This window comes from Lathyrus oleraceus, chromosome 1 (assembly GCF_024323335.1).
Source record: "Lathyrus oleraceus cultivar Zhongwan6 chromosome 1, CAAS_Psat_ZW6_1.0, whole genome shotgun sequence".
Classification (NCBI taxonomy): Eukaryota; Viridiplantae; Streptophyta; class Magnoliopsida; order Fabales; family Fabaceae; genus Lathyrus; species Lathyrus oleraceus.
In genome coordinates this window covers 39624449-39696537 of record NC_066579.1, presented here as the reverse complement: position 1 = coordinate 39696537, position 72089 = coordinate 39624449, and the positions used below count along the sequence as shown (strand labels likewise).

The 72089-nt window shown below is 35.7% G+C and overlaps 2 protein-coding genes and 1 non-coding gene across 3 annotated transcripts; 1 reads left to right on the top strand and 2 right to left on the bottom strand.

Annotated features, from left to right (window-relative positions):
• Positions 1–10167: 10167 nt before the first annotated feature.
• On the bottom strand, positions 10168–14353 carry LOC127091766 (heptahelical transmembrane protein 2). Its single transcript, XM_051030497.1, has 4 exons — positions 13764–14353; positions 13589–13690; positions 13435–13492; positions 10168–10977 (listed from the first exon to the last, which is right to left on the bottom strand). The coding sequence occupies exons 1-4, from the start codon at positions 13949–13951 to the stop codon at positions 10312–10314; spliced, it is 1014 nt and encodes a 337-aa protein (XP_050886454.1). The 5' UTR covers positions 13952–14353; the 3' UTR covers positions 10168–10311.
• A 28600-nt stretch (positions 14354–42953) lies between these two features.
• On the bottom strand, positions 42954–46785 carry LOC127091677 (very-long-chain aldehyde decarbonylase CER3). The gene is made up of 7 exons (XM_051030397.1): positions 46616–46785; positions 46291–46517; positions 45751–46203; positions 45280–45658; positions 45077–45184; positions 43667–43873; positions 42954–43586 (listed from the first exon to the last, which is right to left on the bottom strand). Exons 1-7 carry the CDS (start codon positions 46664–46666, stop codon positions 43113–43115), a joined length of 1899 nt encoding a protein of 632 aa, XP_050886354.1. The 5' UTR covers positions 46667–46785; the 3' UTR covers positions 42954–43112.
• Positions 46786–70387: 23602 nt separating this feature from the next.
• Positions 70388–70494, top strand: LOC127117124 (small nucleolar RNA R71). Its single transcript, XR_007801884.1, has one exon. It is a non-coding gene; the product is annotated as a small nucleolar RNA R71 (small nucleolar RNA).
• The last annotated feature ends 1595 nt before the right edge of the window (positions 70495–72089 follow it).

Sequence of the window (72089 nt, the reverse complement as noted above, 5' to 3'; positions counted from 1 at the left end):
TATATGAGAATGTTTTGTCCTTTCCAATCATATGACCACAATTTCTTATCATTTTCGTTCCAACGATTTTCCGATTTTTGTACGACGACGCCTTTACCATTGGTCATTGTAATTTCATTAGGACCATTGATGATGACATCCCATACATACTTACCACCCGAGTTGATATGGATACAAATACAAGTTTTTCAATAGCCATAATTTTGCCGGTGAAAATTGGTACTATATTGTACGCCCCTTTAGGTTCTGTAGCCATTTTCTAATAAGAAAATATTTAAGCACGGAATCAACCGGAGCTCGTGATACCACTTGTTAGACCATAGGCTTAGATCTAAAGGGGTTGAATAGATCACTATTTAAAAATTTTAACTAAAAATAGTTTTGAAAATTTTATGGCACACGGAAGCAAGCAGAAGTATCCCGGATAAAACTCGTCTAACCGAAACCGCTATCAAAAATCTCGGCTCATGGTAATATGGTTGAGGTTAATGGGAAGTCACTTAGATTCAAGGTAAAGGGTTCCAAAAACCAAAAGAAAGGAAAATCCCCATCCAAACTGAATCTATTTGTTCCTGCAAGAATTATAGGAGATTGTTCAAAGAGGAATCCCAATAATGTTGGAAGTCAAGATGTGGAGTATGAAAGTGATGAATTGGAAAGCTCAGACCATGATGATAGTGGAAACGAAAAATATCCTAAGTATGAGAAGTTTATAGGAGAGCTATTGAACAAGGAGACCTTGATGATAGTGGCAATGAAAAATATCCTAAGAAATGAAAAACATCCATAATCTCAAGTGTATAATCCTACACCTATTGATGAACAAGTTATTCCCAACCCTAGCACTAAAAAAAGGTGAAGAATAAATCAGCTGAGAAGAAGAACAGGCTCATAAGAAGAGAGAACCTTTTGAGCAGAAGAAATAGGTTGAGTAGAAGAAACAGGCTGAGTAGAACAAACCAGTTCAGAAGAAGCAACATCAAGCACCTAATAGGAGTAGTGATAGGTTGAAAACTGTTTGGAGGTCTAAAAACAATGTTGGGTCTGGATCAACTTCAGGTGCACCGTTGAAAATTGATGAAGAAAATGAAGACCCCAAAATTGGTACTTGTGTGAAGAAAATGAAGACATGGGATGAAATTTCAAGGCAACTGACTCAGTAGTGACTATTATGATACATTTTGTAATGCTTAATATGTGACACACCTTATTAGTTATTAAGAACATCTCTTTTATGCACATTACATGCTCATTTTGTAACCTTTTGATATGCACAATATATGCTCATTTTGTAATCTTTTCTAATGCACAATATGTGATCAATTTAAATCAACGTGTAATGGAATTTATGTTATGTTATGTTTTCATGGAAGTGTGTTTCATGTCATTAATCTAGTATGTTTACCATCATCAATTTGGTATGTTTACTACCATCAAAAGTTATGTCTAAACTATGTCACAAACTTACTGCAACAAAATAAACCAGGTCACTGCAACAAAAATTATGTCCAAACTATGTCACAAACTTACTGCAACAAAATAAACCAGGTCACTGCAACAAAAGTTATGTCCAAACTCGGTCACAAACTTACTGCAACAAAAGTTATGTCTAAACTGAAGGAGAATAGCGATCCAAAATGCAATGGAATTTAAAATTTCTCCTTTAGTGATCCTTAAGAATGGGAATGATCAGTGATAGAATTGTTACCTCTTGTGGCGATTGAAACCTTTGATGCAGATCTAAGGAGTGATCACGAACGTTGAATGGTGACAACGCCTCTACTCAGTCCACACGAATGGATTCCTTCAATCTCAGTGATAACTGCTACAAATGAAGGCTTTAAGTGTGTGTGTGTGTGTGTGTGTGTGTGTGAGAGAGAGAGAAATGAAATTTTATATGAACAAATGCTTCTGCACAAGAGTTCTATTTATATAACCACTTGTGTGGGTTGTAAGCTAAAAAGCTCACTTAAGTGTATGTGGCTCATATCTTATGATATACTAAAATCACTTAAGCACATGGTACCTTGCCATATTTTGTATTCTACTTAAGTGCACCATACCTTACGATGTTCTACAATTCACTTAAGTGCACCATACCTTACGGTGTTCCTTATTTACTCTATCTCTCAGCAATCCGTCCTTTTGTGTGTGACCCTGTAGGCTCTCGCGACATTGGTAATTATATTAAATCACGTATTTAACATAATAAGCAGTGAGCGGTATCTAGAAACACATCACTGCTAGCCAAGACACGAAAATGTCATGTGATCTGATAAATCTTTTTATGATAATACTTATGTGTACAATTACCCTTTTTGCCCTTATGTCTATATTGAACACAAGGCATAAACTGTGTCATCCTTGTCCAGTTCAATATTGGACCCTTAGACATTTGTCCTGTTACGCAGGATGAGCAAATTCCATCTACGTCACTCATGTCCCTCAGCATGCTTCGTGGAGTACCCATCAGCTGTCTTTATGGTCATCCAGTTACGGACAATGTTTGATCAGCAATAAGGCACTCAACTATACATCTAGGGTCCATAGTGGTTTCAGGTCGAAGGGTGGTATACACCACTATCACCATGAGAATAACTTATGATACTTTGCATAACATTCTATATAGTATTCTCATAGCGGGTCAATCCAGTATAAATATTACTCTTAATATTCATACCTATGTTTAAGACTTGATAACTCTTTATCCATGATCCATGAGATGTGATCATCAGTCTATATACATAATAGTCTTAATGCTTTAATGTTATCCCACTTTACAACAAAGCTCGACTATGGATACTTTAAGAATAGTGTCCTTATGTTTAATGGAATCTCATGATTAAGTCACACTTGATACATTAAACAGACTAGATATTCTAGGGACTTTATTAAACAAACATAATAAAGAGACAGCCTTTTATTATTAATAAATAATTCAATACAAGTACCAAAAGTATTGGCCTTTAGGGATTACACCAACATACACTATGTCACAAACTTACTGCAACAAAGTAAAGCAGATAAACCATATAAACCATTGATGTTAACTTTTTAAACTAGAAACACTTCATCTTCATTCATTCAAAATACATTACATTAAACTTCAACACTACTACACATCAAACTAGTTACATCATATTCTATTACATGTAACAGAAAATAATAATAAATAAAACCTAAAAACAAATTACTACTACTATTACAATGTTGATCTTCTTCCTTAAGCTCTCCAGGTTTTTCTTCAACTCTTCCAATTCTTTTGAACACAATTGAAACCCAATCTCTTTCCCAAATTTGTTCTCGAGATTCCTTAACAGGTGTATCATTTCCCCTTCATTTTGATCAAAAATTTCATCATCCCAATGGAATACATCACAATCTTCTTCTTTCCCCCAATACTTGCACTTCCAGTATTTTCTCATTGGGTTTGCACGAAGGAGTTATTCCATTTGAACACATGTTTGACTTTGAATTTTTTGACTTTTTCATTCTCGACGGATGAATAGAGATGATGGTTTGACTTTGAAAACGAAGAAGAATGATGGAGAAGACGAGAGGAATGAATGAGAAGATGAGGAGAGTGAAAGAGAATATATTTAGGGATTCTAATTTCCCTTTCTCAAATTCACGTGTTAGGTTAGAGATGAATTGGGGGTAGTTTGGTAACTATGCATATTGATTTACACACGTGGAAATTATCTAAAATAAAAAATCCATACATGTTAATGACACATCAGCTTTTAAGTTGATTGGGTTTAATGAGGGTGAAAAAAAGAGGAATCTTAAAAGGTTAAGGGGGAATTCAAACTTTTTTTACAGGGGGATTTTTCAAAAATAACCTAAATGACAGGGAGAAAATAAATATTAACACTTTAGTTTATTGTAATGTATTTTACATAAAATAAAAGAGCATACAAAATTATATATTTAAGTTTTAAATACACTTTCAATATACTATTTTTATTGATTTACGATTTTGAACCTCATATTTTTAATATGCGTTTTAAGTCTAATTTCTAAAATTTATATCTTTTTCTCTTGTACTTAATTAAAAATTGAAGGGTATTACTTTACTCATCCCATGGGATGCTACTTCACCACGGTGAAAAGTCACAGTTACTCTAGATTCTGGAGATGCATCTTCGAACGCGTCCAAATTGTATGCACCTAGCGCTTTCGTTGGTGAGTCACCCCATGTTGTCCAAAAATATTTCTGGGGATGTATCTCCGTAACTATATTAGGGTTTATCCATAAGTGTATATCCGTAACAACCTTTATTTCAAAAATCAAAGAAGTTTACAGATATGCATATGCGGAATAAACTTTATCATCTCAAACCACAAACTAGTAACAGATGAATGCAGAAAGGTGAATAAATGCATAAATTAATATCAAAATACATCACATTACATAGATAGTCTTAACATAAATATGTAACATAGATTTAACAGTATATTTCAGCAGGACGTTGCAACACATTCAAAATATCTTTGGTCGATCTTGCAATCTTTGCATTCAGCTCGATCGGAATCAGACCTTTTGGTTCATAACAGTGAAATGTACTCGAAATAAACCTTAAATCTTCATTCGTCTTCAGGTCAAAATTGTTGAACTAAATCTTCCCTTCATTGTCAATCGAGGGTGAACGACACTCGAACTTCACAACTCTTCGATTGTTTGAGTATTGTGGGAGATTCTCCCGTATGGATTTGAGATCTGCAAGAGAGATGTACTATGTGACCTTAAATTCAAGTGAGGGCTTTGCGTCGTTGAAGTATACAAATGCAACATGTCAATATATGTTCATTATGGTGTGGTGTGTTTTTTGTGAATAACATGAGATGAGAGACTCTATATTTATATAGGTTTTAGATCATTATGGATCTTAGAAACCCTATCTTGTCTTAAAGGATATTTCAGATATGCATATCCGGAATCACCTTTTTTTAAACGTAAGCATTTTTACATAGATATATCTCCGAAATACCCCTTGTTTGATATTTTTTAGTTTAAATGGGGATATTTCGGAAGTGCATCTCCGAAAATTTCCCAAGTGTTATACAAAACTTGTTTTATGCATGGAGAAAATTGGTAATAGGTTGAAACAAAAAGTTTTCTTAAAATTGACCCCAATTGTTATACAATTAATGTTGAATATACATTACATATGTATCGAGGTTGTGTCAATAATAGATACAAAAAACTACCCATCGTCTAAATGCATAGTTAGATAAAAACTAAAAAGCATCAAACGATACATAGTTAGATAAAAACTAAAAAGTATTAAAACATGTGTCATCACCTAAATATATTTCAATGAGTGGTGCCGCCTTTGACTTTTCCTTATTTTATTCTATTTCAATCTCGCTCAACTTCGTGAACTCTTTCATCCTTTCCAGAAAGTGATTGAGTCAAGTTTCAACCTCTTTTATGAGATGTGACATACACGCCGGTGATTCCTTTGGTTTGGGACACCCAGGTTTCAAATAAACTTGAACATAATGTTGTATTTTTGAAATCCACTCAATACACATGATGCGCTCGAATGGATTTTGAGATGGCTTACTCCAAAGTGGATTTTTTTTTAGAAACCATATCTTATCAGATTAATACATATCATATCATAAGCACATTTTATAAGATGTCCCTTTTCAGGGAAGTGCGTCCATTTTTCAAACAGAGCCGAACCTCTAACACAAGGAATAAGAGCATTGAGAATTGCATCATACTTTTCTTTTTTTTCCCGTATAGCAATGTGTAGGATTCTCTATGTGTTGTCAACTCTAGTATAAGATTTTGACATACAAATTGGTGGTTCTCTTCTCCTTTACCGATCAAACCTGAAATAGCTCAAAAACCATAGTTGATGTCACCTTTAACATCTACAATTCGCTCAATGTATTTGTGCATAAAAAGTCGCATCTCTTCAATATGGATGATATTTGGTAACAGTGTTAGGGGAGATGGTTTGCTAATGCGAGCACCACTAAAAACAATTTTTTTAGATTTAGGAGTTGGAGAATCTGGAAAATGTGAGTCAACATGTTCAAAGTAATAAGGATATCGCTTTGTAGAATTGTCATTCTCGATCAGTTTGACCTTTTTAGGGACACCCTTCATTTTAACCGGTTTCGAAGGTGGTTTCAAACTCACGGTTTCAGAACAAGAGACCTTCCTCAACTTCTTTTTTATGCTTAATTTCATGTTGTCATCAGCTTTCATGAATCTCTCTTGGATCACTTTCCACTTTATCATTATAGATATGTTTGATTTATCATCCTTCACCATACCATCATCATCAAACCGGAGCCTTTTCTAGTGAATGTAAATCACATCCATATGTATCGACATGTTGACCTTCATTTTCTTTTCAATTAAACAAGAACATGAAAGACCCATGTCTTCCGAATTATAGAACCACACTTTGAACCATTTGATCCTATTCTCTCTGCTTGCTTGGCTTCGTGATAAATAAAATGCAATCTCGGCCGATATATGTTGCCAACCAACTATGAATAAAGCATGTTGTATTTGAATTAGTGTTCTAATACAATAATGCTCCGACTAAAAGATGTTTGTATCTCATTATGTTGATTTTTAATCATTTGGTTCACGGAGCTCCACCCTCTTGAATTGTATGACAGATTATGCATATAACTCTTTCGTGGAAGAATTTATAACGCCATTCCAGACATCCATTATTCTTTCCACTACCACACCAACTTTGATCATTTTCCCGTCTTCACCTTTGATTTGTTTAGTCTTTAATACAGGTTTAAGTGTATTTCTCACAGTGATACCTACAAAGTAATGTATAGGATGTAACAAACACCTTTGCAACTAAATTCATTAGTGAGGTATCGCGATCGGTTACAATGACCTTTAGCATATTTTCTTGGTCCTTCAACGTAGTCTTGCACACTTCCAAAGCCCATGTAACGTTATCCTCTTTTTCTCTTTTAAAAAATGAAAAACCCACTAAAAAATTCATGTACGTCGATGTAACACCGACAGTTTCTATAAGTGGAAGCCTATGCTTGTTTATTTTGTATGTTGAATTAATTATAAGCACAATCAGAAATATGTTGAACAACTTGATGGAATCAAGATGAGTCCAAAATATATATCGAATTATGACTCCATCCTCACACACTATATACCTAAAAATATAATGTGTGAGTGCAACTTCCGTTAGATGTGTTTTGTATGATGTCAAAACTATGATACTTTAGTGTTAATGTATATTGGACGGTATCCTCTGATTCTTTATGCGCATCTTAGCATTATGAGGCATGAAAGTATTTGGAAACAATGTGGAAAAGGTCTCATGCATCAAACATACATGAAAAATCATTTTTTGTGAAAAATAGCATTACGGGTCGACACATGCAACTACAGGTCGACCTATGGAAAAATTTCCTGGCTATAGGTCGACACATGCAGTCTATAGGTCGGCATGTATGTTGCTGTATTAAAGCATGTAGCCTCTGTCTCATGTGCCTAGTCTTCAGGTCGAAACATAGGGATCGCATAACAATCATAGGTCGACACATGATTTTAGACAGGTCGACATATGCATCGAACAGGTCGACACATAAATTTTATAGGTCGACCTATCCGATGTAATTTTTCAAAAACTCATATTTTTATAAAGTCCTTTGCGTTCCTTTTTGCCCTAAGTCACCCATGCATATAAATACTTCATACATGCATCATTCTATTTCTAGAGTAAGTAAAACCTATATAAATCCAAGATTTCAAAGCATCTCATCATCCTCAATTCAATCTATGCATACATACAATCAAACTACACATTATCATTTTTTGATTAGGTGTCATCTAGATTAGGATTGATAACGTCCAATTAGGTTTGTTGTACCGAGAATATTGGGTTGAGATCTTTGAGGGGTTCAAATAAGAAAACTGAGGTGGGGTTTTCCTTCAAGATCTTTAGGGTTTGAATATTTTGGACAAGATTGTGAAATTCGGATCCGGTCGAGTGAAAGTCTTAGGACTAGGTGTGTCGTGCAAGGGAGTAGTGTGAAACGGTGGATCGTGTTGACAAATCTTGGGTTCAACAAATGTGTGTTTGGAATTAATTCAGTCGGGTGAAAGCCTTGAGACAATGAGGTCGTGCAAGGAAGTAGCAACAACAGGTGAATTGAAGTGGCATTGTTGGTGTCTTGATAAATCTTTGATCAAGGTTTTTGGAGGTGCTAGAGTCAAGAACAAACTTAGGGTTTGTGGGATTTGATTTCTCATCTCTTGTATACATACATTTGCAAAATAAGATTTATTATATTAATATCTCAATTCGAATTCGAATTGAGGACAAATGTACCCATAGCGAGGTCGATTGGGGAACTGCCTAAACAAATCCTTGTGTACTCTCTATCTCTATCTCTTTTATTTTTCTGTTCTCAAATTGTCGATTACTTTGATCTCTTGATCAACATTGTTTGGATAACAATTTTTGAATCATTTGTGAAATTTGTGTTGTTGTAGTAATCACATACCATTTGGTAGTGATTGGATTTCTAAGAACTACAAATACTATACAAACATCCAAACTTTGTTAATCACACGCAAAGTGTTCGATAAATTGTTTCAACTAATTTTTTTTGTGTTGTTATCATTGGAGATAGATATTTACTATAGTATAGTATTAAATTTGTTGTTTAAAGTGTTATTAATCAACTTGTGAATTATTATCATACCATTGACACTTTTACGCATATTCGGCCTTTTCAATAGTAAGTTCGGTTAAACGATTTTTGATCTGGGAAACATTTGAAACTTGCTTTCGCGCCATAAATTTTTCTAAGTCAAGTTTTCAGATAAATTTTTAACTTGGGATCTATTCACCTCCCTCCCCCCCCCCCCCCCCCCCCCCCCCCCTCTAGATCTAGACATATTGTCTAACATCATGATCATCATCTAAAAGCTTCAACATATGTTGTATTTCAATTGTTGGTCCTCTTATTGCCTTATTATTTCCAGCACGAACATTGTATATTTACTTGATATTTGAGACATTTTGAGATCTTTTCTGTTTCAACGTTTCAAGTAAATTTTTGGGCGGCACCATATTCAATGTCATGCCCGAAACAAGTAACTTCTCCTCATGGTTAAGGCGACATACAATGGGATGACTGACTAACTTATGACATATGTAATGCTTATGTATACCAAAAACCACATTAAATTTCCATGTATAATTCCTTACGCTATCCATGAAGCTTAAAAGGACAATCACACTTTCTCAATCTAGTGGCATCCCGTTTCAACTTTCGAATAGGTTATTAATATGTGACACTTCTTTCATATCTCATTGTTACAAATGTCTATCTTCTATCATAATCATTATCAAACCTCCCAATTACAACATTGAACCCAAGTTTGGCAACTCGTGTGTGGATCTATTTGAGCATATGTTCACGCTAAACAAACTCCTATTTACTTTTAAATTGTTCACGAACATCTACCTGAGCAACAACTTGTTTAGCATCCACCTCAACATCAACCGGTTTAATATCATCTTCGACTTCACCTAGTTTAACATCAACTTTGACATCATCCAATTTAACATCATCATACACAGTAGTTTTAAAGAAAGTATCAGGATACACCATATGTATCGTCAATAATAATAGAATAACAAATTAACAATTCAAACTCAACCTTGACAATTTTCAAAAATGCATATCTGAATCATATTCAACCTACCCCTGAGATACATACATCTTTGGACTCAACGTTCATTTCAACTAGTAAAAATCAGATTAATGCAAGCAATGTAGAAGAAAAAACATAATCTTTACCTGAAATTGCAGCTTCTTTTCCCCCTTTTGATGTTGTAAAACACAAAATGATGTTTTGTAGTGCAAAAATTGATTAAGAATGGATTGAGGTTTTTAAGGGTTTTGATAGAATACTTGTCTTTGATCATGAAGAAGAATATAAAAATGTGTTGTTTTATTCATTTTCCTGAACATATATCTCGGAATTGCCACTGATTTAATAAAGGATGGATCACTTGCCACACCCTTTATGTATGTATTTAAAACATCATTCAGTGAAGATTTTTGAGATGCATTTTGAATATTTTTAAGCATAAAATACCCTTTATGTGAGATGAATCTTTGAATATTATAAAAAAACGATGAATAAAATAATCAAATTTATTTAATTCCCGTCACTACACTACTTGAATATGAAAAAACAAGTCATATTTGTTACTAGTTCTATCTGCGCAGTTTAAAAGCTGCATCTAGCATCCATAGAAAGAAGAATACAAAGTTGACGAACTAAAATGCACAAGTGGGTGATCCCCTTCGAAAATCCATTATGACAAGTGTGGCAGTGCTATGTGCAAGTGCCCCAAGAACAACAAAAACATGAAATATCTGATGACTATGTCCTGCAATATCAAATGCTCCAGGCTTCCATCTCTCTGGTATTCTAGTCACATAAAACACAACACCTATGGCATATAGAATCCCCGTTATCAGCTCATATCCAATTGCAACTACAATATGCGACTGACCCCAGTTGCTTACAAGAGCATGAACTGCTGGAATAACACCTGAAAATCCCATTGAAAGGAACAATGATGCTCTGAAGGTTCGAAACCGAGGCGCTGAAAGTGTTGGGGAAAGAAGGGTTATTATTGCCACTACTCCAAGGACTGATATTGATGTCAAATAGAGTAACCTTGCATATGGATTGCAGAAAAAGACGTAGTAAATTGGAGCATAGAAAGAGGATACTATCATGATTGATATTCCGGCGTAATCTAGACGCCAGAAAAAGAGGTTGAAGCGTTTGGAGTGGCAAGCTAGAAGATGGGAAATAGAGCTGCAAGCTAAGCAACACATTCCTCCAACTAAGAAAATGAACCATGGCCATCTTGGAATTGTTTCTGTCACTCCATCAAAGATGGTTACTTCCAATATCTGTCTCAAATGCCAATCCTGTAACCAAACAAATCATTCATTCACTCAATCTCATGATTAGTCAAGAGATAAGCTAAAATTAGACTAAGCATGCTTTATTTTTCTTGTTACTTTGCTTATATAACAAAAATGTGGCATTTTATGATTAATTATTTACTGTTTTAAGATATAAATTGAGGATTCTCTGCGCGCAACTGTACAGACTATCTGTACCACCAACTGATTAAGATAGAAGAGACCCTTACCTTACCGTCTCATCCAAGTGCCCTTTGATTTATTTTGGTGATTTCGATAACCTACTTAAACTGATTGTTTAACTTATAGATGGAATTTTATTACAGCTCTAAAAAATTGTTTGTTCTTCTGAACAGAACCAAATCTCTACCTTTTCTCCATGTCTTATTTTGATGGGAATAGATACTTTGATGTGACATGATGGTCTATTAAAATCTTCATCATCCATTGAAAAAGAAAGAGAATAAAAGAAAAGTGAATTTTAAAGGCAGAGATGAAAAAACATGAGAGGATTCATGTATCTAAGTTTTGTGTTGGATGATAACGACAGTTCAAGAGAGAAAATTGTTTAACAAATTTCAGAAAAAGCACAATTGTTATACAATGTTGTGTTAATGAATTAGGAAGATATATATTTATATTTGGCTTAAAAAAAGAAATGTATTCTTGTATTTTAGATAAATAATTAAGTTACTTTAAATTCTTAAACAATGCCTTTAGAGTTTGGAAAATGGATGGACCTACCGTAATAGCCCAAAAAAAGAATAATTTTTGGAGATTCTTAATCCCTTACCTACCAATAATCTTAATTCTTAAGAAAAGTTGGTGTTAGAAAATTGTACACAATTTATTGCGACAAAAAAGAAATTGTACACAGTTCTTTAAAGAGCAATATTAGAGAATCTTACACATGATAAGGACTAATAGGCAAATGCTCTCTCTATCTGTTTTACAATGAATAAGACATCTATAAAAAGTATTTCACATATTTATTTTGTGATGAATTTTCCAATTATACCATCTAATAAATATTATATAAATTATTTTCAATTATATAATTCAATTAATAAATACTATATAGATTATTCTAAATTCAATATTTGTCATTTTATATCAATGATGATTATATTTTTTAATCATAATGATAATAACAAATATAGTAGTACTTTATATATAGTAGTACTTTATACAAAATTTATCATTATTGTTTGATTTATTTTTCCTTTTTCAAAAATGTATGAAATGAAGAATTCAATGTGGAAAGAGGAATAACTATTTAACAATTACTAGTACTACTGTATCATATTTTGTCTACTATTCCAATATTTCAAGTAAGAAAGCAGGACATAGAGTAGACTCAAATTATTGAATAATAATGGTTGGGTCACAGAGATCACATGGAGATAGGCTAAAGTGACCCACTTATCCTGCCATTTCGTTCACAGTATTTTCTAACCTTACCAACCATGCCTAATACACTTACCAAAAGTAATGGTTGAAGTCTATTTGGCATCCATTGATCTCGGTCCTATAGGGTTAAAACACACAAGTTCCCTATAGTACGCAAATCGGTATAGAGGACGGTGATCTTAGTTTATGCAACACCGATACTTTTGAAAAACATCGTGTTTGTGTCTGTTAGACATTGACACATATTGATATATTATTTTTTATTTTATTTATTTTTAAATTATTAATTAATACATAAAGTTGGTGTAATATTTGAAATCTCTGTGCTTCATAAATCTAACTCATATTGATCAACTTCACTGTTAAGGGGTAGAATTGATGGAAATAAAGTCAAAATCACTAAAGCAGAAGTGAATAGACTAGGATATAAGTTTATCTAAAAAACGGTATATCTTGAATACGATCTCGACATTAATACGACGATATCAATAATAATTTAAAATATATATATATATATATATATAATCATAAATATTGGTGTAAGTGTGCGAGACAACTATTAGATTAGTAGACAACAAATTTATACAAATGATTTCATTGATAGTAATAGTAAGGGGACCATAACATATGTCAAAATTTGCGATAGTTTAAGATTTTAATTATTTTAATTTTTCAAAAGTAGAAATATCAAATGCATTCTATTACTAATGATAAAAAAAGATAATACAGTATGGAAGATGATAAATTTTTTAACAATTAGCTAAAGAAGGAACTACCTCACCAAACAAAATTACACTAAACTAGGAAATACGACAACAATCATTAATTTTTTTAATTAAAGTTGTTATTATATATTAATAGTGTTTTATTTAGATGCTAGTACTCCTTCCTACCTTTTAAAACATAATAAAAGTGTCTACAATAATAATGATTTTATATTGATAAATAAAAATAATATTTATTAAAATGAATATTATTTAATATTAACGGCATAAAAATAAAAATAGCAAATCTTGTTTAAGTAAATAAATAATAAAATTTAAAGCGAACCTGAAAGCCTTTGTTTTGAGATTCAGAACCGTTGATCTGCTTTCCCATGGCTCCTACTCTGCTCCACCCCACACAATAACAAAACCCAAAAATGAAACCCAAATCCTTCAAGTTCAACAACAAAAGAATAATCTCAACCAAACAAGAACAATACCTGTAAATTTTAGAGAGAAAACCTCCTCCTCCTACGAGTTCGGTCGCCGCCGGAAAACTCACCACCGCCATCGCGGCAAATATGAAAAACCCTCCTAAATGACTGCATCAACCAACAAAAAGAATAATGAAATCAAACATAAAAAACAAAAGTTGCGCAAAATTTTAAAACTCACGTCCAAACATTCAGCGTCTCGTTATGCCACGCGAAAACGCTCAACAAAGAATCCTTCACCGGCCATTCCGACCGGTAATGATCCAAAATGAACTCATTATCTTTCAAATATTCCGGTAATTCTTCAAACTTCACCAATCTCGACTTCGTTCTCTTCCGCTTATCGCTTTTCTGCCGATGAACCTTCATCTCAGCGAGCTCGCCGGAAAATCTTATCTTCGTTTGTTTTCCGGCGAGAATGTTACCAAATATAAATATTTATCTATCTATTCCTCGGGTTAGTTACTGGCCTGTCCCTATTTATACCCAAACAAACAGTGAGGTTCTTTTATTGGTAATGAAAAATATAAAAAAAAATTATTGGTTTCGTGGCAAGAGTTGATTGGATTTTTCAAGTTGATGACAAGGGAAAAGTAAAATATATCTATTACCATTAACGTTTGTTCAAACTTGAAAGCAAATTTTTTTTTACCGGAAGGTGAAGAATGAGGGTTTTGTGTCAACAAAGAAAATATGAAGAACCAATGATAAAACTTAAGCCAACTAAGGCTTGGATGCGTCTTTATTCTCTGCTCATGCATATTGTCATGTTATCCTTTTAACTTGAAAACAAACACTATTGTTTGCATAAAAACAAAACAAAACAAATATATAGCACATCATCTTCTTCTAGTTACTTAACCAAAAACATATGCTCAAGACTATCAATGTGCCTCAACACATCATCTTATTTGCTTAACTACATCAATATTGAATATTATATATTGTTCTAGTATGGACACAAGGTATGGAAATAGTCATGATTCTATTTAAATGTAAAATTCTAAAAAAATAATATATATGTTCTGATCCACCATGAATCGTTCAATTATGAGTAAAGAGGATTGTGATATTTGATTAATGTGATGTCAGATCGATGACGTTAAATTAAGGTTGTCATTTCTCTAACTATGGACTCGGATAATTCTAAGACCTCGAGAACAAGCATTATTCTACCATTAAAAATACTTGATCGAAACAAATTATTGAAGAATGATTGTTAAATCACATAGCGAATAATGTTTTAGGTCTTAAAAATCCTAGGACTTTATATAAAAAAGAATGGGAAGACGTCAAAATGAGGGACCCACGTTTTCTAACCATAAAATGTCTCTTACCTTTGATTGACATTAACATGAGTGAGTGTTAGAGTGATTACAGGAACCACTCTAGACCAAACTTGGAGTATCAACATATTTCCAAAAATCACCCCAAATCTAACTCACATCTCTCCTATGCGAGAAAATTTTGATTCACACAAGATCATTGATACCGTTTGTGGAAAAGTTCGTCAACGTTTCAACACATTATTCAAATTCATAATGGTGAGCTACGTAAGAAGAACCAATAAAAACTCCATCTGTCTTCGTTAATTTGTCGCTAACAAGGTTGTTCGGGTCAAACATGGCCTTGATGAATAACTCACAATGTCTTATTTTCAACGAGAAACTCCAATCCCACCACCATTTGTGATTGAAACGCTCTATATCTTTCCTTCGCATCTTGAACATGTAACACATCTGATGATCTCCATATCAATCAAAGAAACTATGGTACCACCTTAGTGTCGCATCTCAAAATAATATGACCTACGAGCGTTCATGTGCTCGCGTAATGATTGAACAGAGTTTCCACAAAAATTTATTTATTCCAAAAAAAAGGGAAAATATCGATAAAATCCTTAAAAAAAGAGAAAATGGGCGTCATAACCAAATTTGGGTTCGGGAGTCGATTATGTGAGGGGGAGGTATTAGCACCCCTCACATTCGTTATACTCAATGGAAACCATTTAGTTATATTTGCAATTAGAATGCTAGCTTATATTACTTGTTTTCTTCGAGTGATAAAAGATTAAAAATAAAAATAGAAGGGATCACAAAAAGGTTTTTATTAGGGTGCTTGACAAGATTGCGAGTCTTTCTCCTACGTATCCTCAGATGCGACGAGAAATTCAAAGCGACGTAGTTCTAGGCAGGACAAAAGATATTTTTGGATTTTTTGGTTTTAGTGCTTGACGAGACGTTGAGTCTCGCTCCTATGTATCCCCAGGTGCGATGGAGAACTCAAAGTTATGTAGTTCTTGGTAGCATATGAGTGTTTGTTGATTGATTTTAGTGAACGAGTGTTTAGGTTTCATTCTAGCGGTTAAATGTTGCTTGTATGCTTGCGCATGAGAGGCTTAAATATTTGTTTATATCATGGTAGAAGGATCCTATTTGATCATGTTCTAGCGATTAAACGTTACTTGTATGTTCGTGCATGTGAGGCTTAAGCGTTTGTTTATATCGTGATGGAACAGACTAAATAGTGTTCATTCGTGAAAAGGTTTTCGATCGCGCGGGGGTGAGAAAAGATAAGTTTGATTGGTTGAATCCCTTTTTAGGAGGATGACGAACGCTTGGTAAGACCAATGAGTGTAGCTTAGGGCCGATTTTTCAAGGTTTTCATGGAGTGTATACTCCCATGTTTCTTTTTCTTCCAAAAGGTTTATGAAATTGGTTTGCGAAAGACGAACGTTCGGTAAGAGCAAAACGTATACCTCGGAGCTGATTGTTCGGGGGTTTCAAAGAGTGTAGACTCTCATGTCCCTTTTTCATCCAAGTTTGGATTAGATATTTTAGAATGAAAGGCGAATAATTTATAAAACTGATATGTGTGTCTCGGTGTCGATCATTTAGGGTTTTCATGGAATCTAAAACTCCAATGTTCATTTTCTTTCTAGCTTGATTGAGAACATATTTTATAACGGAAGGAGAATGCTCGGTAAGACCGAGACGTGTGCCTCGGGGCCAATTATTCAAGGTTTTCATGGAGTGTAAAACTCAAATGTTCCTTTTCTTCCGAGTTTGGTTGAGAAAATATTTTATAATGGAAGAAGAATGCTCGGTAAGCCCTATATGTGTGCCTCGGGACCGATTATTCAAGGTTTTCATGGAAACTCCAATGTTCCTTTCTTATGATTTTATTAACAAAAAGATTTAATCGAATTATGAAAATAGATTTGAAGAAAAGTCGTGCAAAATAATCGAAAAGTGTTAACACACAAGAGTCAAAACATGAAGATGCAAATGGAGTTAATATTCATGAATTGTAATGCGGGGTTGCGTAATGGCCATGGTCACGGACCTTTATGTATTGATAATTAAAGGTCACAAATTCTTTCGTAAGGCCGCAAAATATTTCGTAGGGTTGCAAGTTCTTTCGTAAGGCCGATTTAAACGTAATGACGATGAAATGCTGCGTTCCAACCCGAATCGAAAACAAGTTGCTAAAGTGAAGTGCGATCATCGCAAACAAATCGATATGTGAATGAAACATAACACAAAGAAACGAGATCTTAACAAAATGAAACTTAATGTAACAAAATGAAACACAACATAATGAAATGGAACGCGTGAGTTGTAACGTGACATAACTAATCGTCTGAAACGTAATGCCGAACGCAAACAAGACAACATGCATACGCATCAACATATTATATCATTATGTCGAACGAAAATCTAGCGGCATAACAACATACAAATGATGTCGAATTCGCGAATTATATCCCATTTTAAATGCATCAAAATAAAAACCAAACAGTAGACATTCGATATTTACATTGGTGCAGAGTTTTACAGTACTCAAATACAAAACAAAATCCAACACGTATGCAGCGTAATTGAGCCAAAATCATGCATCCAAACAAAAAAAACATAATATGAAGGGAGAATTATTTAAATCATTATTGAAGCACCTGGCTCGGGAAGAAAGGTGTGACGCCCTTCTAAATACCATAAACCAACAATTGACTGATAATATGAGTTTTATGGTAGCCTCCCAGTAGCGCACTGAGCAAGCACATCAGATTATCACGGAGTCCTTGCTTGCGATCACTAATGAGCATCATCGCCAGTAACAGGCTAATGAGAGACACTTCACACTTATCAAGGCCAACCAGGGGTCTCTCTTAGGTCGCTCTAGGCAGCTCCAGGAAGGTCTTAGTCGTCGTAGCAGGAGTCGTCGACCCAGGCTTCCTGACCAGGCGGTGACGGTGTCGGTGATCAACCATAGTTCTCTCTCTTTCAGGTTACTCCTACCCTATCTCATATCGAAACATTGAGGACAATGTTCGGTTTAAGTGTTGGAGGAGATTTTTACCTCTTTCCTTTATTTTTAGTATGTTTTGTGTGTTTTCGTTGTTTGCTTTTCTTTCAATAAAATAACATGTGTTTGACGAGTCATCTGTGTGGTGTATCCGTACTTCTCCCATTTCTTTAGCCTTACCAAAAATTTTGTGAGCAAAGAAAACAGTGTATTTTGAATATTCAGGCTATAAGACAGATTTATGACAGGATGTAAAAGACTTGGGAAAACTTTTTTCTAAAAATCGATATCGTCTTGACACCGTAGGCTTCATGATTATAAGAGTCGATCCCGATACCCCATATGTTGTGGCCCTAATTTTTGTTCCAAATAAGTCCTTAAGTAGTTTATCCTTGCAGCCAGCTCCGGCTTAAGCATGCTCTACGTAGGGGACCGATGAAAATAAGTGAATGATCATAAAATTTCCGTTTTGTTCTCTAGTTGTATGAAATTCTGGGCTAGGTGACTCTCACACAGTCATTTAACCCAGCAAAATAAAGAGGTTTGCAAAACATGCAGAAGAAAAATAAAAATAAAAATATATAATATGCCTATTGTTGGTTGGTTCAGAGGTATCTGGTGCTGAACTTGGTAGGGTGGATTACGATCCAATCCCCCACAACTACAATTGGGTTAAATAAAGGGGCTACACCAACTTATGTACCAGAGCCCCATGCTTAAGATCATAATCACTAACCGGTCACCTTACTATGAGTATGTACGGATAACAGGCTTAATGTGATTGCACCTGAATGAAAAGGACTTGAAGAAGATGAAAATAAGGCCTAGGTATGGTGGGGTGATATGGATTGATTTGCATAGGAACGAAGTGTGTCACTACAATATCCTTAGTTCGATTCGTTAGTACCTATCGATACATTCCTTGAATGAACTTATAAGCCTTTTCAACCTTGAATTAACTCTGGTTAATATTGTTTCTCTTGCATGAGTTATAAAGAGTTTTGCTTGAGGACAAGCAAAGGTTTAAGTGTGGGAGAATTTGATCACACTGAATCACATCGCGTATTTGACTCGGATTGCAAGTGTTTTTTAGGTCTTTATTATCATTTTGCTTGTGTTATGCTTTCTTTTGTGTTGTTTTCAGGTATTTAACTCTTTCAGGACCTTTTTAGAAGAAACGAAGCAAAAAGGCCAAAAAATTAAGGTTTTTGACAAATATTGTACTCGTGGCGTTCTACACAGCGGCCGCCATAGGAGAAGCCATGGCACATCATCCCTCAACCAGGAGGAAACTGCCACAATCCCATGAACTTCCCAATTTACTCACATGGCGGGCGCCATGGAGGGGTGGCGGGTGCCACCTTTGAATTTCACGTTCCCACTAAAGAGAAGTTGAAGGGTGTAACAGCCCTTTTTCTACCCCAAATTACTTAGCATATAATCAGAGTAAATAAGCACGCATATAAACAAAAGGGCGTCACATCGACCTTTTCAAAAACCAAGAGCTTTCAAAAACCAACATCATTCATCATCAATATACAATACATCCGGTCATTTAAAATAACACATTTCAATTATCATGAATATTCAAGCATATGCGTTCGCAGCGGAAAATAACGAATATCCATGCATTTCATTAAATGATCCATGTCCCATACCATGATCATCTCTCAATAATCTCTCCAATTAAACATGTTCGCAAGTAATAACATAATACGTATCCAAATACGATATGAGTTCAATACTACTAATCTACCCAGTGTTACATGACCAGAGCATTGACTCACTACTTAGTCTCTAAACGAAGTACCGCAGCTCTCCAGCTAACCTCGAGTGAGCTACCGCCCACTTACTTCAGCGATACTACTCCTGAGTATCTGCGCGATACCCATGTAAAGGAAACATTCAAACAGAAAGGGTGAGAATTCAAATCATTATGAAGAAGTACAATCAAGCACAATGATTAAATCAACAATTAAAGGAATTCATCACACTTCATATAACCATGTAAATAGTATTCATCAACATCTATTTCACATGTTTCAAACATCCATCAAAACTCAAGAAGCATAATATTCAAATCCAATATTATATTCTCAAATATACACATAACTACAATTATCACATAATCACATATTCAGTCAAGTTATGTACCCAAACATCACCAAATTGAATTACCATATCTCATACACACATCACAATCACACCAATGCAAACATTCAATTATCACCTAACTCTAATGTGACTTAATGCATGACATGTGACTCTATGCATGTGGTACCATCTACTACCACGCCTATTTCCAATTAAGGATCAACGTTTACTACCTCGCCTATTTCCAATTAAGGATCAACGAGTGCTCATCTACCTCGCCTATTTCCAATTAAGGATCAACGAGTGCTCCATATGAACCCACAGTTTCACCGCTTCCACCATGAAGCCGACCATGCCATGAATGAATGTACAAATACCAACACATATGCAATTAAGATCATCTCTACCATCTTAACATTCCACATATCACCATAATTCAACTCTATGAATTATCCACCAATGGTACATATACGCATTCTTAACAAATACACCATTCACAATCCACCAATGGCACATAAACACATTCATAACAATATATCATTCACAATCCACCAATGGCACATAGACACATTCATAACAATATATCATTCACAATCCACCAATGGTACATATACACATTCATAATAAATACAACATTCACATAATATGCAATTAAGATCATCTCTACCATCTTAACATTCATAACAAATACACCACTCACATAATATACAATTAACCAATTCATGTTACCACATGAATAATATCAACAAATAACAACAACTCATCAACATCTTAACATCATCGACATAACAACATAATTATCACACAATCATATTACAACAATGCAACGATTCATCAAGCAAACGTATAAACCAATATATTTATCAATACAGTAGGCATAGTAATAATACTCAATCAATTCACTTATCACCATCACACTATATCTCTTAGAGTCACCTTTCTAATTCTTTAAACCCCAACCCAAAATGATTCACGAGTTAAAAGTTATGATCAAAACCGTGCATGAAGGCATTACTAAAAAGTTGTTGTTTATTAAACTTTCCAACATAATTTTCATCTTCTTCAACCCCAAAACATCCATGAAATAATCTCCAAAATTATTTTATTCCTGAAACAAAGTTATAGCCCTCTGTTTCAGCTATCCAACGCTTCAAACGGCACTCAATTTGGACTTACGGATCAAAAGTTATGACCAAAACGATTTCGACAATAAAACATAAAAAAAGGCCGTGAGTGTGACGGACAGCATGCAGAATTTTCTGCGGTTTTCATCGTTGGAGGATTTCCGGACCTCCGATTTCGATTCCGTAAAAAGCCACACGTTCAGAAAATTATCACTCATACAATACTCTAAGTATATAACATTAATTTACAGTTTAACACAATCAATCACCACAATCAAGCATACTCATCAAAACCTAACAATTCCAAACAACCATACAAAAATTAGGGATTTTAACCTAAACATACATCTACCCATTGACCCAATCATACTAACCCATAATAATAAGGATTCCCCCCTTACCTCTTCAATTTTCTAGAAACCCTAGCTCTCCTCTTTACTTTTCCTCTCCTCTTTCTCTATTGCCTTCAAATGATCAATGAATCCTAATTCTCACTCTCCTCCCCTTTATATACTAGTATTCTATTTGGGCTTAAGTAATGATACTCTAATTTAATTAATAGGCCCAATAAGACCTAATATTTAAATATCTCTAATTAGTTCAATTTAAATTAAACTAACACCACCTACCCACTAAGTTAATTAATTCAATTATTTAATTACGTCTCATATCAACTAAATAATTAATTAACACACTAAATTAATTAATGTAATAGATTATTATACTATCTAACAACCAATTAATTAATTAACACTCCAAATATATAAATACTAAAATTGGGTTGTTACAAAGGGCATCCCGGTCTTTGCATGCTCTTGAGTTCCTCTATAAATAGGTCATTCTAGTTCACTTCCAAATCATCCAACTTAGTTTACAACACTAAGACTATAATATCATCTGTAAAAGCGGTAATCCGTCACATCGAGGGGTTATCGCACCTTACTGTAATTGAGTTGGAGCACTTTGATTTTGCCGTCATCTTTATTTTCAAAGCCAAAGGTTTATTTACTTCCTTGTACCAGATTTAAAGCCTCCGTTTGGAGCAGGTTCTAATTTAATCGCCTTTTTATTTTACTTGCCACGCCTTACTTTATTTAATTTCTTGTCATGCTTTACTTTATTTAATTTCCTGCCATTGTCTTTACTTTATTTAATTTCCTGCCATTGTCTTTACTTTATTTAATTTTCTCGCCATTATCTTTATTGCTCGTTTTAATTGTTTTACACGCTTTACTTGTTCTCCACGCCTTACATTCTAAACTTCTTTTCATCATGTTCAATATCGTTGAATTTGTTTGTATTACCATGTCTGGCTAAATCTTTCAAAGGTTAAAATGTAAGGATCGCGGTTAAAGAGATGTTTCACATATTGCATCTGTAGAAATGCTTTAGGGGCTGTTTTGATTTTTAATTCGAGTTTTCTGAAACAAACTTGGTCAATTTTAACTACTCGAGGAGTGCGAAAGCACCCTGACTTAGTTAACTAGGAATTTTTATCACTTTAAGGAAAAACGATTTTTGAAACTGTTTTTGGACGCGTTGATAGACTTAAAATCAGGAAACTCCTTGGGTAAACTTTTCGAATCAAAATCACTTTTCAACTAAGCTTACGAGTCTTATTTCTTAAAAATAGGTTTACTACTTTAGCGTTTTGTGCACCTTTTATAAGTGACAATAAAAGGCCTTAATTTAAGGGTAAATTCGGTTCTGGATACGCGAAAGCGACAGTTCCTGTTAAATGGATTCTTTTCAAGAGTAGAAAATATTGCCCCATAAGTAGTTCTATTTAGACAATCGAAGCATCGTTTAACTAACGTGAAATACATTCAAGCCTATCTTTATCTGCACTGTATTTATCATTTTCTTTATTTACTGTTATTTTGCGACATAAATATCTCATTTGTACCGCCTTAGATAAACACCATAACAATAATAATCGATAGATTGATGATTTGGTCTCTGTGGGATTGGTAATTTTTTATATTACTCTGACGCGATTGGAATTCTAGTTAACAGACTTTCGATGTCACACGGGATGTTATGACATCCCATTCTGCGCAGACAAGAATTATGCAGAACTTAAAAAGTAAGTGCAGTAAATAACACAAGGAATTGTTTACCCAGTTCGGTGTCACACACACCTACGTCTGGGGGCTACCAAGCCAAGGAGGAAATGCACTATTAGTAGTATTAATTCAGACCTTAAACCAATTGTTTAATCCTATCACTTAATACCTACCCAATGCAATTTCAATCTTACACTAAGATCAGAGTTCCTACTCACTCCCCCTCAACCACCTCAGTGATTACAACCTTTAATTAGATTAAAGTTAATGGTGAAGTCACACTTCAAACAACTCTTGATTGTGCTTAACAGCTTTAATCAAGATACACAACACTCACGCTTAAAAGCTTAGAGTGACACAACACTTACAACTCAATGAACACCCTAGTCTAATGCAATCATCTAGGTGAAGTATGATGGAACAATAAAATCTTCACGCCTAAAACCCACGAGTTCTGAAAGAAGGATTGCCATCCTTTTATATTGCAGCACTTGGGCCTTGTACTTGTATTTCCTAAAATTAAGGTTAAGCAAGTTAACCTAATTTCCACATATTAGGGTACTAACAAATAGGCTATTTGTTAGGTTCATTAATTGTAGCTCAGTTATTAGTTTCCTGGATTTTAGCTCAGCTGTTGGACTCCTGAAGAATAGCCTGAGAAAAATACTGAAACATAAAAACTAACCATCCTACACTTTAGCATATGCTGTCAGGGATGAATGTCACAACATTCAGTTTGACGACCAGAACATATACCATATGCTAAGTCTGTTATTTTCCTGAAAACAGATTGTGCTAAATGTGGTACTGTAGCAGACCAACTAGTCTATACTTCAATATCAACTTATAGTAATAAATGTCAATACATCCAGTTTGACATTTACACAATGGCCTTATGCCAGGTCTGTTATTCCCTTGATAAACAGACTGAGATACATACTGAACTGAAGCAGAAAAACCATCCTGCCTATTATTCAGTATATGTTGTCACTGATGAATGTCATAACATCCAGTTTGACATTCAGACAGTAGGCCTTATGCCAGGTCTGTTATTCTTCAGAATAAATAAACTGAGATAAATACTGAGTTATAACAGACAACCAACTATTCTAAACCTCAGTATCTGCTGTCAGGGATGAATGTCATAACATCTAGTTTGACATTCAGTAAATCCTGTATTAGCTAAACCTGCAGCATACTACTCAAGTATGTCATGACATCAGTTAAGACATCATAGTACCGTTAGATGTTTTAACACAAAATGCAGCCAATCAAACATCTACAAACTCCCCCTTTGGAAATTTTTTGGCTAAAACAACTTGACATCCCAACAGAGTTCACAGCAGCGAAAAACACACATCTAGCAGGGGAATTTACCTAGCTAATACACTCAGAGCAGCAACACACTCAACACACATAGAAGTTAAATAAAAACTTCAAACAGCAGCACACATACAGATAACACACTCATACTCATCACACATAGAAGTGGAACATCATGCTGCAGCACAACCTCTGGATTAGAGGATCTTCAATATCTGTTTAATCACATAGCAAAAACTGTTGTCCTGGGGCATCACATGTGTTACTCCCCCTTTTTGCCAAAAATGTTGCCAAAGCAACACCATAAATTACAGTTCAAAATAAAACAGAATTACACATACTTGTCAGAAACATAATCTTGATTTTACTTCACAGTTTCAATCAAGAATACCCCCTATTGATCTTGCTTTACAACTTTGATTAAGACACCACCCACTTGATCTTGCTTCACAGCTTTGATCAAGTAGTCACACACTCTTGCTTTACAGCAGGTACACCCATATCAGATGCCATGACTTTGAGTCTGACATCTTGAACCACTCCTGCATGAACACTTTCTTGAAGTCCAGCAGGCACATAGGCTGTCTCATGTTAAGATATCCCCTTAACATCTTGTTACCACACTTGCAGCAAGTAACATAACTGCGATCTGTTGTCCAGTCATAACACACTTTCAATTGTTTAATAGGTTGAGATATTAAACAATACATCCCAAACATCATTGGTTGCTATAAATCCTCAGAAAGGCATATTCCCAATTTGCCCCTTAAATTTTCAAACTGAGTAGCATCCAGAGCCTTTGTGAATATGTCAGCAAGTTGTAGTTCAGTGGCTACATGTTCCAAGGTAATCACTTTGTCTTCCACCAGATCTCTGATGAAGTGATGTCTAATGTCAATATGTTTGGTCCTGCTGTGTTGGATGGGATTCTTGGAAATATTGATGGCACTGAGATTGTCACAGAACAATGTCATGACATTTTGAGAGACATTGTACTCAGTAAGCATCTGTTTCATCCACACCAGTTGGGAACAACTGCTTCCAGCTGCTATGTACTCAGCCTCTGCAGTGGACAGTGATACACAGTTCTATTTCTTGCTGAACCATGATATGAGATTGTTTCCCAAGAAGAAACATCCTCCTGATGTGCTTTTCCTGTCATCAGCACTCCCATCCCAATCAGCATCACAATACCCAGATAAGACAGGCTCCGAGCCATGAGAGTATAGCATACCATAGTCACAAGTCCCATTGACATACTTAAGAATCCTCTTGATTTGATTTAAGTGGATCACTTTGGGTTCTGCTTGGTATCTATCACACACTCCAACTGCATAGGAAATATCAGGTCTACTTGCAGTTAGATATAGTAGACTCCATATCATGCTTCTATACAAGCATTGATCAACACTGGGACCTCCTTCATCTTTGGTTAATTTTAAATGAGTAGGTGCAGGAGTTCTTTTGTGTCTAGCATTATCCATACCAAACTTCTTAACTATGTTTTTGGCATATTTGCTTTGGGAGAGAAACATAGAATCCTCCATTTGGTTAACTTGCATTCCAAGAAAATAAGTCAATTCCCCAACCAGACTCATTTCAAACTCAGGTTGCATCTAGTGAACAAAATGTTTCACCATTTGCTCTGACATTCCACCAAAGACAATATCATCCACATAAATTTGGGCAATCATGATTTTGCCATCTTCATCCTTCACAAACAGGGTCTTATCTATCCCTCCTTTCCTGTACCCATGAGAGGTCAGAAATTCAGTTAACCTTTCATACCAAGCTCTAGGAGCTTGCTTCAACCCATACAAAGCTTTCCTCAACTTGTACATATGGTTAGGCAGGTTAGGATCACAGAACCCTTTAGGTTGTTCCACATAGACTTCTTCATTCAAGTAGCCATTTAAAAAGGCACTCTTCACATCCATTTGGAACAATTTGAACTTCAGAATGCAGGCCACACCTAACAGCAATCTTATTGACTCAAATCTTGCAACGGGTGCAAACGTCTCATCAAAATCAACCCCTTCAACTTGAGTATACCCTTGTATCACTAGTCTTGCTTTATTCCTAGTGATTACTCCTTTCTCATCAAACTTGTTCTTGTAAATCCACTTGGTACCAATGATGTTAGTCCCTTCAGGTCGTGGAACTAGCTCCCATACTTAATTCCTTTTAAACTGCTCCAGTTCATCTTGCATGGCATTGATCCAATATTCATCAGTCAGGGCTTCTTTCACATTTTTTGGTTCAACCTTGGATACAAAACAGGAATTTGAGCTAATTTCCCTTGATCTGGTAGTCACACCACTATTGGGATCCCCTATGATAAGATCCTTAGGGTGGTCTTTCTGAATTCTGATAGACGACACTTTGTTGGATGCATCTACCTCACATTCAGGAGGAGTCTCCTGTACTTCTTCAGACTTGACTGGCATGTCTGTTGAAGTATCAAGGAATGTTCCAACATCCTCTATGACATTGACTCCTTCCTCATCCACAATGACAATTATGGATTCCATCAGGACATTGGTCCTGGAGTTGAATACTCTATAGGCTCTGCTGTTAGTTGAGTATCCTAGGAATATACCCTCATCACTTTTGGGGTCCATTTTCCTTCTTTGTTCACGATCTGTAAGAATGTAACATCTGCTTCCAAAGATATGAAAGTACTTCACAATGGGTTTTCTGCCTTTCCATATTTCATACAGAGTGGACGAGGTTCCTTTTCTCAAGGTAACTCTATTGTGAACATAGCAAGCTGTATTCATAGCTTCAGCCCAAAAGTGCATAGGAAGCTTCTTTGCATGAATCATAGCTCTGGCAGATTCTTGAATAGTTCTGTTTTTCCTTTCAACTATCCCATTTTGCTGAGGAGTTATAGGAGAGGAAAACTCATGATTTATCCCTTCAGACGAGCAGAACTCATCAAACTTGGAATTTTTAAACTCTGTCCCATGGTCACTCCTAATTCGGACCACACAACTATCCTTTTCCCTTTGAAGTCTGATGCACAGTTCCTTGAAGACGTCAAATGCATCTGATTTTTCTCTGATGAAGCTTATCCAAGTGTATCTGGAATGGTCATCAACAACCACATAGGCATATCTCTTTCCACCCAGACTTTCAACCTGCATAGGTCCCATTAAGTCCATGTGCAAAAGTTCCAGAGTTTTGGATGTTGTAGGATGTCCCAACTTAGGATGTGACATCTTGGTTTGCTTGCCAACCTGGCATTCTTGAAAGACTCTTCCTTCATCAATAAGCAGCTTTGGGATTCCTCTAACTGCTTCCTTGGATATGATCTTTTTCATTCCCCTTAAATGAAGATGACCATGACGTCTATGCCACAACTTCACCTTTTGTTCTTCCTTGGCTGAGGAGCAAATTGTGGAGTAGTTTGAGACTTTAGGTTCCCATAGATAGCAGTTATCTTTGGATCTGGATCCTCTCATAACTTCCTGATTATCTCCATTCGTCACGACACATAGCTCCTTAGTGAACTGAACATAGAACCCTTGATCACACAGCTGGCTTATGCTTATGAGATTAGCGGTTAGTCCTTTTACTAACAACATATTATTCAGTTCTGGAACTCCAGAGCTGTCCAGTTTACCCACACCTTTGATTTTTACTTTAGCACCATCACCAAAGGTCACATAACTGGTAGTGTGAGGTTGTATATCCACCAATAAATTCTCCATACCAGTCATATGTCTTGAGCAGCCACTATCAAAGTACCAGTCTTCTCTGGTAGATGCCCTTAGCGCTGTGTGAGCTAACCTAGCAACCCATTGACGTTTCTTGATGGGGGCATTGTGCTTATATGCCTTATGCTTAGGTCTGACATGAGGGGTTTGGTTAGGATAACCATGCAACCTGTAGCAGAAGGCTTTTATATGACCAAATCTACCACAGTAGTGACATCTCCATCTCTGAAATTTCTTCTTTTGATGGTTACTCATCCTGGTTCCCTGATGTTGGGACATTGGTTGTGACTTCTGCTTGAATTTCTGAACTTCAGCCTTTGAGCGTTTGAGTTCAGTTGAGGATTTCTTCACAAAGCCTAAACCAGACATGGCTCCTGATTTCTGTCCCACCTTTAGGATCTCTTCCAATGTGTCTGTTCCTTTATTTAGCATTCTGATGGATTTTGTCATTTGATCTAGCTTGGAGGTCAGCAAGGTTATCTCACCATTTAGACCATCCATGACTTTCAGATGCTTATTTTTCTCATCCTCCAGCTCCTTGATGAGGTTCTTATGCTTTTCTCCTTGGACACACACTTCTGCGTTTTTGACACATAGCTCTTTATATGATGCAGCAAGTTCATCAAAAGTCAGTTCATCTTCACTTGAGTCATCATCAGATGCACAAACATTAGTTAGTGCAGTGACATGTTTAACACATTCTCCTTCAGATTCACTCTCAGAATCTCCTTCAGACCAGGTGACAGATAGCCCCTTCTTCTGCATCTTGAGGTAAGTAGGACATTCAGCTCTAACGTGTCCAAAACCTTCACATCCATGACACTGGATTCCCTTGCCTTGGTTGAACTTTTCTTCAGAAGTTGATCTTTTCCTGATGTCAGACGAGATGTTCTTGACATTTGGTCTACCTTTTTTATCAATCTTCTTTATGAACTTGTTGAACTGTCTCCCAAGCATGGCTATGGCTTCTGATATGCTTTCATCACCTCCAGTACTTCCTTCTTCTGACTCCTCTTTAGTATTTGATACAAAAGCTACACTTTTGTTCTTCTTTTCAACATTCTCACACAAGCCCACTTCAAAAGTTTGGAGAGAACCAATAAGCTCATCAACCTTCATATTGTTGATATCTTGAGCCTCTTCTATGGTTGTGACCTTCATGGAAAATCTCTTTGGCAATGATTTGAGAATCTTTCTTACAAGTTTCTCTTCAGCCATTTTCTCACCTAAGCCACCAGAAGTGTTGGCAATTTCAAGAATATTCATGTGGAAGTCATGAATAGTCTCATCCTCTTTCATCCTCAGATTTTCAAACTTGGTGGTCAGCATCTGAAGTTTAGACATCCTCACCTTGGAGGTACCTTCATGAGTTATCTTGAGGGTATCCCAAACTTCCTTAGCCAGCTCACAGTGATGCACCAGTCTGAAGATGTTCTTACTTATTCCATTGAACAGTGCATTCAAGGCCTTAGAATTTCCAAGGGCTAATGCCTCTTTCTCCTTGTCCCACTCTTCTTCAGGAATTTGCATACTGACTCCATCTTTACCTGTCTTCGTTAGATGTTCCCATCCTTTGTTGACAGCTCTCCAGACTTTGCTATCTAGAGACCTCAAGAAGGCTATCATACGAGGCTTCCAGTCATCATAGTTAGAACCATCCAGCATGGGTGGTCTATTTGAGTATCCTACATCCTTGTCCATGGTACTAGAAAGTAACTTCCCTAGATCTCACCCAGAAATTAACAGGCAGGGTGCCTGCTCTGATACCAATTGAAATTCTAATTAACAGACTTTCGATGTCACACAGGATGTTATGACATCCAATTCTGCGCAGACAAGAATTATGTAGAACTTAAAAAGTAAGTGCACTAAATAACACAAGGAATTGTTTACCCAGTTCGGTGTCACACACACCTATGTCTGGGGGCTACCAAGCCAGGGAGGAAATCCTCTATTAGTAGTATTAATTCAGACCTTAAACCAACTGTTTAATCCTATCACTTAATACCTACCCAATGCAATTTCAATCTTACACTAAGATCAGAGTTCCTACTCACTCCCCCTCAATCACCTCAGTGATTACAACCTTTAATTAGATTAAAGTTAATGGTGAAGTCACACTTCAAACAACTCTTGATTGTGCTTAACAGCTTTAATCAAGATACACAACACTCACGCTTAAAAGCTTAGAGTGACACAACACTTACAACTCAATGAACACCCTAGTCCAATGCAATCATCTACACTACGCCAAATAAGGGAAAAGAGGGCGCTTTTTTTGGCCTATAACAGCGCTTTAAAGCGCCCTCTAATCTGGCGCTGGCATAGGTAAAGACAGCGCTTTTTTTCCTGGTGAAAGCGCTCTCTAAAGTGGCTCTTTAAGCCCTTTAAGGGCCACTTTAGAGGGCGCTTTTTAAAGAAAGCGCCCTCTAAAGTGGAAACTTTTAAGGGTTTAGAGGGCGCTTTTACTAGAAAGCGCCCTCTAAAGTGGAAACTTTTAAGGGTTTAGAGGACGCTTTTACTGGAAAGCGCCCTCTAAAGTGGAAATTTAAAGGGTTTAGAGGGCGCTTATTTTGGAAAGCGCCCTCTAAAGTGGGTGGTTATTTAAATTTTTTTTTTATAAAGCGCTATATTTTTTTATTTATTTTAGACAACCTGTATATTGAAGCAGTACACCTAAAACTGTATAATTTGAAGCCCTTTTTCACACATTGCATTCAACAAGCCTTATATACAACAATCCATACATATACAACAATCCACTGATATATAATTGTTTAACTTCTAAAGATTCTAAATATACAACCAATTCATAACTTAAAAAGAAATAAAACTAAGTAGCAAAAGCATCTCTGAGATGTATGTTTTTTTTGCTAGCCGCAGTCTTCTTAGCAACAACCTCTTTTTGTTCAATATCAATAGCATGAACCTAAAATATCATAAAATTAGTTAGGTGAAGTATAAGATCAAGAATTAACATTTTCTATGCATAAATATCATATAATTGTGTTTATACCTTTTTTTTTATGCAACTGACTCGATTTGCTGTAATAAAAGCCATTTTACCTGTAATAAAGAAAACAATTAAAATCATTTGACCTGTACCTTTTTCACTAAGTTCTCTTTCTTTTCTTGGTTGGAATATGTTCTACATGTCTCTTAACAACACGGATGGTTGGATTGATCCAAATACCCTCATTATGATCATTTCTAATAAATGAATCATTTGATATAATATTCTCATCTTGATCATTTCTGGTAAACGATTCAATCTCAACATCAATATCACCTTGATCTCCAGTGTTTTCATCAATTACTTTGTTGGAAAAAAGAACTATAGACCATTTCTTACTTTTCGGATCATTGACATAGAACACTTGTCTAGCTTGAGAGGCTAGAATAAAAGACTCATCTTTGTATCCCACCCTATTAAGATCCACTTGCAAAAATCCTGACTTATCCATTCGATTGCCGTTATTATTTTCAACCCACTTGCAACCAAATATAGGAATCTGAAACTTCTCATAATCAAACACCCAAATGCGCTCGATAACACCAAAATACGACAGATTTGCAAATTTGGGGTTTAAGTCCTTCACACTTGATATGTGCATTGCTTCAGCTACCACGGTGACACCACTATTCTGCATAGTACTTTTATCATCTTGTTCTTTGGTATAAAATGTGTATCCATTAATCGCGTATGCGCTATAAGAAAAAACATGGAAACTTGGACCATATGCTAAGCATCTCAACCTTTCTGTTATTGAAGCGGGATCTGAATAATACTTTGAATAAATATGATCCTTAAACCAAGGTATAAAACATCGATTATGCTCTCGTACTATCCAATTTTCATTTCTATTGGGATTTAAACCTTGGAGAACATCCTTGTGAATTTAGTGCAACCATCATACAAAGGTTTCTCTGCATCACTTACCAACGTCTCAAACATTTCGGGACAATCCTTAAGATCTCCTTCAAGTGCTTCTGCAATCTCTTCAACTCGATCACAATCGTATGTATCTGTGCCACTATAGTTTGAGGCATAGGTCGTACTATCCCCCGGTTCAACATTCTCGTTACTTTTCTCACCATGCAAATTCCAACATGTATAACTTCGATCAATTCCATGCCTCATTAGATGTGATGTCAACTGAACTGCGTCAACCCGTTTCCCATAACAACAACCCAAGCAAGGACATATCATTCTACTGGGGTCTTCGGCGTGCGCAACGGCAAACTTAACGAATTCTGATACCTCATTCTCGTACTCTCTCGACAATCGATTGGAAGACATCCATGTATTATCCATTACTAATTAGAATAAACAAAAAACAATTTCAGAAGAGAAACCAAAAATGGGATGAGACAAAATAATTTCGCTTTATTGAGTTAGTCTATGTGCAGGGCATTCATGTCTCCAACAACAACCCAAAACCAAAACAATTTTGGTTTATTGAGTTAGTTTCTCAACATTTTCAGATATCTCTGACTTCAATAGCATGAGAATGTATGAACCATGCATTAAGCATTAGTGGTATGCACTAATTTGTAGCATAGTTATATATCATCATATAGTTTTTACAAAAGATAAACATTGACTAGAAAATATATATGTAGAATTGTATAATGGTCTAACTGAAAGCTAACAGAAGAATAGTCGACTCTAATTTACTCTATCAAATAACATCCATACCTAAACTTCTTAAGTTACTAGCTACGCTATGTATGCTAGAATAAATACACTCATAAGCTGCATAGTGTACCTTTGATTGGTAGAAGGTGTTTTAGATATTGCTGCCTCCTTTTTCTACATCGAGAAACAAATGGAACAGTTGGTGAAATTTAACCCATAATGCCTAGTCTCCATTGCTAGCATTGCAACACAATAATTATTGTTGAGAATACTCAATAAATGTATGAACCAAGAAAAATGAAACCAAAAATGAACAATAGCGAACGTTAGAAGAGAAACCAAGTAATATGAAGATTAGAAAAATACCTATGGTGTCAAAATCGAACAGCTAACAACGAATTAATAGAAGGAGGAAACGTCGTAGATCTAACAGAGGTGGAAGGAGAACGCCTTAGAAGTAGCGAAAATCGTAGCAGTGAGAACCCTAACGTGAAAAAGAACGAAAATAACAGAGAGTGAAATAACAAAACGCGCAGTATGTTATAATTTTAATGTTTACTAAAGGGGACCTTAGAGGGCACTTGTGGAAAAAAAGCGCCCTCTAAAGGGGGCCTAAGAGGGCGCTTATGAAAGCGCTCTCTAAGGCTTTCCAAAAGCGCTTTATAAACTGGAAATGCACATGGACTTATAGAGCACTTTTTTAAAAGCGCCCTCTAAGGGTAACCTTAGAGGGCGCTTTCTAAAAAGTGCCCTGTATTGTTGTCCCTCTATCTCCTCCTTATTTTTTCGCTTCACCTTAGAGGGCGCTTTATTACAAAAGCGCCCTCTAAAGTGCGCTGTCTATTCCAGTTGTTCGCTCCTTATTTTTTCGCTTCACTTTAGAGTGCGCTTTTGTAATAAAGCGCCCTCTAAGGTGCGCTGTCTATTCCAGTTTTTGGCGTAGTGTTAGGTGATAATTGCTTGGCTCACAAGATACACCTAATATAAGACACACAAAAATACAACAGTGAAGTATGATGGAACAATAAAATCTTCACGCCTAAAACCCACGAGTTCTAAAAGAAGGATTGCCATCCTTTTATATTGCAGGACTTGGGCCTTGTACTTGTATTTCCTAAAATTAAGGTTAAGCAAGTTAACCTAATTTCCACATATTAGGGTACTAACAAATAGGCTATTTGTTAGGTTCATTAATTGTAGCTCAGTTGTTAGTTTCCTGGATTTTAGCTCAGCTGTCGGACTCCTGAAGAATAGCCTGAGAAAAATACTGAAACATAAAAACTAACCATCCTACACTTTAGCATATGCTGTCAGGGATGAATGTCACAACATTCAGTTTGACGACCAGAACATATACCATATGCTAAGTCTGTTATTTTCCTGAAAACAGATTGTGCTAAATGTTGTACTATAGCAGACCAACCAACCTATACTTCAATATCAGCTTACAGTAATAAATGTCAAAACATCCAGTTTGACATTTACACAATGGCCTTATGTCAGGTCTGTTATTCCCTTGATAAACAGACTGAGATACATACTAAACTGAAGCAGAAAAACCAACCTGCCTATTATTCAGTATATGCTGTCACTGATGAATGTCATAACATCCAGTTTGACATTTAGACAGTAGGCCTTATGCCAGGTCTGTTATTCTCCAGAATAAACAGACTGAGATAAATACTGAGTTATAACAGACAACCAACTATTCTAAACCTCAGTATCTGCTGTCAGGGATGAATGTCATAACATCTAGTTTGACATTCAGTAAATCCTGTATTAGCTAAACTTGCAGCATACTACTCAAGTATGTCATGACATCAGTTAAGACATCATAGTACCGTTAGATGTTTTAACACAAAATGCAGCCAATCAAACATCTACAACGATTCGTGCACTTGCAAATATAGCGATCAGAATGTTATGTCTTTGTGTCAAAATTTAGCGCTATGTTAAGCAATCGTAATTGGACTTATGTAGAAGTCACAACTATCTGAGGCTGGGCAATAGAAATTTTTATGTTAACGCATGTTAGAGATATGGTATAATGAACCATACCTAATCTTATCCATACTTGTATTGGTTCATCTAACACAAAGTTATTGATGAACCAATTAGCCTTAGGATATTGAGACTTCATTGGTCAATGAAAGGGTAAGATAGAATGGGATTCAAGATGAAGAGGGAGGGGAGATGAGACAAACACAAATTGGTCATGGGAGGAATTTTATCAAATTAAAATCATTCATTCATTTTGGGAGATGAAATGTACATTTCATCAATCCCCTAAATCCAATGATTTTAATCCAACAAAATTCAAATCAATCTTGACCAAGGCCCAAACACATAGTCAAACTTCACAAGTCAATAAAAATGGCTCAATACAATTTCTACACAATTGAACAATTAAAAATCAAATTAAAAATGCATTTAAATTGAATTATGTTTGATCAAAAACCTAAAACCTCTTCAAAACACCAAATAAATGGCCAAAAGATTTATCATAGGTCAAACAAGGTCAAAGGACCTTAGACAAAAAATTTCATTATTTTTGAAAAGTCAGAAGTATTTTTAAACAATTAAAAATATGCACAAAAACAATTAATTCATGAAAAATACCAAAATTAATCCAAAAAATAATTTTAATTAAGAAAATGAAAGAGGAAAATATTTTTTTTTTGGTGAAAGTCCCATATTTTTTGGATTAAAAATGAAATTGATATAAATTAATTAAAAATAATGGATTAAATGAAATAATCAGAAATTCAAAAAAAAAAGCCATCTGATCCTCCTCATTAATTGAGGTGGCAGATTAGATGGTTGGAAACGCGCGCCTCACATGTTCTCAAGTCAATGCGTGTACACGCATGGTAATCAGAAGCAACACACGAGATTAAAACAATTCAAATAGATCAGATGGCCTGGATTATTCCAGCACACCACCGGAGCCATAGCTCCGGTCATCTTCTCCGGTGAGGACCACCGGACTGGTCCAACTTAAACCTTATGAAAAATGAAAAGTGAGTATACTAATTTGAAGGAAAAATGCTCAAGAGCACGAATCTGGCCTCAATTTTGTCTAATTCCAAGTATATAAAAAGATACAGGGATTTGAATTTTGAGGATCATGAACTGAGTTAATTCGATTTGACCTCAAAACAACTCAATCTTCTTGCCTACATTGATAGGACTTCAGACAACCAAAAATCAACAAGAATGGTGAAGAATTAATGGAGAATCGAAGAGATGTAAATTTTGAAAAATCACCTTCAATGGAGCTTCAGATTGGCACGATCTTACTTTCAATTATGTTTGGCATTGCTTCAGATGCTTGATGGAAGTGAAATGGATCAAATAAAGGGATGGACTCTTGGAGTTTCAATCTCAAAACATATGGGGAATTGGAACTCGATTTTCAAAGAAAATCCTCAAGTTTATCCTTCAATGGCGAGGGTTTGGGGTTGCAGGTTCAAAGCTTGGGCGCGAGGTCCTTAATTCTGAGCAATGAGGGTCTTATTTATAGGCCATGAGCTTGATTTCCACACACTTCCAAATTTGGCAAATTTTAAATTTCTCCTTTGCATGGTTGCATGGGCGTGTGCTAGGCCCATGAGATGATGTGATATGATCCATAATTGAATGTACACCATGCTGAAATCATGTTAGAAGTCCATGCAAATGTGTATGAAAAATGGAAGTTGAAATTATCCAAATGTTCACTTCTTCCACCTTGAATAACTTTTTCTATGGACTTCAAATGAGAAAAGTTCCTTCATCAAAGTTGTAGGTATTTCAAACCCATTAAATTTGGTCACAAATTTGACCTTATTTGGATTTGGCATGAAGGCGTTATGTATTTTAGAAGTTGAGGAAAATCACTTGTTCAATGGTATTTGCCCAAAATGACCTATAATGTTTCCTCTTGGAATATGCATTTACAAGTTGAATTTTCACTTCCTCCAAACATAAAACTTGAAGTAGACATATTTAATTTGATCATGCAATTTGAATTGCTTTCATATCATAAAATAGAGCAAGTTATGATCTTAGGAAGCTGACCTCCAAACTAGGGTTCAGACAAAATGGCCTATAATCTTTCACCATAAAACATGACTTTCCAAGCAAAACTAGACCTTGACCTCAAAATTAAAGTTGTTTGGAATGTCATTTTGAATAATGTTTCTCTTGGAATCATTTTCATATGATACAAATTGTAGGAGATAGGGTCTAGGGAAACCTAGTTTTGACTAGTTGACTTTCTCTGGTCAACCAGCATGAACCATCTTGATAGCTTGACATTCTCTTGACTTTTGGGGATCATGGAGGATCATATATTCATAAGATGATGTAATGTGAAGTATCCCTTGAAATATTTGATCAATTATTGAAGAAACTTGTTGAAGAAGTCACACAAGATACCTAGATGAATTAGGGTTTCCAAGTCAAACAAACTCCAAACTCTTGATGATTTCTTGATCAAAATAACATGTGAATATCATGGGGATCCATATATGATGCTTAGAGCCAATGTGAACCATTTCTTGATTGTTGTCCTTGCATTGAGGGTCTTAAACCCTAGATATGAGCTTGATAGAGCATATGTGAGCATACACACTACCTACAAAAGCAACAAACATAATGGAGAATCGAAGAGATGAAAATTCTGAAAAATCACCTTCAATGGAGCTTCAGATTGGCACGATCTTGCTTTCAATTATGTTTGGCATTGCTTCATATGCTTGATGGAAGTGAAATGGATCAAAGAAATGGATGGACTCTTGGAGTTTCAATCTCAAAATAGATGGGGAATTGGAACTCGATTTTCAAAGAAAATCCTCAAGTTTATCCTTGAATGGTGAGGGTTTGGGGTTGCAGATTCAAAGCTTGGGCACAAGGTCCTTAATTCTGAGCAATGAGGGTCTTATTTATAATCCATGAGATTGATTTCCACACACTTCCAAATTTGGCAAATTTGAATTTCTCCTTTGCATGGTTGTATGGGCGTGTGCTAGGCTCATGAGATGATGTGATATGATCCATAATTGAATATACACCATGCTGAAATCATGTTAGAAGTCCATGCGAATGTGTATGAAAAATGGAAGTTGAAATTATCCAAATGTTCATTTCTTCCACCTTGAATAACTTTTTCTATGGACTTCAAATGAGAAAAGTTCCTTCATCAAAGGTATAGGTATTTCAAACCTATTAAATTTATTCACAAATTTGACCTCATTTGGATTTGGCATGAATGAGTTATACATTTTAGAAGTTAAGGAAAATCACTTATACAATGGTATTGCCCCAAAATGACCTATAATGTTTCCTCTTGGCACATGCATTTTCAAGTTGAATTTGCACTTCCTCCAAACATAAAAGTTGAAGTAGACATCTTTAATTTGATCATGAAATTTGAATGGATTTCATATCATAAAAATAGATAAAGTTATGGTCTTGAGAAGTTGACCTCCAAACTAGGGTTAAGACAAAATGACCTATAATCTTTCACCATAAAACATGACTTTCCAAGCAAAACTAGATCTTGACCTCAACATGAAAGTTGTTTGGAATGTCATTTTGAATAACACTTATCTTGGAATAATTTTCATATGATAAAAATTGTAGTAGATAGGGTCTAGGGAAACCTAGTTTTGACTAGTTGACTTTCTCTGGTCACCCAACATAAACCATCTTGTTAGCTTGACATTCTCTTGACTTTTGGGGCTCATGGAGGATCATATATTCATAAGATGATGTAATGTGAATTATCCCTTTAAATATTTGATCAATTGTTGAAGAAGTCACACAAGATACCCAGATGAATTAGGGTTTCCAAGTTAAACAAACTCCAAACTCTTGATGATTTCTTGATCAAAATAACATGTGAAGATCATGGGGATCCATATATGATGTTTATAGCCAATGTGAACCATTTATTGATTGTTCTCCTTGCATTTAGGGTCTTAAACCCTAGATATGAGCTTGATAGAGCATAAGTGAGCATACACACTACCTACAAAAGCAACAAACTATACATTGACATATTTTTTGTATTTTGGTTTGTGAATAAATAAAAATGAAGTATGATACAATAAAATGTGCTTGGTGACCTCTCCCAATGCAAACCCAATGAATGAGGGGTAAGGAGGATGCCAAAGTGTGACCCCAAGGCTAATGCATATGATGAGATAGAATGAGGGATCTTAGGGTCAAAATTGGGGTCTTACAATTACCTAAAGAACCTAATTAATCTCTAAAATGTACTAACTAATTAAAATGATCCTAATAATTCCTTTAATTAGTGTAATTAACAAAACCAAGTAAAACAATTACAAAACTAAGCAAAAACAAAATGAAATGGGCTCAGATGGAGGTGTAGGCCCTGTATAGGGTGCCACAAAGGATTCTAGGTGTAGAGGCCCAATCACTTAGGTCCATTCTGAATCAAAATGGACAGGGGGGGGGGGGGGGGGGTCTCCCTGAAACGTATGTGTAAGTGATCATTTGGCCTTGGGCCCAAACCAAGGCCCAACAAAATCAATGCCATTTGCCAAAAGGTACTCAAATTAGGGTTTTACTTCACAAAGAAGCTACAAATGAATCCTCAATACCAAGCACACATACAAGGACCAAGAGTTCCATAAATTAGGGTTTTGATTGGCTGAGAAACCTGAAGCTGCTATGAAACCCTAGCTTTCACCAAATACAAGCAACAAGGCTTTGAATCCAAGATACATGTCCTCTTGTATTCAACAATGCCTATGCAAATGATATGACTGACCATGAAGACATGCACATGATTAGGGTTAATGACCTAGGTGAACATTGTGAAGGGTGGGGTAAATTTTAGGGTATGACAAGTAGCAGGAAATGATCTTTTTTGTTTGCTAAATTCAACATTTTGTAGTCAACGCACATCCTCCATTCGATAATAGTTCGGAATAGGATAAACTCATTCTTTTCATTATGAATGACTGTCATACCTCATTTTTTGGGCACTACATGCACGAGACTCACCCATGAACTATCAAAATTTGGGTAAATCATTCCAACTTCTAGTAGCTTAAAAACCTCTTTCCTAACCACCTCTTTCGTAATGAGCTTGAGTATCCTTTTTGGTTGTACCACGAGTTTGAACTCTTATTCCAGCTTTATTTTATGCATGCAATATGCTGGACTAATACCTTTCAAATCCTTTATACTTCACCCCAATGTTGTTTTATTCTTCCTCAAAACCCTTAGTAATTTCTCCTCTTTCAAAGTTGACAATAAACTACTGATTATTGTTGGTTGCAACAGGTTTTCACCCAAAAATACACATTTAAGATGTTTTTAACAATTCTCTGAACTCTAGAACTTATGGCTTTGGGATTTTACTTTGTTGTTCATGTTGGCCCAACTCTTCAATTTTTTCCATGGCATTCTCATCTTGAGTCGCTTGAAGCTAACACAAACATTATGCTATTTCCATTTCAAATTCATCTTTCACCTGCTCTATTGAATTCACAATGACCCGATCCATAAAAAATGGTGTCATCTCTGTGTCGAAAATTTAACGCACACATTCTTCCACTTAATATTGCAGATTCTCCTTATGATGTCCCATAACTTCAAAGACATTGAATATCACTTTTTAAAAAATTAAATCTCAATATCAACTCCCTGAGTTCTACCTTGATGAGTGATCTCCCCATTGCTAAAAATGGACTTCGTAAAATGAGGGGTGTGTCTGCATCTTGCGGCATGTCAAGGATCACAAAATCAGTAGGGAATAATAAGCCATCCACCTTAATCAACACATCTTCTAACACACCATACGAATAAGTGAAGGGCCTATCAACAGTCAAAGTCATACGAGTTGGTTGCAGCTCACCACCGTTTAACTTCTTCGTCATAGAGAGTATCATCAAATTCATGTTGGCCCTTAGGTCACATAAAGCTTTTCATGTCGTCAATGGACCAATTATGCAAGGAATTGCGAATCGGCCAGGATCAGTTAATTTTGAAGGTAGCTTCCTTTAGATGATCGCACTGCACTCTTCAACTAACACCATGTTTTCATCCTCCTTATATTTCCTCTTTATTTACAAAAATTTCTTTCATAAATTTAGCATATATAGGCATTTGTTCAAGAGCTTCGCATAGTGGAATGTTGACTTTTATCTTTCTCAATATTTCCATGAACTTTTTATATTGCCCTATTTCAAGCTCTTGGTTCTACTTCTTCTGCAATAACAAATAAGATAGCTTAATGTAATTTGTAAGTTTCAGATTCAGATAATTTAGGATTTGCTTTTTAATCATCCTTTATAGTGAGTTTTTGTATATAAAGTGATCAAGAGTGTAACATTTAATCGCCGCATCACCCTCTTTCTCGTTTTCTTTTTCTTTAGATCTTTCCTTCAATTTTGACTCTTTTTCGGCTTCTTTTTCAACTTAAGAGTGTAACCTCCTTATTTTCTTTGTAATATATTTTCTTCTCTTCTATTGCCTTGTGCACTATTGGCACACTCCGATTTCTTAATTCAAGGTTATGACTAATGAAATAATAAAGGTTACATTGAAATTTTAAAATAATAAATAAATATAAATATATTTGTAAGAACATAAAAGAATAATTTAAAGGCTTAAATGTAGTTTTAATCACTTTATTTAGTTATGTTTAAAATTTTAATTCCCCTTTAAAAAAATCACCTTTTTGATCGTTCAATTAAACTTTTTTGGGGGTTTTCTAGTCCCCTCAATTTTTGTGTATGTGGCCCTTCAAAATATTGATGTGGCCCTGAATACGTGGCGTCACATAGGCGTGACAACATAACCCGTACCCGTGGATACCCACCCGAATTCGTTCCGAAGTTGATGGGGGAAACCTGCTTTGACTGGATTTGGGTTTGAGTTTGGATTTTCCCCGATTATAAAATATGAGAACGAGTCGGGTAAGGGAGACACTAGTACTCACCCCGAACTCGCCCAGTTTATTTCATTATGTATATTATTATTTATTTTTGATAATTTAGAATATTAAATATGTGGTCAATGTTTTGATATTTTAATTTGAATTTGTTATTTAAAATATTTGAAATATATGTATGTAATTTTTTTAGATTGTTTTATTTTAATCTTTGTAATGTAATTTTATTTTGAAAAAATTAAATATTTCTATTAAAAAAATTGATTTCACTAAATGAATGGTGGCGGGGCGAGGATACCCGAATCCGTTTGGAACGGATTTGAGTTTTGGTTTTCTATCTCCGTTTGAATTTAGGATGAAAAATCAGAATTGTTTGGGGATTCGAGTTTGGGTTTGAGAAAAGTAAAAACCGTCTCTGCCCCACCTCGTTGTCATGCCTAACGCCACATCATTAAATGTGTTTACGAGAAAATATCTAAACTAAAAATATATTATTTTATTTTGTAATTATTTCTTTTATTCTTAAATGTGTTTTTAAATTAAATTAAGCCCAGAATTAATCAATGTATTATTAATTTAATCAATTATTATAATTTTTTAGAATTAATTAATTAATTATTAGTTCTAATTTGTAAAATTAAAAAAGATGTTGAGCAGCAAAATCGAACCACCAACCTTGATTCTATTAAGCATAAGCAAACGAGTAAACTACTTGGCTACAATTCCACTTGGTTAATATGATGCAACCAAACATAAATGTTGTCTAATTACTTATGCATGATGTGATACAACACAGCAGAGCAAAATGGAAAGGCGAGAAGAATAGAAAATTTCTGACCATGTTGTTTTGACCGAATAGAAACCTTTTAATATCCTTTTCCTAATTCTAAGCAGGTAACTAGACCACAAAGTAACATAAAATAACAATGCAATGTGACAATATCACAAAGTTGCATTATCTTTATCAATAGAAATTGTGGCCAATTGGTTGATTCAATTGCTTAGAAAATCAAAGGTTTGGTTGCAATAAAAAGTTCAATTGAAGGATAAAAAGCTAATTTTTTTAAGGGAACTAAAAGTTTAAAAAATAACCTAATTTAAAATATAGACATATTCATTTCCAAGAAGGGATGGGAAGATTCAACAAGAATGAGAAAGCATATGGTGAAGTGAATCTAAGCACATGAAAATGAGCACTATAACAGCTGACATGGAAGTGATTATTAAATGCAGACAGACAGACAGAAATTAATCATCTTAAGGACCAGTGCATAGGTCTTTACTCTCCTTACAGCATGTCTCCTTTGTATTTATGTTTGGATATATTTAGTATTTTGACCAAATTTAATTCAAATTATATTTGGTTTTGCAGTTGATCCCGAAGACACAGGCGTTAAACCATGTTTGAGTGCTGCTTTCCACACAACATCGATTCTATCAACATCAATGGCTCCAACTTCATGATGAGTCCAACCCTCAAGACTATGCACAACTCCTCCTGCATGGCATGCATGAACAACTCCTCTATCCATCGTGTACTCACAGCATCCAAGACCTTCCACATCCTCCGGCAATCTCATTGCTGCTAGATCACCATAGGTGCAATCTCTTCTAAATCCAAATATCGGAGGCACAACAAATTGGTGGAAATGTGTTCCTCTTGGCGCCCAGTTTTGCTCTCTGGGAGTGATCCACTTGCCAACTATCCACGTCTTGCAGTGCTGTGCTGCTTGGTATTTTGTCACTTGAACTAGGTAACTTTGGTATTGTTGGGGTGCTTCCTTTTGAATCTTCTTAAACCTATCTGTTGATAGTGTTAACATCTGAAAAGAGGGTATGATTAAGTTAGTAAAATGAGAATTAGGATGAAAAACAGAAGAAAAAAATGGTGGAATTATTATACCAGAACTTTGACTTTGTTTCTGCAGAGATAGAGAGCAATTGCTCTTCCAAGCTTGGAAGTTGCACCAGTAAGGAAAACCTCTTTAGCATCTTTGGGGATTTCATCTAAGATCACAGCTGCTGTTAAAGTGTTGCCATGAACGACACGAACTCTGAGATTTGGGTACTTGTCCACGAAGAGTTTTCCTCCACCGTTAAGAGATTCATTCTGCATCTCCCACGTATCAGCAATTTCATTATTATTTTTTTCATTTATGCAAAGATAATTGATAGTTTAATTGTGTAAATTCAATAAAATAAATTTGTATTTATTAAAATGTTACTTAACAATGTGACAGTATCTAAATAGAATGTCAAATTATTTCTATTTCTATTTCTATTTGTGTGTATGTCTATGATGTATGGTTTTGATAAAAATTATACTTATAAATTATAAAATTAAATATTTGTTTACACTTATAAAGTTACAAGCTCTTAATTAGTTGAGTTCTTCAAAATAATTTATTTTATTTTAGTTTTAATTTTTATTTTATTTACACTATTCAATTATAAAAATCAGTAGGAGTATTACTTTATGGAGGATTTAATTTATCTACTTTTTTTTAAAATAAGCTTTTTTATTTTGAAGATCTAAAACTTATAAAAGTAAATTTAAAGTTGCATTTTATTAAATTATAAATATATTTAAAAAACTTATTATATATTAATATAATCAAATAAATATTAAATTATTGCACATTTCACTTTACAATATTTTTGTATTTTATTAGTTTATTTTAAGTTGAAAATTTGTGTATCATTTTAAATAACTTTAAATTTATATTGCTTTTAAAAACATATTAAAGTATTTTTAAAAATAATATATTAGCTAAAATATATTATATTTAAAAATATACTGTATATATTATATTAAATATAAATATTACAAAAAAAGTTATCATTTTTAATCATGTTTTATAAAATTTGACATCACTCTTTATATATATATATATATATATATATATATATATATATATATATATATATATATATATATATATATCAAAACAATTTATAATAGAATAATTTAGAAAACAGATTGTTTAAAAGAAAAGAGACCAATAGCGACAGAATGATCATCACAAATGGTATAAATGTCGTTCAAAGATTAGCCAGATTGATTTGGACAGTGACCTGCCCCTTACTAATACGTTCAATTTTGTCCCTATACTAAGTTTGGAGAGAAAAATGCATCTAGTATTGAGGGTCCAATTAATATATGCTTAAATTGTGGATGAATTTACAAAAGTAGTTGATTTGGTTGACGGATGGATAGATGAATATGGGTTGTTCTAATAAGCAATTAATCAACCTACTTTATTCATAAAATAAAATAATCTAAAAGCTGAATTAATATGTCCAAGTAATCTACCTTATTCAAAGCAGCCAAGCTTATGACTTTAACACCAATTTTATCTGCCGTGAGGATAGCTTTCTCAATATGATTATTGATACCCTCAGTCGCAAATGGTAAGAAATACTGTTAAACCAAACAAAATTACTTAGAATCAATCAATCAATTTAGCTGAAATCAATAATATTAGGTTAGACGTCATCATTAGAATTTGCACTTACCTGAAAGCCACACCTAGGGACAACCCATGTTTGATGTAGTCTATCCTTAAGATAGTAGAAAGAAAGAAGAAACGTCTTGGACCAAAGCCACATCGCTAACAAAGATATCACTGGGATTGGAAATAACGGGATCAAGAAGAACCTTGTTGTGAACGGTAAAGAAGCAAATGATCTCAGACCGAATTGAACATGCATAGAGGATGTGACATCCACTATATGAGCCAGAAATACAAAGTCCGGTACCCTACTACAATTTCCTTTGCTCAATGATTCATGTAATTCCCATGATTTCGTGTTAACTGTATTTCCTAGTGCGTCAAAAAGAGGCATGAAGAGGCAAAAATTCGAGTCCATTTCAGTATGGTGTAGACTGTGGTATCTGCATAATTGATAATTGATAACGAAAATTATACAGAAATAGAAGACAGACAGAAAACAAGTTTGCATTGTCAATAGAATTAATGAACTTACGTTGGGGTGTATATGAGATATCTGATAAATGGGAATGTTTTGAAGATACGATACGGAACAATTTCAACGTTGCAATGGCCCAAACATCTAAGAAAATCAAATATCAAAATGTATCCGTATATCAAACTTATTGATCCATATCCAATGAATGAAGCTCCGAGGATCGGAATTCCGATTACTAAACTCAGAAACAGATGCTCCAAAACAGTTCCATTTCCAGCCGTAAATGACTGCGGTACTGGTGATGAATGATGAAGTGAATGGTAATTGGTGAAAAGATAGTTTCCATGAAACTTTCTATGCACCAAGTAATAAAGTGGTTCTGATATCCCCACATGAAATATCAAAGCTGCTATAACACCTTTCATGTTCCATAAAGGAAGATTTTGTAGGAAAGGAAACATGTAATAGGCCATATAAGACACTATTGCTTGAAGTATTAAAAAGTTATCCCTGTTAATTAACAATATATTAGAGAGAAGATAATGAAAAAAAAGATATAGAAAGTGAATTAATTCATGTGATTTACTAGTTATTTACCAGTCCCATTCTTTGTCAACCTGTTTGAAATCAACCCCTTGTTTAAGAATCTGACGGTTTCGTGTTAGAAAAAACATGTTACTGTAAGAACTCCATAGCACATAAAGAAAACCTCTGAGACCACAGAGTATGAGCAAACAAAGGCACCAGCTGAATTTGAAGTCCTTCTCTTTTTCATACAACATATCATACATTACTTTGCCTGCAAATGGCCCGTATAGCACGTACTATATGCAAAAATGAATAATCAATTATTTGATCCGGGTGAAAATAAAATGCGGTGGTAATTAAGTGGAGTTACTAGTTACACATAAATTATGAATACCTTGAATACTCCAAAGTTCTCCCATGGCCAGGTTGATAAAGGAGCACCCATTTTCTTGTATATATCAATAGTGTTGGTTATAAGATCCTATATATAGGCTAATATTGCTATGTGAACAAGAGTCAAAACTCAATTTGAGGTATGTGATGCCATGAGGTTCTTCCCCCATGAGCTATTTATATATTGAAATTGATCGTAGTGTTGGTTGAGGCATTTGCAGTTAGTTTTCTATGTCAGTCACTCTCGCTTGCTGTCATATTAATTATTACAATTATTCATTTATATTCTAACTTTTTTTATTAGGTATGGGTGATTATTAGCTTATAGTGGTGGCAAATAGAGTACCATTTTGATCTGTATCTTAAAAGCCAATAAAGACATAGTTAAAGGTTCGATCTTATAACCTTCTTCCTTCTCGAAATGAAGACTCAAGTGGGACGGGTTTGCGATCACTCCATCTGTTAAGTTTAAAAATTGCAATTTTTTTTTTTTAATATTTATGTTTATGAAAATCTGAATATAAATAAATTAATATGACGGAAATTTTAGGGAAAATCTTGGTCCATCCCAAAAAACGTGTGAATAAAACTCACACTGTCGATGGACTAAACTCGTTAATTTGTATGTAAAAGATTATCTTTTTCCATCAAAACATCCTCTAAAAAAAATTATTTCTTTTGGCCTCTAACGGATCTAAATCAATTGTTTTCCGAAATGTCCTACATTGATTAAAAATTGAGATTAAAGATAGTTTGTCTGAATTATATATACTTTTAAAATGATGTCATATCAATATCGGATATGCACATTTACTCGACCTATATCGAGGACAGGTAACATATTTGTGATATTTATTTATTTTTTAAATTTTATTGTGATATTTCGTTATAAATTAAACAATTTAATTCTCTATTAATAAATATAATTTTTTATTTTTTATTTTTTATTTATACACAAAATTCACATTCTTTAATTCAACAAAATATTTTTTTTAAATGAAATTTGTTATAAATTGTTTAGAATAAAACACACAATATTCATTAGTTGTTAAGACACATTAAATTTGATTAAAATATTAGAGTTAATAAGAGGAATTCGATTCCATGTCCGAATCTCTTAACCTCCTTAAAAGACAGATATATTGGTACACTAAATAAAAATTATAAGTTTGATTTAATTGATATTAAAAATAATTTATATACAACATCCACATTTTTAATCCAACTAAATATCTTACAATGACAAGAACTTAAAATAGATTAATAAAACTCATTGAAGTCTATTATTTATTAAAATGGATCTTAATAATTTTCAATTTTGTATTTATCTTTTATGAATGAAAACCTCCAAACCTACATCTATCCACTTATTTAAGTGCTTAGAATCTCTTACCAATTCATTCATTGTTGGGATTTATATTCTTGTGGTATTTATTAATTTGGAGGATGTTTGTGGATAAGGAAATGTGATTGCAAAAACATATCTTATACGATGTGTTAATTTCACTTGAATAAAATGGAACAGCTGGAACCATATATAAACCTAATTCAAAGTCCATATACGGTTGGGAGATAGCAGGATACTAGCTGCTTTCGTGTGGTATGTTGTTTCAATATGTACCTCTCTTTGTAACAGTCTCTCTTTATTGCTTATAATATTAGTCTGCGATTCCATTTCACACATTTCATTGTTTCTCTTTATATATATATATATATATATATATATATATATATATATATATATATATATATATAAACGAGAAACCTCCACAAAAATCCGCAAGACACAAGAAATGTCTAGAACACGAAAGCGAAAAACAAAAGAGAACCTCCTAAAAAAATTGTAACACCCCATAAATCAATCCAATCAGAAATCCAAAACAAAACCCCCAAACACCAAAGAACTCTCCGCTGAAGAGGAGAACTAAATCTCATACCACCAAGTCCACCATCAACAAAAAGCAGAGCGCCACTCGAACCACCAATACCACCACCAAGAAGAGGAACAAGTCAGACAACTTGAATCGACATTGGCTCAAAAAATAGATAACATTCAAAACCCAATCCTAGAAGGAGTGAGAGTTCAACTTTGACTTATTAAGAAACCAAGTCCATGCCAAATGAATACTCTTATTCTCCACCTCATTCACATTTGAAGATGGATCAGAAAACAGCTTATCATTCCTCACAAGTCAAATGGGGCAAATCACTGTAAGAACAAGATTTGGTTCTGCATCTATACCTTGAGTTTTGATGATAACAATGTTGTATTTGTGTGAGAATAATTTTGGTACCTTAATGGTTTGTTATTGTGTAGCTTTAACAACCAATTCTGATTCTGATTTTATGACGTGTATCGTCATCGGTTTCTGAACATTTTGTTACGAATTCCGCTTATGCGTTAATCACTCATGAGAAGTTCTGAAAGATGTCAAATTGCTTATGGAATATTATTTCTGCTTCTGTGTTGATTCACTCCTGAGAAGTTCTGAAAAAACGCTATGTTGCTGCTGCAATGTTCTCTCTGCTTATACTTCTGGATATGACTCTGATTGCTTCTGAAGAATGACAAATTTCTGAAAATCTGTTACTTAACTGAAGATTATGAAGATCTCAAACCAGACGCTGACGTGGTCAAGGTTCTGACTGAAGATTCTGGAGATTCTGAAGTTTGGTTACTCAGCTGAAGACTCTGAAGATCTCAAGCCAGACGCTGACGTGGTCAAGGTTGTGACTGAAGATTCTGAAGATTCTGATTTCAGTTGTGTGTTTCTTCTTTTCATGCTTCATCAACTGTTTCTTAGAAGCTAATGAATTTGAAGATAAGATCAAAAGATACGTGATCAAATAGTACATGGTACGAATCAAAAACATTCCTTCCATTACCTGAAAACATAGGCAAATGACAATGTTATTCCTCACACCTATCATTAACCCGTTAGTGGACAACTGCTCTTTTGATATTTCTGAATTGCCCTCCAACAGTACCTTTATTATGCTATATAAGTGGGACTTGGAGACTTGAAGAAAGCTGCTAACGTTATCGCTACTGCTATAATTTGAAAAGTTTATTTTCTTTGTGAAAAACCTATCACTTTATGCATATTTTTTCTTTGAGTGTTTTGCATGTCATTTGTGTAAAATTTGTTTATGTAGAAGCAACGTGTAACACACAAATTCTTATTCAAATTGTTTGTCTGTATTTTTCTTTAAGGAGACTAGGTTTTAGTCGGATCCTTGAGAAGACAAAAAAAGTTGTTTTCTTTGTGTTTGTTCTGTAATATGTTTGGTTATAATGGATTAAGTCCTTGGGTATAAAAAGAAATCACCTTAGGCGGGTGGACTGAAGTAGCTTTGATTTCAAGCGAACCATGATAAAAATACTTGTGTTTTTATCTCTTTGTTATTAGTTTTGTATGGTGTTCTTGAGTTGGTAAAAAGCTTTTGTTTTAAAAATCCAATGCAAACCCCCCTTTCTTGTGTTTTTCACACCTTTAATTGCTATCAGATCCTGGTTCTGATTGGGATAAAGTTTTTATCAACACTTCACTGTATTCAGTACTGATCCAGTTTGTGTGAGAAATAATGGTCGCTGCTAACAACAATGCTTTTGTTGCTAACAACAATGAGAGAGATCATTACAGTGCTAATCCATCCACCAATATTTTATGGTGAGAAGTTTGATTACTGGAAAGATAAAATCGAAAGTTTCTTTCTTGGATATGATGTTAATCTCGGGTATCTTGTAGTCGATGGCTACGTACACCCAGTTAATGTTTAAGGAAACAATATAGCAAGACGTGTTATGATAGATCAACAAAAGAAGGATTTCAAAAATTATCATAAGGCTAGAACGATATTGCTTAATGCTATCTCTTATACCATGTATGAAAAGATAACCAACAGAGATTCTGCTAAGTCTATTTTTGATTCCTTGAGAATGACTCATAAAGGGAATACTCAAGTTAAGGAGACAAAGGCTTTGGCCTTAATCCAAAAATATGAAGCATTCAGAATGGAAGACGACGAAATTGTTGAAACTATATTCTCAAGATTGCAGATGCTTGTCACAGGTGTAGCGGTAAATTCATGACCGTTAAGCTATGGACAAACTTAACGTCAATAAAAACCAGAGTCGCCACCACGCTTTTATTGTTTCCAAAGGAAAAGGGAAAAGTACGAACAAAACTCAAAGATAAGAAGTTTTCAAATCAAAACTAATAAAATACCAGAGATTATAGGTAAGGGGGTTGGTTACACAAAGGGAAGGTGTTAGCACCCAAAGTGTCCTAGGGAGCCCTTTTTTATGTGTGTATGTGTTTTGGTATAAAATGATGTTTATAATAAATAGAGTGTGGGGATGAGAAAAGAATTCATTAATTATATTTTGTGTTTGACAAGACCTTTGGACTTGTGTCTACGTACCAACATAAAAATGAGGGATCAAAACCTCTAAGTTTGTGGTATCAACTTCAAAGTGAGTTGATTTCTTTTAACAAAAAATTAAATTTTAAAGAGGCATAAAGGGCCTAAAAGAATTTTTATGGGTTTTAATTCTTTTTGTCTTTTGAAATTTTAAGTCAATATGGTTAAGTTCATTTACAAGTTTGATTAAGAAAATAGTGTAAAAATGCAACGACATAAGGCCAAGGTTTCTAATTTGCAATAAAGAGTCTAAGTTAGAAATCACAAGCAGAGAAGATTTTGAAAAGGGGGAGATAATTGAAATTTAATAAATGGGAGGAGATGAAGAGACTAATCCTAAGCATAAAATTTAAAAGTTAAGAGTTGAAGAGATCTGACCAATGAGATGCAATCCAATAGACAAGAATGTCATATAGAAACCCACTTTTCCTTTGGAGTTTAGAATCAAGCAATATTAATAAACAAGTAGCAAGATGAAGAGCAAGGCATCAAATAAAGATAGCCACATCCAAGCTAGCAACTTCATAGTCTTATTTTTAATCTTCCCATATATCAGATGACATACTCCTTGAATGGCTCAAAATAAGGCATTAGACACATGTTTAAAGTAACATTTGCATAAATAACATGTAGCAGATTAACTCAAAAGGATCTTAATATTTGCATCAAATGAAAGTTCACTTCACAATAACTGGGTTTCAGAGATGTTGACATTGGCCAAGTCCTTTTGCATATGTTGTCTAATTCTAAGTCCAGGGCTCAGATCAAATCCAACAGTCCACACAAGCATTTTTAGTGTTTTTTTGTTGTTTATTAAGTATTTTAAGGTCCTAAGACCACAAACACAAACAAGGTACACAAACAAATATATACAATCACAATATATGGCTCAAGTGAGCAAAATAAAAATGACATAAATATAAACAAGTTAAATGATATGTAAAATGATAAATGACTTGAATTTAAAGTACATAAAGTAAATGACTTGAAATTAAGAGCAATAATAATAAAAGTTAGTCAAATTGTTAGTTGGTTATATGTTAGTGAAGTTTTGCTTTTCAAATGTTTAAGTCATTCTTTGGAGAACACTCAACCCTTTATTCATAAGCATGGATCCTTGAACCAAGACATCTTCCAAAGGAAGGAAAAAAGGCAAAGTTTCCACACAATACCATGAAAGGGGGGAGACTTACAATCTCACTTACTAGAATGCTATGCCTTTTGGGTCAAAATTTAGCGTTATGTTAAGCAATCATAATCGGACTTATGTAGAAGTCACAACTATCTGAGGTCGGATAATAATTTTTTTGATGTTAATGCATGTTATAGATATGGTATAATGAACCATACTCCTAAAACATACCACACACAAAAAAGAAAATGATCAAAGGATGAACCTAATCTCATCCATACTTGTATTGGTTCATCTAACATGAAGTTATTGATGAACCAATTAGCCTTAGGATATTGAGACTTCATTGGTCAATGAGAGGAATGTGATAGAATGGGATTAAAGATGAAGAGGGAAGGGAAATGATACAAACACAAATTGATCACGGGAGAGCTTTTACCAATTTAAAATCATTCATTCACTTTGGGAGATGAAATGTACATTTCATCAATCCCCTAAATCCAATGATTTTAATCCAACAAAAGTCAAATCAACTTTGACCAAGACCCAAACACATAGTCAAACTTCACAAGTCAATAAAATGACTCAACATAATTTCTACACAATTAATCAATTAAAAATCAAATTAAAATGCATTTAAATTAAATTATGTTTGATCAAAAACCTAAAACCTCTTCAAAACACCAAATAAATGGCCAAGAGACTTATCATGGGTCAAACAAGGTCAAAGGACCTTGGACACAAAATTTCATAATTTTTGAAAAGTCAGAAGTATTTTTAAACAATTAAAAATATGCACAAAAACAATTAATTCATGAAAAATATCAAAATTAAATCAAAAAATAATTTTAATTCAGAAAATGAAATAGGAAAATATTTGAAATTTTTTGGTGAAAGCCTCATATTTTTTGGACTAAAAATGAAATTAATATGAATTAATTAAAAATAAGATATTAAATGGAATATTCAGAAATTCAAAAAAAAAGAAGCCATCTGATCTCCCTCATTAATTGAGGTGGCAGATCAGATGGATGGAAACATGCGTTCCACATGCGCTTCAGTCAACTATCCCACACACGTGGTAATCAAAAGCAACGCACGAGTTTATAACGATTCAGTTGGATCCTATGGCTGAGATGCATGACAATATATCATCAGAGCTAGGGTTTCGTTCTTCTTCTCCGGTGGACCTCACCGGACTGGTCCACCATCAACCATCACCAAAATGAAAAAGTAAGACATGGAGCTCGAATCTGGCATCAATTTTGTTCAATTCCAAGTATATAAAAAGATATAGGGATTTGAATTTTGAGGATCATGAACTAAGTTGCTTTGATTTGACCTCAAAGCAACTCAATCTTCTTGCCTACATTGATAGGACTTCAGACAACCAAAAATCAACAAGAATGGTGGAGAAATGAGGGAGAATCGAAGAGATGAAAATTCTGAAAAATCACCTTCAATGGAGCTTCAGATTGGTACAATCTTGCTTTCAATTATGCTTGGCCTTGCTTCAGATGCTTGATGGAAGTGAAATCGATCAAGGAGAGGGATGGACTCTTGGAGTTTCAATCTCAAAACAAATGGATGAAACTGGATTTTCAGAAAATCCTCAAGTTTATCCTTCAATGGTGAGGGTTTACGGTTGCAGCTTCAAAGCTTGGGCATGAGGTCCTTAATTATGAGCAATGGGGGTCTTATTTATAGGTCATGAGATTGATTTTCACACACTTCCAATTTTGGAAAAATTTAAAATTCTCTTTTTCATGGATGCATGGGCGTGCACTAGGACCATGAGATGATGTGATATGATCCAAAAATCAATGTGCATCATGCTGAAATCATGTTAGAAGTCCATGCAAATGTGTACGAAAAAATGGAAGTTAAAATTATCTAAATGGTCCTTTAACTTACACTCATGCGCAAGTCCCTCATACTTTGGCCAAATGAGATGATCTTAGACTTTTTGGAAAGGTGAGATCAAGGGAAACAACTTTCATGTTGAACACTTTTTTATTTTAAGCTTGGATCATGATGAATTTTGAGCTGGAAGTTTGGGAAATCAAACATATTTGAAAATTTTCTAAGTCCCAAGTTAAATGTTCACTTCTTCCACCTTGAATAACTTTTTCTATGGACTTCAAATGAGAAACATTAATTCATCAATGTTGTAGAGATTTCAAACCTATTAAATTTGGTCATAAATTTGGCCTCATTTGGATTTGTCATGAGGGACTTATACATTTTAGAAGTTAAGGAAAATCACTTGTTCAATGGTATTGACCCAAAATGACCTATAATGTTTCCTCTTTTCACATGCATTTTAAAGTTGAATTTGCACTTCCTCTAAACATCAAATTTGAAGTAGAAATCTTGAATTTGATCATGGAATTTTAATGACTTTCATATCATAAACATTGAGCAAGTTATGGTCTTGGGAAGTTGACCTCCAAAAGTAGGGTTCAGATAAAATGACCTATAATGTTTCACCATAAAAAATGACTTTATATACAAAACTAGATCTTGACTTCAACATGAAAGTTGTTTGTAATTTAATTTAGAGTAAATTTTCTCTTAGAATAATTTTAATATGACAAAAATTGTAGGAGATAGGGTCTAGGGAAACCCAATTTTGACCAATTGACTTTCTTTGGTCAACCACCATGAACCAACTTGCTAGCTTGAAATTCTCTTGACTTTTGGGACTCATGGAGGATCATATATGAATAAGATGATATAATATGGAGTAACCCTTAAAATATTTAATCAATTGTTGAAGAAACTTGCTGAAGAAGTCACACAAGATACCCAGATGAATTAGGGTTTCCAAGGCAACCCAACTCCAAACTTTTGATGATTTCTTGATAAAAATAACATGTGAAGAACATGGGGATCAATATATGATACTTAGAGCCATAAGATGATGTAATATGGAGTAACCCTTAAAATATTTAATCAATTGTTGAAGAAACTTGCTGAAGAAGTCACACAAGATACCCATATGAATTAGGGTTTCCAAGGCAACCCAACTCCAAAATTTTGATGATTTCTTGATCAAAATAACATGTGAAGAACATGGGGATCAATATATGATACTTAGATCTAGTGTGGACCATTTCTTGATTGAGCTCCTTGCATTGAGGGTCTCAAACCCTAGATATATGCTTGATAGAGCATATGTGAGCATGTGCACTACCTATAAAAGCAACAAACTATATATTGACATATTTTTGGTATTTTGGTTAGTAAGTAATAAAAAATGAAGTATGATACAATCAAATGTGTTTAGTGATATCTCCCAATGCAAACCCAATGAATGAGGAGTAAGGAGGATGCCAACTTGTGATCCCAGCGCTAATGCATATGATGAGATAGCATGAGGGGTCTTATGGTCAAAATTGGGGTCTTACAGCAGCCCCTATTTAAGGACGTTCTAGCTGAGGAGATGAAGGTTAAAATCTTTGTATCGACTCAGTAGAATGGATTTAAATAACAACATATAGAAACAAATTTTGGTCCCTAAGAGACCTCATGATGCATATGATATGAATGCTAAAAATAATCTCTATGGGGAAAAATGTTGCCACAAAGGAAAAGAATCTAGAGAGACTGAAAGTCCACAGGAGTATAATGCATCCCGTAAGAAAAACTCGCTGGGTGACAGAGACTCTGGGGGATAAAAGGTTATGTGTGGGCCAGGCCACGACTTAAAACTGCTGGGGGACACGAGGGATTCCATGAAAATAAATCAAGGGAAAGGCTCAACCCGGGATAAAAGGTAAAATCTGCAGGGGAAATAGGTAAATCAAAACAAAGTTGAAATGCTAAAACCAAATAGGAAATGGAGATTTCACTGAGGAAATACGCACTCGAACTCAACCGGCGAAGAAAAGATCTTCCACACAGGAGTGACAGAAGTCTATTATCCACTACTGGTTATTGGGTAAGGAGATAACATAAACTGACAGAGAGGACATCCGTTACCGGTTAGGGTAAACATATCAAGGATGACTCGCTGAGGGCAACAAGAGGTGTATTCATTACCAGTTACTGGGTAAGAATAACCAGTTGGGGAAACGCCAAATAGGATTTATAACTACCGGTTACTGGGCAGAAGACCTCAAAAAAGAGAATATTCGTCACTAGTTAAATTGAACATATCAAGGATAAACTCAAAAGGAAGAATATCTGTCATCAGTTGAGATGAACATATCAAGAATAAACTACTGGGAAAAAGTAGGAATTACATCTATCAATTACTGGATAGAATACGAAAAAGAGAATATCTGTCATCGGTTAAGATGAACGTATCAAGGATAAACTCTGAGGGGAGAAATAAGAATTATATCTATCAATTACTGGATAGAAAACCAAAAAGAGAATATTCGTCACCGGTTAAGATGAACATATCGAGGATAAACTCTGCAAAAAGGGGAAGTAGGATTTACAACTACCGGTTACTGGGCAGAAGACCACAAAAAGGAGGAAACCTGTCATCGGTTATGATGAACATATCAAGGATTAACCCTCTGGGGAATGAAATAGGGATTATAACTACCTTTTTATTGGGCATAAAACCATAATGAGAATATCCGTCATCGGTTAAGATGAACATATCAAGGATAGACTTAAAAGGGAAATAATATCCGTCATCGGTTAGGATGAACATATCAAGGATAGACTTCTTGGGAAAATGTGAAAATGAATCCGCTGGGGAGAAATAAAGGAAGTAGATTACTTTTACCGGGTATTGGGCAAAAGTAAAATACTCATAAATCGAGAAGAATATTTCCAGTTACTGGGTAATAGACTCTCGGGGTACCAAAAGTGTCTATCTAGGTAAGAGCTAGAAAGAAAAGGTCAATCAAAGACTCAACCCAATGAGGATATAACTCAGGGGGAGTGGTTCCATCCATACAATCAACTAGGGAGGAAGCTGAAATAATAATCATCCACGAGGAAATAACTCGGTTGGGAATGAGAAAGGTTAAACTCTTTCTGCTTAAGGGACCGACACTCTACAATTGAAAGAGGACAGATACACCAAATCTGCATGGGGAAAAAGGATACCACCATAGCAGAGGATCAGAAAAAGGATGAATCACAAAAATGCAATAATAATGCAAATGATGAAATCTATGAATGTATATGTATATGTATATATGATGATTATGCTTACAAAACAATCACGAAGGATATGAATGTCACTGATATGAATCTTCGATACCACACTTCGTCAATCTCAATAGGAGGGAAGCAAAAACTGGAGAAAGAGATGAATCAGATGAAATTCAATCATTCTTCTCAAAGGCTCGACCTTGGCTAGGGGAAAGAGGATAAATTTGTTGGGGATCTGCATCATCAATTCTGCGGGGAATTTTAGGTCAAAACCATATTAAATGGAAGACAACCTTGCAGAGGACCATAAATATTGCTTAAGAATCAGTGCTATCAAGGATCAGGCATAAATTTTGCTGACGACGTGAGGGGAGTAACAATCTGTGCTGAATCTATGTAAACTGCTGAGATAACGCGCCTACAACTCGAGGGAGGCAATTACAAACTCAGCTAGGGAAACCAACAAAACTCGGTTGGAGATGTTGAGTTGTTGTTCAGAAAGATATGACCAAATTGGCTGCTTGGGGAAAACCAACCATGTTTCGCTTTTTAGGACTTACCTATTCTTAGACTGCTGCTGATATTCCTTAAATGAAATCGATTGATCTTAAAAAGTAATTGCTTTTATTATTTAAGAAAAACATGATTTTAATTTTTAAATTCAATTTCAAAATGATCATCATAAAATTTAATTCTATTAGCTGAAATAAATAAGAGTAGAAACAATTTGATAAAAAGCTTCACTTTATTTAATAGAATGGTAGTCGGTAAATGACAAGACTCCATAGATCTTTTCAAAAGTTGAAAAATGGTAATTTACATGGAAAAGGGCTACATTGAATATGATGATCACTAATCCTTCTACCAACTTTGATATCCATTGTGCTCTTGGCTTCGGTTGAAGATGAAGAATCAAAACCTAATGACGTGCTCAAGAATGTCTTCAAAACTGAAGATCAACAGGATGCAGTTACTTTCCATAATCCATAATTTTTGCATAAATTTCCCCAAGGTGGGGTACTAAATTTATCGGGATATATCTTTCTATTTTATGTCTCTAACTTTTGCCTGGATCGCCCTTTCGGGTTTTCAATCCACCGAGATGCTCATTTTTGCCTAAGTCTCTCTTTCGGGTTTTCAACTTAGCAAGTTATTCTTTTCTTTTTAGACGAAGTATTTCTTGACTGCATCGACATTTACAAGACAAGTGAACTCTTCACCACCCATAGTTGTAAGAATCAAAGCACCGCCAGAGAAGGCTCTCTTAACAACATATGGGCCTTCATAATTAGGAGTCCATTTTCCCCTAGCATCTGGTTTGAAAGATAAAATCTTCTTGAGCACAAGGTCACCTTCTCTGAACACACGAGGTCTAACCTTCTTATCAAATGCTTTCTTCATTCTCTGCTGATACAACTGATCATAACACATGGCATTTAACCTCTTCTCTTCAATTAAATTCAGTTGGTCATACCTGGTCTGACACCATTCAGCTTCTGTCAACTTGCTTCCATCAAGACACGCAATGATGGGATCTCAACCTCCATTAGGAGCACAACTTCCATACCATAAACAAGTGAGAAAGGGGTTTCCCCTGTTGAAGTGCGGATGGATGGATGGTACCCATGCAAAGCAAATGGGAGCATCTCATGTCAATCTTTGTATGTCACAACCATTTTCTGGATGATCTTCTTGATATTCTTGTTTGCAGCTTCAACAGCCCCATTCATCTTAGGTCTATAGGGAGAAGAATTATGATGTGCAATCTTGAAGTCTTTGCAAAGTGCTTCCACCATATTATCATTCAAGTTCGACCCATTATCAGTAATGATCTTACTTGGCACACTATAATGGCATATAATCTGATTCTTGATAAACCTCATAACAACTTGCTTGGTTACATTTGCATATGATGCCGCTTCAACCCACTTTGTGAAGTAGTCAATAGCTACCAAAATGAAACGATGCTTGTTTGAAGCTTTAGGCTCAATCATACCAATCATATTGATGCGTGCTTTTCGCAAGTGTACGAACGCGTTAGAGTAATATAAAAGATTATCGAATCCATAGAGACCAAGTGTCAATCTATCGTTATCTGTCGTTATGGTGTTTATCAAAGGCAATCAAAATAGGTGTTTTTGTAGTGTGCAATGAAAAGTAAAGTATTGAAATAGAATAAAATTAATAAAGACAGGGTCGAATGTAATTCACGTAATCAATTAATAATCCAAGTACTTGCTAATAGAGCTACTTATGGGCAATGTTTCCTACTTTGAATAGAACTAATTTAACAGGAACTGTCGCTTTCGCGTATTCAGAACCGAGTTGTACTCCCTAATCAAACCCTCTTATTGTCACTTATAAAAAGGCGCGCATTGCGTTAGAGTAGTAAACCTATTTTTAAGAAATATAGTATCTTGACTAAGTTGAAAAGTATTATAACCTGGATTTCTTAACCAAAAGAGGTTCTCACGAACCAGACTCTAAACTTATAAACGCGTCCGAAAATAGTTTTAAAATCTCTTTCCTTCTTAATGTTAAAATCTCCTAATAAACTAAACAAAGCGCTTTCGCTGTTTTTGAAATAGTTAAAAACAATTAAGTTTATAAAGACGTTGGACGGCTTTCGATCTTACCCAACGGAATTGAAGTGCGGGAAAACTTAATTTGAAAGTTAAAATAGCCCTTAAGTGTTTCTACGAACAATTGTACGGATTATCGGTTCAATTATGATCCTTACATTCTAACCTTATAAATTTAGCTAGACATGGTAAAGTAAAAGTGCATTAAAATAAATAAAAGTAGTGCGAGTGCGGAAAGTAAATAAAGTAAAGCGAGTGCGGGAAATAAATAAAGTAAAGCGAGTGTGGGAAATAAATAAAGTAAAACGAGTGCGGGAAATAAATAAAGTAAAAGCAAGTGCGGTAAATAAATAAAGTAAAGCGAGTGCGAGAAATAAATAAAGTAAAGCGAGTAATAAAAACCTGCTCCAATCGGAGGGCTGAGTAAATTGCAATGCGGAAAAGAAAATGGCGGCAGGATTAACTTCCTTCCAAAGTGCTCCAAACTCGATTACAGACTCTATCACAGACTTGATTACACAATTGTGGTAACACTCCAATGCGAAGCAATTACCACTATAAAACACTGAATATATCCCTAAGTGAAACAAATTTGCTTCTGAGTTTGCCTCTGTTCTAAGTTTGGATCTTCGTCTGCTCTAAGTTTGGATGGTTGTAAAAGTAAATTTGCGTTTCTATTTATAAGCAAGTAAAAAGATGGAAATGACTCGGATGCCCTTCACTTGAAAATAAGAGGGAACCGTTTTTCCTCTTGTGGCGCCCGCCACAAGGCCATGGCGCCTGCCACAAGCACAATATGGGGCGCCTTAGTGGAAGTAGTGGGAAAACGTGGGAGTTGATGGAAGTTGAATTTGACACGTCATGGCTTGGTCTGGGGTGCCCGCCATTGGGTAGGCCATAAGAGCAAATTGTTGAATTTTAGGGTTTTTGACTCTTTTTCGCTCCTTTTCTCGATCGGGGCTCCGATTAAAGTAAAAACCTGAAAACAAAGGAAAACACAGTAATAACACAACAAAATGACAATAAAACAACTAGAATGCATGTGAAATCGGAGTCGAAAATACGTAAATTTTAGTGTGATCAAACTCTCCCACACTTAAACCTTTGCTTGTCCTCAAGCAAAACATTGAAAAGCTCATAAAAGAAAATTTGTGTAAACGAGTGCTTCAGGTAGAATTTCTAAGTTCAAGTCGGGATGCAGTGATAGGTACTAACTGAGTGAACTAAGGATATCATGATGACACTAATCCGCAAATACGGACATAAACTTCACTCCTATATTAACCAACCCATATTATCCCACAATACCTAGGCCTGCCTCTTCATCTCTTTTTATATCCTTTTCATTCAGGCGCAATCACATTAAGCCCCTTATCCGTACATGCTTCATAGTAGAGTGGCCTGTTAGTGATTATGATCAGAGCTTTGGGGTTTCTGGCACATAAACATGTGTAAACCCTTTTATTGGACCCAACTATAGTTGTGGGGGATCGGATCGTAATTCTCCCTACCGAATTCAGTGCCAGATACCTCTGAACCAACTAGCAGTGGGTAATGCTTTTCTTTTTCTTTTTCTTTTTCTTTTTGTAGCAATTTTTTTTACAATTCTTTGGTTTAAATGACTTTGTGAGGGTCACCTATACCGGAGTTGCCTTTTTGCTTTCTTTTATTTTTTTATTTTTTTTCTGGATCATTCACTTATTTGCATCGGTCCCCTACGTAGAGGATGCGTAGGCCGGAGCTGACTGCTGAGATAAACTACTAAGGATTTATACGGAAATGATGATTAAGGCCATGGTATATGGGGTTTCGGGAATGATTCCTATATATACGAAGCTTATGGTGCTAAAACAGATACCGATGTTTCGCAAAGTTCTCCCAAGTCACCGCATCCTTACTCAAAACATGTCCTTAAAACCTGAAAACTTTTGAAATAACACTATTTTCTTTTGCAAAAAATTTTGGTGGGGCTAAAGGTATGGGGAGGTAGGATTGTACTAAAGATCTACTGTATTTGGTGACTCGTCAGACTCATGCATTATACTAAAAAGCAAAATAAACAACTAAAAGGAAATAACAATAAATAAACTATCTAAAAACAGCAAAGAAAAAATGATAAACGAGAAAAGCAATAAAGAAAAGACGATAGAGTCTCCTCCCACACTTAAATCGAACATTGCCCCCAATGTTTCGAAATAAGATAAGGAAGAGTTACCTGGCAACCTATTGCTGACCACTAATGCCCTCGTCATCCTGAGGTGGACGACGGGATCGGGTACGACGACGGTCTCTCTGATCCATCCTCGCCTGTAGGGCATCCTGAGCGGTCCTCACCTCTCGAAGGTTACCTATAATGGAACCTTGAGTGGCTTCAATTAGTGCCATGTGTCTCTGGTGGTATTGTTGCTGACGGGCTTGCGTATTTGTAATCACTTATAGGGACTGTAGAACAGTGTCGTAGGACCTGTTTGTCCTCCGCTGCGATTCTTGCATGAAGTTCATATTATCCGTCATTTGTTGCTGGAGGGTAGAGAGTAGGTCGTCACGCCTTTGCTCTCTATCCAGGTGGTCACGCCACATCTCCTCTGTAATATAGAAGCCAGGAGTGGTACCTGCAGAAGAAGAAGATGGTGCGGTGTGTGGTGGTGAAGGATGATGGGGGGACACATGTGGTACGAGAGATCTCTCTCTCCGATCATATTCATCATCGGTATCATGTCCCGCCTCATCAGGAATGTTAGGAGGAAGAGGACCCAAAACAGGTGGAGCATCTAAATCGTAGGTCCAATTCCTCTCATCACGTATATCTGTACGTCTAGTGCAAGATAGAATAATGGATGGGATGGCTACACCATGAATCATAAGTGTATAACCTCCTTCTCTCCTTGAACGGCACAATTTCATGTCTCTTAGAAATTTTAAGTTAATTGTGCGAGGAGGTAAGGGGTCTAGGGTAGCCATCTCATTGTTCAGGTTAAGTGCCCGAGCAATAAACGTAATCAATCCACCAAAAGAAATCGGTCCCGCCTAATTCAGAGTTAAAATCATATGGGCGAGCATGAACGGAACCGAATTAATTCTCCTATTTGTGAGGCTTCCTTGCAAATATAGAAGCTCTCTAGCGTTAACCTTATTTGGATTCTCCCGGCCAAAAATAGTGCATGCCAACAGATATCTAAAAACTCTGATGGTCGGGTTATGGATAGTTAAGGCAAGAACTCCTTAAAAAGAGTTTATGGAAGTGTTTGATAAACGCTCCCAGAAGGAAAATACCTCAACAGACCATTCGGAATCCAAAGGGACCTCACAAATAGCACCTTCCCCATGAGGGATCCCTAACAAGCTGGCTAGTTCATCGGTACTGAATTGGTATTCAACAGCAAACATTCTAAATTTGACAGTACCAATTGTGCTAGCAGTGTTAGGGTTGATAATATAAATTAAGGAACTTAGAAATTCGATTGTCAACCGCTCATAGGTGGGTTCTTTGTTGATAAAGAAATTATGCAAACCTAAGTTGTCTAATAAATGAAAAATGCTATGGTAGATACCTAAAGTATAGAGACAATTTTCATCAACATACCTTGTCGGGAGAATTTCCCAATTTTGCAACCGTTCAATGATTTTTCTTTGTCTCTCCCCTGGTTTCCCTCCTCGAAGAATGAATCCGTTGAACTCCATTTGAATGCTCTTGAAAAGTGGATGAAGAAGATGAAGTGGTTGGTGAAAAGGTTGGATTTTTACAAAATCCGGCGGATGAAATCGAAAATGGAAAGTGGATTAATGATTTGTGTGGTATGGTGGTTAGGAAAGTATGAGCTTTTTGTGGGTTCAGGGATGTTTTCTCAAGGTGAAAAAATGGTTTTGGGAGGTTGTAAGTTGCAAAAATGGTGAAGAAAAGGGGTCTGCCCCGACCATTTACAGACGTTGTGGCGGGCGCCACAAGGCAAAATCTGGCTGGGCCAGATTTTGGTCCTTTGGTTTGGGCTTCGCTTGTCTTTTGGCTTTGAGGGGTCTGGATAGCATTTGTCTTGTGACTCTCCTAGTTTCTTCGACTTGCATAATTTTATAAAAGTAAAAACGAAAATAAAAAGTGAAACTGAAACAAAAACAAAAACAGAAATTAAATATAAATAAATAAATAACTGAAAGATTAAAATGCAAATAAATATAGAACATATATAGATAAAAATAGAAATACTAATGTATAGTAGTAGTTTATATAATATTCAAATGCGATAATAATGAGTAATGCAAATACGAGAAATATATAAAAGAGAAATAAAATGAAATGAAATGGTGAGATCAGGTAGTAGGGGCGTCGTCTGCCTGAGTGGATCCACGGAGCACGGCTATCTCCTGCCTGAGCTCTGCGATCTCCTGATATAGACAATCGGCTTCAGTAGCATGGGTGAGATCAGACACTCCCATCTGTAAAGTTAAGTCCGCCACTTCCTGTCTAAGCTCTGCAATCTCTCTACGGCACTCAGCAATCTGGGTGCGTATGTCGGGTGTCTGCAATGAATGATTATTAGAGAAAACTGTGATTCTAGGAGATGGTGGTGCAGGCGTGTATTCAGCAACGGGTGGCGATCTCGGTGCCTCAAGGGTCTCTCCCTGGCCCTCTAGAGCATAACTCCAATTCGCTGGATCATGCACACTGGTCATCATAGGGTCTGGCAGTGTGAAATAATGGATAGCCTCACTGTCGACTAGCAATTGGAATTGACATGGGTGGAAAGAGGCTTTCCTCATCAATCCTCTGGTCAAACAGAAATCGATGTCCATGGTAGTGTATCCACAGTAGGTCCGAAGATGCAACAGCTTGCGAGACAGACCTAAAGCGACAGCAATCTGTGTGATGATTCCGCCAACATGGATGACTCCTTCGGTGGATCTAGAGATACCGCTGAGATTATTCAATAAAAAGTTCCCACATGCTACTGGGCGAGACTGGGATGTGCAAAATAATAGGAAGATCTCCTCTTCACTCAGTAATGTCTCTGCATCCGGTCTTCCCAGGAAGGAATGTGCTAATATCATCTGAAAATATCTGAAGGCAGGGTTATGTATGACATAAGATAACTGCGTAGATGGATCTTGGCTTCCGCCACCTGATATATCACTCCAAAACTTCTCCACTTCCTTACCCAGGAAATATCCCATAGGTGTCTCCGGAATAGCATCAGGAGTGGTCTGGAAACCCAACAGGTCGCCGAACTCTTTCTGGCTGAAGGAGTATTCAACTCCAAAAAAGTTTGAAGGCAGCATTCCATCTGGTCCAGAGTATGGGTCATAGTCGAGTGAACTCAGGAACTCCAAATTCAGGTTCCTATATGTGTTACTCAAGTCATCAGCAAATTCGTCCCAGTGGAGCTGGTGGCTAAGGAATCAGATACTAGGCTCGATACCCAGTGCCTCCATACAATGCTGATCAGGGTAACGTGTGGGTGCCATAGGGCACTGATACAGGGCAATGTAGCGCTCTCTCTGAGCATTATCTCTATAGGCAACATGAATGTCATCGAAACCCTGCATCCTGTAAAAGTTAGGAAAGTGATCCTGAAAATACAAACCATTCAAATCTTAGTCTCAATGCAAAATAAGATAAAATAAAATAAAAATAAAAATAAATGTAAATAAATGCGAAAAAAGTAAAATGAAAAGAAAAACCATGGGTTGCCTCCCACGCAACGCTTGTTTAACGTCATTAGCTTGACGATCAGAATTTATACACCTGTAGTAGTAGGAATCGGTGGATCAATCAGGGTGTGGCTTGAGTAGTATGTTGGAATGTCTCCTCCTTCGTAGAGCTTCAGTCTTTGTCCATTTACAATGAATGGGATACAGGTTTGGTTCTTGATTTCTACGGCTCCGGATATCAGAATCTTGGATACTTCGAAAGGGCCAGTCCATCTTGAACGTAGCTTTCCAGGGAAGAGTCGTAACCTAGTGTTGAAAAGGAGAACAGAATCGCCTATATTGAAGTTTTTCTTTACTATTCTTTTGTCGTGATAGGCTTTTGTCCTCTCTTTATATATTTTTGCATTCTCGTAGGCAGATTGCCTAAGTTCTTCTAATTTATGAATGTCTAGGGTACGCTTTTCTCCAGCGGCTAGGTAGTCTAAATTCAAAGTTTTAATGGCCCAATAGGCTTTATGCTCTAACTCGAATGGTAAGTGACATGATTTCCCATAAACTAGTTGGTAAGGAGTAGTTCCTATAGGGGTTTTGAAAGCGGTTCTATAGGCCCATAATGCTTCTTGAAGCTTCTGAGACCAGTCTCTCCTAGAAATAGAAACAGTTTTCTCTAGGATTTGTTTTATCTCCCTATTAGATACTTCTACTTGGCCACTAGTTTGTGGGTGGTATGGTGTTGCTACTCTATGCCTAACTCCATATTTTCTTAAAAGTTTGTCAAAAATTCTCGATATAAAGTGTGATCCTCCATCGCTTATGACTAAATGTGGTGTTCCAAATCTAGGGAATATATAGTTTTTAAATAGTTTGATTACTACCCTAGTGTCGTTTGCGGGTGCAGCTATAGCTTCAATCCACTTAGACACATAGTCTACAGCTACTAAGATATACCTATTTCCTAAGGATGGTGGAAAATGTCCCATGAAATCTATACCCCATACGTCAAAGAGTTCTACTTCCTGAATGTTTCTTAAGGGCATTTCATCACGTCTTGAAATGTTTCCAGTGCGTTGGCATCTATCACATTTGACAATGCAAGCATAGACATCACGCCACATGGTAGGCCAGAATAGGCCAGCTTGAAGAATCTTGGCGTATATCTTAGAGGTGCTCGCATGTCCACCATAGGGTGCAGAATGACAATGCTCGATAATACTATTTACCTCTTCTTCTGGAACGCAACGGCGAAAAATGCCATCTTTACCCCTTTTGAAAAGGAGCGGTTCGTCCCAATAGAAGTTTCTCACATCGTGGAAGAATTTCTTCTTGCGGTGGTAGTCAAGATCAGGGGGTACTATATCAGCAACTAGGTAATTAACGAAATCTGCATACCAGGGTACGTTACTTATTGCTAAGGAATTTTGGGGTTGCTCATAAGGATCTAGGTTATTATCTTCAATGGTTTCTACTCTGGCTATCAGTTTATCATAGGCAAAATCATCATTTATGGGTATTAATTCTGGTTTTAGATGTTCTAGCCTAGAAAGGTGATTGGCCACTACATTTTCAGTGCCTTTTTTTATCTCTTATGTCTAAATCAAACTCTTGTAGTAATAGAATCCATCGGAGTAACCTGGGCTTGGCATCTTTTTTTCTTAATAGGTAACGAATGGCAGCATGATCAGTGTAAACAATAATTTTTGCTCCTACTAGATAAGATCTAAATTTGTCTATAGCGAAAACTACAACGAGTAATTCTTTTTCGGTTGTTGTGTAATCAAGCTGGGCAGCATCTAGGGTTCTACTGGCATAATAAATGGCATGTAATTTTTTATCTTTCCTTTGTCCTAGAACGGCTCCAACTGCATAATCACTAGCGTCGCACATTATCTCAAACGGTTCTGACCAATCGGGTGGTTTCATAGTGGGTGCTGAGATTAGTGCTTGCTTTAAAAGATTAAATGCGTCATTACATTTTTCATCAAAAATGAATTCAGCATCTTTCATTAAAAGTCCAGTTAAAGGTTTTGTGATCTTGGAGAAGTCCTTAATAAAACGTCGGTAGAATCCAGCGTGTCCAAGAAAGCTTCAGACTTCTCTGATGGTTTTTGGGGGTTTTAGGTTTTCTATAACTTCTATTTTAGCTTTATCTACCTCTATACCTTTTTCGGAAACTATATGTCCTAAAACTATTCCTTCGGTCACCATGAAATGACATTTTTCCCAATTTAGCACGAGGTTCACCTCCACGCATCTCTCCAGGATTTTCTCAAGGTTAGCAAGACAATTGTGGAAATCGAATCCGCAAACCGAGAAATCATCCATAAACACTTCCATGATACCATCAAGGTAATCAGCGAATATTGACATCATGCAGCGTTGGAAAGTAGCTGGAGCATTACAGAGGCCGAACGACATTCGTCTGTAGGCAAAAGTTCCATAGGGGCATGTAAAGGTAGTTTTTTCTTGATCTTCAGGGTGAATAGGTATTTGGAAGAATCCAGAGTATCCATCTAGATAGCAGAAGTAAGAGTGTCTGGCTAGACGCTCCAACATCTGGTCAATAAATGGTAAAGGGAAATGATCCTTCCTAGTTGCTTTATTTAATTTTCTATAATCTATACACATCCGCCATCCCCCTTCTAAACGTTTTGCTACATGTTCTCCTTTATCGTTTTGCACGACTGTGATGCCTCCCTTTTTAGGTACTACATGCACAGGACTCACCCACTTACTATCCGAGATCTGGTAGATTATACCTGCCTCAAGTAACTTAAGAACTTCCTTTTTAACAATATCACTCATTATAGGGTTTATTCTTCTCTGATGTTCCCTAGAGGGTTTTGAATCTTCTTCGAGCGAAATCCGATGCATGCATACGGATGGGCTTATACCTTTCAGGTCAGAGATATTATATCCTAAGGCTGAGGGATATCTTCGTAAAACGTCTAAAAGTTGGTTCGTTTCCTCTTGGCTCAAGGTAGCACTAACTATAACTGGGCGGTTCATCTTTTCATCGAGGAACTCATATCTCAGGTTCTTAGGCAGTTCCTTAAGTTCTAAGGTTGGTGTCTTAGGGCATGGCATAGGATCTGGAGTAAGGGATAAACATTCGTAAAGGTTAAAGTCATCATCTTCTCTTATGAGAGTTGATGGTAACTTAATTGTTTTTATAATTTCTTTTTGTTCTAATTCTCTAACACGTTCATCAATGATATCTAAGGCATAACACGAATCTCCCATCACAGGTGCCATAAGAAATTTCGAAAGTATAAATTATATTTTCTCGTCACCTACCTCAAATGTCAACTTTCCTTTCGTGATATCTATTATGGCTCCTGCAGTCGATAAGAATGGTCTACCTAGAAGAATTGGTATATCATTGTCCTCTTTGATGTCCATGACAACAAAATCAGTAGGGATAAATAGTTGACCTATCCTAACAGGGACATCTTCTAAAATGCCTATTGGATATTTGACAGATCTATCGGCTAACTGAAGTGACATCTTAGTGGGTTGTAATTCTCCTAAGTTTAATCTCTCACAAACTGCTAGAGGCATTAAGCTCACACTAGCTCCTAAGTCTAGAAAAGCTTTTTCGATGACATGATTACCCAAAAGGCAAGGAATGGAGAAATTTCCAGGATCTTTATCTTTCTTTGTTAATTTGTCCTCGGAAATAGCATTACATTCCAAAGGCTTCGGGTCGTCAAGTCTACGTTTGTTGGTAAGGATGTCTTTGAGAAACTTTGCATAAGAAGGTATTTGGGTGATGGCTTTTGTGAAAGGGATTTCTACATGAAGTTTTTCTATAACTTTAATAAATTTTTGATACTGTTTATTGATCTGGGTTTGTTTGAGTCTTTGGGGGTATGGTATAGGTGGTTTATATGGCGGGGGCGGTACGTAAATTTTATCTTTAGGTTCATCTCCTTTATCTCGACCTTCCTGGTTTTCAGATTCCTCTGGTTTCTTTACTTCGTTTGGGGGTTTGGTACATTCCTTAGAAGTTTCGGGTTCACTTAATCTAGGGTTTGGTGGCTCATCATAAGCATTCCCACTTCGTAGGGTAATGGCATTGGCTTGTCCTCTCGGATTTTGTTGAGGTTGTCCAGAGAATTGTCCTCCAGGTGTAGTCTGAGGGGCTTGGTTTAAAGCTACCTGAGAGATCTGGGTTTCAAGCATCTTGGTATGAGTAACTATTTGGTCAACCTTGGTTCCTAGATGGGTAATCAATTCGTTAACATGAATGTTTTGATTTATGAACTCCTTGTTTTGTTGGGTTTGAGCGGTGATAAAATTTTCCATAATTTTCTCAAGGCTCGACTTTGGTGGCACAGGTTGCATAGGTTGATTTGATCTTGGGGCGTGATAACTAGGTCTCGGAGGTGCATTATTTTGAATAGGGTTATTGTTTTTATAGGAGAAGTTAGGGTGATTCCTCCATCCAGGGTTATAGGTATTCGAGTATGGGTTCCCTTGGGTGTAGTTCACTTGCTCAGAGTGGGTTTCGTTCAATAGACTGCATTCTGCAGATTGGTGTCCTTGGGTTCCACATATCTCACAATCCGACGAAACTGCGGCTACAGTATTCGGGTTTATGCACATATGCTCGACCTTAAGGGCTAATGCGTCCATTTTAGCTTGCATCATGTCTATAGAGCTTAGTTCATGCACTCCTCCTTGGGCTTCCTTCTTCTCAACTGTTGCTCGTTCGACTCCCCATGATTGATGGTTTTGAGCCATGTCTTCAATGAGGGCACTAGCTTCAGGATAAGGTATGTTCATCAGAGCACCGCCTGCGGCAGCGTCGATGGTCATCTTTGTGTTGTAATGAAGTCCATTATAGAAGGTTTGAATGATTAACCAATTTTCTAAGCCATGATGTGGGCATGCTCGTAACAACTCTTTATATCTCTCCCAAGCTTCGAACAACGATTCTCCTTGGTTTTGGGTAAATCTAGTGATATGGTTTCGAAGAACGGCGGTCTTACTCCGGGGAAAATATCTAGCAAGAAAAACTCTTCTAAGGTTATCCCAAGTCGTAATGGAATTGGGTGGAAGGGAATCTAACCATGATATGGCTTTATCTCTGAGGGAAAAAGGAAATAATCTTAAACGTATTGCCTCAGGAGAAGCTCCATTGGTTTTAAAAGTATTTGCTAATTGAAGAAATATTTTTAAATGTTGGTTAGGGTTCTCGGTAGCGAGACCCGCGAATTGTCTCTGTTGCACTAGTTGCAACAGGGATGGTTTAAGTTCAAAATTATTGGCTGGGATAGTTGGGTTTACTATACTAGAACTAGGTTCTTCATTAGATGGTTGAGCGAAGTCCTTAAGAGGTCTTTGGTTTTGATCTTCGGCCATAGCTCTCTTAATTCTATGAACGAATAAACGTGCGCGAGCGTAACGTTCAGGTTCCGCCAGAGGGTATACTAAGCTTAAACTTCCGGTGCTACGAGTTCTTCGCATCGGCCGACGGGAAATAACCTAAGTCTAAACGATATAACAACAGGAAAATGAAATTTGACGAAATTGGTTCCCGGCAACGACGCCAAAAACTTGATGCGTGCTTTTCGCAAGTGTACGAACGCGTCAAAGTAATATAAAAGATTATCGAATCCACAAAGACCAAGTGTCAATCTATCGTTATTTGTCGTTATGGTGTTTATCAAAGGCAATCAAAATAGGTGTTTTTGTAGTGTGCAATGAAAAGTAAAGTATTGAAATAGAATAAAATTAATAAAGACAGGGTCGAATGTAATTCACGTAATCAATTAATAATCCAAGTACTTGCTAATAGAGCTACTTATGGGCAATGTTTCCTACTTTGAAAAGAACTAATTTAACAGGAACTGTCGCTTTCGCGTATTCAGAACCGAGTTGTACTCCTTAATCAAACCCTTTTATTGTCACTTATAAAAAGGCGCGCATTGCGTTAGAGTAGTAAACCTATTTTTAAGAAATATAGTATCTTGACTAAGTTGAAAAGTATTATAACCTGGATTTCTTAACCAAAAGAGGTTCTCACGAACCAGACTCTAAACTTATAAACGCGTCCGAAAATAGTTTTAAAATCTCTTTTCTTCTTAATGTTAAAATCTCCTAATGAACTAAACAAAGCGCTTTCGCTGTTTTTGAAATAGTTAAAAACAATTAAGTTTATAAAGACGTTGGACGGCTTTCGATCTTACCCAACGAAATTGAAGTGCGGGAAAACTTAATTTGAAAGTTAAAATAGCCCTTAAGTGTTTCTACGAACAATTGTACGGATTATCGGTTCAATTATGATCCTTACATTCTAACCTTATAAATTTAGCTAGACACGGTAAAGTAAAAGTGCATTAAAATAAATAAAAGTAGTGCGAGTGCGGAAAGTAAATAAAAGTAGTGCGAGTGCGGAAAGTAAATAAAGTAAAGCGAGTGCGGGAAATAAATAAAGTAAAGCGAGTGCGGGAAATAAATAAAGTAAAGCGAGTGCGGGAAATAAATAAAGTAAAAGCGAGTGCGGGAAATAAATAAAGTAAAAGCGAGTGCGGGAAATAAATAAAGTAAGAGCGAGTGCGGGAAATAAATAA

Excerpts from the sequence above, each read along its gene's own strand:
- LOC127091766 (XM_051030497.1), bottom strand. The coding sequence starts at position 13,951 with ATGAAGGTTCATCGGCAGAAAAGCGATAAGCGGAAGAGAACGAAGTCG. Across the intron at positions 13,691-13,763 it reads GAGACGCTGAATGTTTGGAC|TCATTTAGGAGGGTTTTTCA; the intron begins GTGAGTTTTAAA and ends TGGTTGATGCAG. Across the intron at positions 10,978-13,434 it reads CTCAAAACAAAGGCTTTCAG|GATTGGCATTTGAGACAGAT; the intron begins GTTCGCTTTAAA and ends GTTTGGTTACAG.
- LOC127091677 (XM_051030397.1), bottom strand. The coding sequence starts at position 46,666 with ATGGGTGCTCCTTTATCAACCTGGCCATGGGAGAACTTTGGAGTATTC. Across the intron at positions 45,185-45,279 it reads TCCCTAGGTGTGGCTTTCAG|TATTTCTTACCATTTGCGAC; the intron begins GTAAGTGCAAAT and ends TTGGTTTAACAG. Across the intron at positions 43,587-43,666 it reads GAAACAAAGTCAAAGTTCTG|ATGTTAACACTATCAACAGA; the intron begins GTATAATAATTC and ends CCCTCTTTTCAG.